The sequence below is a fragment of the Narcine bancroftii genome, chromosome 9 (assembly GCF_036971445.1).
Source record: "Narcine bancroftii isolate sNarBan1 chromosome 9, sNarBan1.hap1, whole genome shotgun sequence".
NCBI classification, from domain to species: Eukaryota; Metazoa; Chordata; class Chondrichthyes; order Torpediniformes; family Narcinidae; genus Narcine; species Narcine bancroftii.
The window spans coordinates 107,589,589-107,661,677 of NC_091477.1; the positions used below are offsets into that span (position 1 = coordinate 107,589,589).

The window sequence follows — 72,089 nt, forward strand, 5'->3', positions numbered from 1 at the left end:
ATTTTTTTTACACTTTCCCAGTTCAGATGACGGATTTTTGACCTAAAGCATTCACTCTGTTTCTCTTTCCACAGATGCTGAATGTTTCTTGCATTTTCCATTTTTATATTTTAATTTGAGTTCAGTAGTTGGGCAATTCTGAGAATCTAGTATTTTTAAGTTGCATTTCATAACATAACATAACAATTACAGCACGGAAACAGGCCATTAGGCCCTTCTAGTCTGCACCGAACCAAACACCCCTCTCTAGTCCCACCTCATGAGTTACAACCTCAAAACTCTCATAGAGTTGTCAAATCTGATTTTGGGAAAATTTTATTGGTTTAATATTTAATGACAAAATAAATTAAGAAAATTCTTCTGACCTTGCAGGGACTTTATCGAGAATTATCAAATACAATTGCTCAGAACTGACAAGAGTGAACCTTTTGTGTCACGGTCAACTTTTCTACTGAGAGTATTTGTACTTAAATGAAGGTAATACATGTAACACGAGAGCCTTTGGCTGTGACAAAAAAGAAATCAATGATTGCTTTGTCAACCAAAATATTGCATGTATCTAATCAAATTCAACATGACCTCAGTGAGCAGTTGTGGTCACTTCAGTAAAAGGTCAGCTGCTTGTTTGCACTCTTTTAAACATAACTGTGCTGCAAGGCATGGTGTGAAGTGAGCCTCGTTCCATGCTATATTCTTGATAGCGTTATCAAGTACTCAGGCAAATTATGGCAATGACTTGTGAACAATACTGATTAAACATAAACATTGCTACTCTAGAGGTCAACATTTCAGCTAACACCATTTAATCTCCACCAGTAACATCAAGCAAAAATGAGAGTGCTGGTCGTGCTTTTATCAATAAAGTCTCTACTTTCACGAAGAGCAATTGCTAAAGGTTCCAATACCAAGCCAAGAAATAATGGACTTAAAGGACAACCCTGTTGAGTACCCTGCTGAAGATGAAAAGGTTTTGACTTTTGTAAATTAGTAAGAATTGAGGCAGTAGGACATAAATATAATAATTTAATCCATTTAATAAAGCGTAGCCCAAAATTAAATTTTTCCAGAATACCAAATAAATAACCCCATTCTACCTTTCAAAATCCTTTACTGCATCTAACGAAAGAACACATTCAGGGGAAGGAGTGGGAGATAAATTTAAAATATTCAATAAGAGGTGTATATTAAAATAACGGTAATGGTTTAAGAAGAAGAATAAGCTAAAAGGAATGGTGGATTGGTGTTTCCCAATTTTTGATTATATTATTGGATGGTTCATTATTCTCAAGTTAATTCTTTTCTTACATTTGGATAATTTGGTTGACCACCCTTCGTGGGTAGAAATGGAATTAAATTTTACAAAGAATACTTATTTATTGGCAATATTAGGGCCATTTTTGTCTTCCACTTTATAGGTTAACTGATAATCCAATATTTAAACATAGTTTGTGAATATGGGTACAATTTAGAAGGTTTTTTGGATTTTAGAATTTTTCCCTTGTTAATCCTATTATATCTAATCACCTTTGTTTTAAACCTTCATTACAGGATACAACTTTGGGCATTAAATGTTTTAAAGACCTTTTTATTCAAAATAATTTCATTTCTTTTGAACAATTGGTGGTTAAATTTAACTTACCAAACATGCATTTTCTTTATACATTTCATTCAAACTCAGACCTCTGCTTTTCCAAAAATTCCTGAGGCAAATAATTTTGATTTACTCTAAGATTTACAACTTTCTCAAAAAAGTTTTGATATCTCTTATTTATAACAATTTGCTTGATTTAAGAATGGCCTCTTTAGTTGAGATCAAGAGAGACTGGGAATAAGATTTGAATCTTTCATTCTCAGTTGAGGTTTGGGATTCCATTTGTAATTTGATTATACACCCTCCCTTTGTGCACAACATTGCTTATTGCAATTTAGTGGTGCATAAAGAACATACGTCTAAAGTTAAATTATCTCATTTTTACTCTGATATAAACCCACTTTAACAAATGTAAAACTGCTGAGGTTTCTTTGATTCACATGGTTTGGACTTGCCCTAGTTCAGAAAAATTTTAGAAAGATATTTTTCAAACATTATCGGTGATTCTTAAGGTTAAATCGGAACCTTGCCACTTAATTGCTCTTTTTGAATCATTTCAAGATGATGACGTTTTATTAACTTCAACTCAAAATCAAATTTTAATTCGTACTTCATTGATCACCAGATGTGCAATTTTGATGAAATGGAAAGATAATTCTCCATCTACCAACACACAATGGTTAAATGATATTATGTTTTGTTTAAGTTTAGATTCAAATACTAATTTCATAAAAACATGAAATGGACCATTATCATAATCTAAAGTTTTAGGATTGTTTTCCCTTTGATGTTGTGCTGCCTGTTTCCAGGTTGTCAACATTTGATACCCACATGTTAGATTTTTTTTCCAACCTTGTATAGTGGTAGGGGTTTTGAATTTATGGGGTTTTGTTTTTCTTTCTTTCTTTGTCGTATAATTTGTATTTCATTAAATAATTGTACTGTTTTTTGTTTTATTGTAAACCTCAATAAAAATATCTTAAAAAGAAAACCAATCATACCTGTGCCCAAGTAAAGTGTGATAACCTGTCTAAATGACGACCAACCAGTGGCACTCACAACCACAGTGATGAACTGTTTTGAGAGTCTAGTGTTGAAGCGTAGCATCCCCGTTCATTCCAATTTGCCTACTGCAGCAATAGGACCATGGCAGGTGCCATCTCACTGGCTCTACACAAAATCATGGAACAACGGGACAGCAAAGATGCATTCATCAGGATGCTCTTTATTGACTAAAGTTCAGCATTCAACACCATAATTCCCTCAAAATGAATCAGCAAGCTCAAAGTCCTGGGACTCAGTATTCCACTGTGTAATTGGATCCCAGATTTTTTCACCTCAACACCACAATCAGTGAGGATTTGTAAGAACATCTCCTTCACAATCAGTACCAGAGCATCACAGGGCTGGGAACTTAGCTCTTTGCTCTACTCGCTTTACATCTGGGACTGTGTGGCTTAGTATGACAATAACAATATCTACAAATTTCTTAAAGATATCACGGTAGTGAGTTGTATAAAAGGGGACAATGAGTCAGCATACAGGAGGGAGATTGAAAACATGGCTGAATAGTGTACTGAATGCCATCCAAGGAGCTGATTGTGGACTTCAGGAGGGAAAAAGCAGAGATGTATGCCAGTGATCACTGGGTGATCAAAGGTGGAGAGGATGAGCCAATTTAAATTCTGGAAGGACATTTGGAGGACATTTTCTTGTCCCAACAAACAAATGTCATGGTGAAGAAAACATGTCAGCACCTCTACATTCTCAGCAGTTTGTGGAGCTTTGGTAAGACATCAAAAATCTTGGCAAAATTCTACAAATATGAAGTGGAAATTGTGCTAACCAGCTGCATCATGGCCTGGTTTGGGGGCATCAATACCTCTGAACAGAAATCCCTGCAAAAGGCAGTGGGCATGGCCCAGTTCATTACAGGCAAAACTCTCCCCGCATTGAGAAAATCTACATGGAACTCTGCTGTCGGAGAGCAGCAGCAATCATCAAGAATCCACACCACCCAGGACATGCTCTGTTCTTGCTGCTGTCATCAGGAAAGAGGTATCGGTGCCACAAGACTTGCACAACCAGGTTCAGGAACAGCTGTTACCCCTCCACCATCGGACTCCTCAAACACAAAGTCAATCAGGGACTCATTTAAGGACTCTAAGGACGTTGCACATTATTTATTATTGAATATTCATTGCACAGTTTGTTTGCACTGCCTTCTTGTTTACATTTTTCTCTTTTGTACATTTATCTTTTCTTGAGTACACTTCAGAAAAAAAAGTGTCAGGGTTATATGTGATGTCATGTATGTACTGTATATTTTGGCATATGTCAAGTCTTAAAAACCTCAAAAAATGGGGGTCGACTTATTCGCCAGATATACTTTTGAGATCATAGATTCACCGAGAAAACCAGATTGATGTTGATATTGGAAACACCTCTCCACTGCCGGCACCGCCACTCCACGACACCCCCCCACCACTGGGCGACACCATAGCTGCTCCTACCTGGGATCCTGAGGTTGGCACCATCGCTCCTGCCTGGTAGGCCAAGGTTCCTTCTCCCACTGGGAGCACGATGTCACTGTTCCAGCTCCGTGGACTGTTGCCGCTTCTGCCTGGTAGGCCGAGGTTTCTGCTACTGCCGGGAGCATGATGTTGCCACTCCAGATCTGTGGGCTGTCACTGCTTCTGCCTGGTAGGCTGAGTTTATTTTTTACTTACTTAATTTACAGCTTTTTTTTACTTGCGATTGGGTGTTTAAACATTTTTTGGGTTGACATGGTCCCCATCAAAATAACACATTTTGGAAACATGCATTCAACAGAGATCATGGAGTCATAGGAAATGTGATTAAGCAAATCAATGGAAAACTTTGAAGCAATTATATCATTTCCTGGATTACTAGGTAGGAATCCTGCAGGATTGACTAAATGGGTGTCAAATTCATGGTGGAGCAATGTTACCAATGGGTCTTTCCAATGTCCATACGACAATTAGTTGAACAGGAAAAGGAAGGTGAATAGGAAAGGCGAGGGTAACTGCTTTATGATCAGGCTGTCCATAAGTGACTAACCCTACTCTCTGGCTTTGGTCAAAATAAAAGCCAGCTCAAAAATTATACTGAATCAAGCTACTAATTAAAAGCAAGTCTCACGGCCTACATGTGACAAGCTTCAGGGCCAACTTTCCACCACATTCATCCGCTTCTGAAGTGTTCTCTGAACTGTTTGTCACAATTTTGTTTGATCCATTTGATCTATTTGCACCGTAATGTTGAAAATTTCAATAAAATCTTTGCAAAATTGTCTTTTCACCGCTTTATGTTGCAAATTTCTCACAATCAAAATAATCTTTCTGCCCTGCCTCTGTCTCTCAAGGGTTGAGGCATTTTGACTGGTTGTTACTGGAGGCAGGTTCGTGCTGACATATCAAAGTCTAGCTGCATAATAGGGCTTCAAAACAGGAAAGATAGGAGATACATAAGTAATCTTGTTGGCCCATCAATAACCTCCTCCTGACTGGAAAAATAACCTAATTTAAACCACAGCAATCTCAAACAGGAAATAAATTTGCCACAAATTTATAAATACTAATGTAAAATGTTGAAAAATTATGTGATGTGGGTGGTAGGATTTCCATTTGTTATGTTGTACTTACTTTACAACAATGGAATAAATGCTGCAATTTCAATTGCCTGGGCTGATGGTTTCCTAGTCAGCCCATTTGAATCTCAGTTTAATAAATGTAATTAGTTTAAGATTATTGGTTGGATTCTGCTAAGGTGCAAGGAAATTGGAGTAGAGCTTTAAGGATTTGGGCATTTGGTTTGAGTGCCTATTTTGTGTGCCTGTATGTGCCACATTTCAATGTCTACCCTGAGAGTGGCTTGATGCAGACACATGTCAGAAATGTCATCTATGTCTTCTGGAGAGAAGTGAATGCTAATTCCCATGCTACCACAGACAATGACACACAAATATTAAGTGAGTTTACTGGGGTGGATATTCATTAATCTGACCCTCATCAGCATTTGTATTTCCAGATATCTAGCTACATAACCCCCACAACATTCTTAGGAGACAGAATACAATGATATTAGAATTGAGTTTTAACGCTTCGGCATTACTTCCAAACAAGCATTGTGTTTTATTATATTTCTTGGATGTTTGGTGCGTCCTTCTTTGGAATTATGAATGAATAATTTGCTTTTACCTAATCAAAATCTTCTGATGTATAAACAAGACTTTTATAGATTTTGGGGGGGAGATGGATACAATCAGACTGTGTATTAGATTAAGTAAACAGAAATATAAATAGTAGAATTCATCTGGCAAGGTATTTATTTTGAGCTTCAGATTATTGAATATTAATTGCACTTTTTAACACATCATCATTTATAAACAATAATGAATGAAATGGGCAACATTATGAAGTAGAGAGTGAAACACTGAAGTCTGCAGATGCTGTGATTGTTGTAAAAACACACTGAAATGCTAGGGGAACTCAGCTGATCTTCTCAGCGTCTATAGGGGACAAGGACATTTTGGGTTGAGCTCTTCTTCAAGGAATATGCAGAATAAGCCAGAAGCAGGAAATCTCAGGAAGAATTCAAACAATAGGGAAGAATCTAGACAAACAAAAGGTGTTAAATGGATAAGAATTCTTAGCTTGTCCCTTATCGTTTCGTCCTTCTTCAAACAATGTGGCTTTCCCTTTACCACCATCAACTCAGCGCTCACCCACAGATCCTCCATTACCCACACATCTGCCATAGCCACCATCACCCCCACAAGCAAAAAGGACACGATTCCTCTTGTCCTCAGCCACCACTCCACCAGGCTGCACATCCAACACATCTTTCTCTGCCATTTCTGCCACCTACTATGTGATCCCACCACTAGACAAATATTCCCCTCTCCTCTGCACTCTGCCTTCTGCAGGGTACACTCCCTTCATGACTCCCTTGTCCACTCCTTCCTCCCCACCAATCGTCTCCTTGGGACATACCCCTGTAACCACAAGAGAAGTTCTTTTTGCACCACACATCCTCTCTACCACCATTTGGGGCCCCAAGGAGTCAACCACTGCAGCTGGTACTCCCGAGAGACTGGATGCAGACTGGGAGATGACTTTTTTGCTCCTCTGCTTTGTCTGCCACAATAGTGTGGGCCTCCCAGTGGCACCCATTTCAATTCTTCATCCCATTCCCTTGCCGACATGTCTGTCTATGGTTACCTGCACTGCCAGGCTGAGAGCATCTGTAAATTGGTGGAACAACACCTCATATTCCAACTGGATGGCATTAATATTGACTTCTCTGGCTTTCGTTAAAGCCCCCCCTTCTTCTCCCATTGTCTTTCCCTATCTGTCTCTCCATTCTGTCTCCTTTTGCACAGAGATGACAGATTCTTATCTCGTCCCTCATCATATCCAATTAACATCTTTTGTTGGTCTGGATTCTTCCCCCAATGTTTGAATTCTGAGACCTTCTGAGATTTCCTGCTTCTGGCTTATTCTGTCTTATCCTTGAAGAAGGACTCGAAATGCCGGCAATATATCTTTGTCTCCTATAGACGCTGAAAAGACCAGCTGAATTCCTCCAGTATTTTGGTGTGTTTTTAGCATTATGATGAAAGCAGCAAATAATATTTTCAGCTGGGAACATAATCAGCCTAACATGGTTCTTTATTTTAATAAGTGTTGATCTGCATTTGTGATTAAAACAACAATTGTACAAGTACATTGTTAACGCCTTTCTGTTTCACAGTGCTAGGATGTGTATCTCGTGATCAAAGTCACTTTCTGAGTGGGTCCGGCTCAGAAAGTAATCAGCAGACATATGTGTCATTTGGGAAAATAATTTTAGTAAATTACAAAAATCTGTAGACACCTTGGTTGAAGTAAAAACACAATGCTGGAGAAACTCAGCAGGAGTTAATAGGTGGAGAAGGGAGGGAGGAGACAGCAGCAAGCAAGGGGAGCTGGGTGAATAGACAAGGAAGGGCATCAAAAGTTCTGTAGAATAGTACTGATCATTGAGTGGGAAATAGAAGTTTCGTGCCTTTAGTAAGCTTACATTGGCTGTTTGGTAGACTGAAATTCAACCACAAATGCAAGGCTGCGACAACTCTTTTAGATGTTTATCTAGCATGCTATTTGAAAAAATGTAGCAAATGTCATGTTAAAAAAAATTTTTTGATCTAAAAGTAAAGATTAAAAAGAATTAGATAAAGTTTATCATTGTCAAAGGTGGTAGATGGGTAGTAGTAGATTAGTAAGTTGTCATACGCCTGGAGATATGAGACTTCCCCTTCCCCACCTATCCACCACCCGCCACCTCCCTTATTTGGTTCTTTATATCTCCTTCCTTCAGCAGATGCCTTCACCTTCAAATTCCCCTCCCCACTCTTGGCTTCACCTGCCACCCTCTTGTTTTATTCTTTGCATGCTTCCATCTATCAATATCTCCCATTCACCCCACCTGGCTCCACCTGTTCATCATCCTTTACCTTTTCTCAGTCCCGCTAAGATCCGCTGACCCTTCCCCCACCTCTCCATCCCCTCTCTTTTCTCAGTCCTGGGATAGGCTTTCGACCTAAAACTGTCCATTTCCCTACATGGATTCTACCTGATCTGCAGTGTTCTGCCAGCAAATTGTTTGATTTTTTTTTGTCAATGTATTTGTCATTATTTTCTACTGTTCAGTCTCCCCTCAACCCAGCTTCTCAGTAGCACCCCACTGCCTTGGCTGAAATGACTCAGACATTCTGGGATTTAAAGATGAGCCACAAGTTAAAGTTGTATCCCAAGACATACAGTGCCTCTCGAGTCCCAAGAAGTTTACCTTGAAAAGCCAGCCAATATTCACCTCTTCAGGAAAAAAACAATCTGCATCAGTGAGAGTTAAAGAGTTATTAATTTAGTCATACATCGTGGTAACAGGCCCTTCCAGCCCATGAGCCTATGTCATCCGATTACACCAATTGATCTACAACCCCGGTACGTTTCCAAGGGTGTAGGAACCGAAACAACCAGAGGAAACCCATGCAGACACATGAAGAATGTTCAAGCTCCTATAGACAGTGCCTAATTCAAACCCAGGTCACTGGCATTGTAATAGCTTTGCGCTAACCACTATGCTAATTGTGCCACCCCATCAACTGTCAATGTTTCAGGTCAAAACTCTTCATCAAGACTGTGGCAGGCTGCACCAAAGGAAAACACAGGCACAATACTGTTTGAGGCAACACAGCTTTATTCCACTAACATAAAATTCTAGTTAGCTGCTAGCTGTGCTTGCAGTGATCCCGGAGAGAGAGAGAGAGAGAGAGAGAGAGAGAGAGAGAGAGAGAGAGAGAGAGAGAGAGAGAGAGAGAGAGAGAGAGAGAGAGAGAGAGAGAGAGAGAGAGAGAGAGAGAGAGAGCGCATGGTCGGGACCTCGGCTTTATATCATGGGCCCTCTGGGCCCACCTGGTGGTCGGATGTCATTAGGCCGGGTACCATGTCTCTAGGTCACCGGTTGGCTGAATGATGTACCGCAGCGTATCATCACACAGGCATTAAAAAGAAGAATTTGAGTTAAAAGTAAAGATTAATAAGAATGTGGATGAAGTTCAGCGTTGACAAGGCTAGAAGATTCTTGATGAAGGGCTTTGGCCCAAAACATTGACAATTCATTTTCTCCAATCTTCCCACGGGCAGTGAGAATGCTGAACAACCAAAGGAACTGCTTAAACTAACCATCCGAGGCTCTCTTATTTATGAAACTATATCTATTTGTATATCTGAATACTTGTTCTGCAAATATATGGTTTCTCTGTATGTGTGTTATGTTTGGCTATATATCTGCGTGTTTTGCATCAAGGACTGGAGACCGCTTTTTCATTGTGCAATCAGATGACAAAAAACTTGACTTGAAGTTAGAAGTACACTAAATATTGTAAATTAGTGTAACAAAATCTAAAAAGATGTTGATAAGTAAAGAGACTAGATGAAGCTTCCATAGAGAGTGTTCAGTTTCAAAAGTATGAGGGTTTGAATATTTTGGATTTAAACAAGGAAAATAAGATTATTTCATGAATAACTAAATACAAGGAATTGAGGATCAGAAAAGAGGTTTTGGGGAATTGGGTGCAGAAATCTTTGAAAGCTAGAGGACAAGTAGAAAAAAATAATCAAAAACTATATGGATATATGCATTTAGCTCAAGAGACTTAGACACAAATTACCTGATTAGATTCCATCTGGATGACGGCATTTGGTATTGTTTACTGAATCCTCAGGCAAGATGTATTCATTCTGGAGGGGATGGAGAATTATATCCAGGTGGCAAGGGTTAAAATGTGATGACAGATTGCATTGATGAGACTTGATTTGTCTTGAAAATAGAAATTCAAGTGAAATATGATGGAATTGTTTAAAATGATGGAAAGAATTTATGGTGTCGATGCAGTGAATGTGTTGCTTCAGGAGAGAAACCCAGCCCTTGTGGGCTGAATTGAAACTTAAGTCTAGGCTGTTCCAGATGATGATGTCTGGCAACATGTCTTTTTGGCAGAAATCTGAAAATCCAAAAAGAAACTGATACTAATTCAACTGAAAATTTCAAAGCTTTGGGACTGATTAATTTTTATTAAGCCATGATTACAGGATCACAGCAAACAGATAGAGGTGAAGATGTATTTCTTTTCACAAAACCAGTTGATTGTTGTAAAGCCCTTTGCTAGTGTCCTTCAGGGAAAGGAATCTGCTCTCTATACCCAGTTGATCTAAATTGGTGAGGCAGTTAGCACAACGCCTTTACAGTGTCAGTGATTGGGACCGGGGTTTGAATCCTACACTGTTTATAATGATTTTGTACATTCTCCCCATGCCTGCATGGGTTTTCCCCGGGGGCTCTGGTTTCCTCCCACCACTCAAAAAACGTACCAGGGATTGTGTGTCAATTGGGTGTAATTGGGCGGCACAAACTTTTGGGTCAAAATGGTCTGTTACCATGCTGGATGTCTAAATTAAATTAAAAATAGGTCGCTCCAGATCCACTGTTGAATTTAACTCTGAACTGCCTCTTGCATTTAAGGGAGATTAAGAATGCAAGATAAATGTAAGTAGAGCCAGTACCAGGAACAAATAAATAAATTGTACAAAAACACCATGGAGGCAAAAGTTGCTCATCTCAAATAAATTTAATGATGGAAAGAAGTTACATTGTTGCATCAGCATTTTATTCATTGAATATTTAATAAATAGACTATTTACATACATTTTATTTTATTTACATACATTTCTCAGAACATTTGGTACAATCTTTCAAGATCTGATGGAACCCAGGACTGAGGTTTAGGCAAACACATTCTAAGCTAATGACAAGTACAGCAAAGTGCTTCATGTGAGACTCAGGTCCTCTGATAGACTTCAGACCGGCTTATTGCAAAAGATTTCAATAAAAACAAAAATCTCTGAATTTAGATCTCTCGTCTTTTCAAAATCTTGTCATCCAATTTTAACATAGAACAGTACAGCACAGTATGAGCCTTTTGGCCCATGGTGTTGTCCCCATCTATATAAGCTCCACATCTATCTAACCCTTTCCTTGTTTTGTATTTTTTATAAAGCAACTTGCAAAATAATAACTATCTGGTGATGGGGTATGTACTTGTAAACCTCTCACACTGAATTATTGCTGGTGTCCATGGGAAGATGCTCCCAGCAGTAACTATCAAAAGGTTAGCACCACTGGACTTTTCAATTACATTAGAAATGCCAAAGTGCTGAGTTAAAAACAATGACTCTGTTCTGTCATGATCTCTCTACAGTAAACACTGCCAGACAGATATTTGGTAAAGTGCAAGTTGTGCCCAGCCTTTTGACTATTATACAAATAGTTGTTAGTTCAAGTAGCGTGCGCGCGTGTGTGTGTGTGTGTGTGTGTGTGTGTGTGTGTGTGTGTGTGTGTGTGTGTGTGTGTGTGTGTGTTTACAATGTGTGCTTGTGGTAGCTGAGCATCCTTGCGGAGGTGATTCCGGCATTATTGACAAACAATTGTAAGCCATGCTGGGTAAAATTGATCATCAAATCTTTTCCCCAAATGTGTTTGTGCATGACAGCTAATGTTCAGAAAATTCCTCAGATGGCACCCCAAATTGCTGTAGGGTTCTGTGTTCATGATATTTCCTTCACAGTTTTGGGAAAGGAAAAGCTGCATTCTGAGGAATTTCCAATTCATTTTCTAATTCATGAATATTCTCACTGGCCAACACCTCTTTCATTATTTACTTCTTACTCTATCTTACGTCACTCTGCCATTTTGTTACGTGATATAGGGTTAATCCAGTGGTTCTCAACCCTTTTTTTCCACTTACGTCCCACCTTAAGTAATCCTTACTAACTACAGAGCACCTACGGCATCCTTAAGGTGAGATGTGAGGCGAAAAAAATGTTGAGAACCACTGGGTTAATTGTTGCATTTGGGCAGCTTGTGGATTAGAAGGATCTGTTACCATGCTGTATGTCTAAATTATTATTAATACAACATGGAGTTTGAGGTAAAATATTAGCATGACTCTGTTGGTCATGTTTTTGGAAGAAGTGACAGGGTCTTAGACCCCAGCCATCAGATTCCTTACAAAATGCACACTCTACCAAAGGTTAACAATAGACTGGATTAATTGACTTTGTTCAGTTACAATGTTTTCATACCATTCCTTAAAGACGTGGACGGCTGTGATATCAATGTTAAATTTGATAATACCATCATACAGCTCAAAAAATGGATGGAGATTTCCAGTAGGATTAGGTAAATCATTTGAATGTGCAAAGATGTTGTACAATAACTGGCATCCATTACAATTAAGGGCAGCACTGTTGGCGTAGTGGTTAGTGCAATGCCTTTACAGCACCTGTGATCAGGACCAGAGTTAGAATCCTCACCGTCTGTCAGTATGTTCTCCCTGTATCTGCATGGGTTTTCCCTGGGGGCTCCATTTTCCTCCCACCATTCAAAATGAATCGGGGGCTGAAGGTTAATGGGGTGTAAATTGAGCTCGTGGGCCGAAATGGCCTGTTACTGTGCTCTATGTCTAAATTTAATCTCATATGCTGTGTACATCTCAGATCAAGTGAAGAATACTTTAAATATTTGACATTGCTTTATGAAAATGGCATTCATTTTTAGAGGCATTACAAATATGTGCAGTGTTGTCAGAAAAGATCTTAATCTGAAGAAGTAAAATCTAGCACCCATTCTATGAGGTCACGTTTCACTGGAGTTCAATCAGAGAAAAGATGGGGAAGGTTGGTGACAGTAGACCTTGCAGCCTTGGCTGTTGTCTTTATGTTGCATCTGCCTGTGAACGAACGAGGTTTCAAATATATCATCTTGAAGCTGTCACTGCAGGTTCCAACCTGTTCTGCACCTTCTAAACTCTCCCTCTTCCCTCCAGGATCAGTTTCTTGTTCCACAAATGCTGCCTGTCCTGCAGAGCATTTCCAGCATTTTCTGCTTGCATTGAGAATTGTATGGACTAGATGTTGTCTCTCTCAGTGGTTAAAGTTCCATTCTTGTCTTACGTTGTGACGTTTAAGTAAAAGAGAGCACAAGAGAAGGTTATATGGTTATATAATGACCTCACAAAGCTAAGTAATCAGGCGACACCAAACCAAACACAGAATTCTCTCAGCTATCAATGGTGATTTTTTGCCCACCTTCAGTTTGTTCTTGAGGGGCAAATATAATTGTAGCATAGTATGAATCATCAGAGGGAATGGAAGTTGTTAGATTCTGCCGAATATTTTTCCCAGGGACCTGTAGTACAGCATAGTCGATGGAGAATATTGTGGAAATGGGATCATTTGGATTCTGAAATAAAATTTGAAAAAAATTGAATATGAATAAAATTTGTCTTCAATTTGTGCATTGCACCAGCTGACTACAGTCCCATTTCAATTGTTTTCAAATACTGTTAGATTGAAATTGCATCAAAATATCTTGTCAGTGAGAATTTTGGGGAACAGTTCTATTGCTATTTTTTTATGTCATTGTAAAGTGATTTTAAGATACATTGAGTAAGTTAGCAGCTTGATACCAGAATGCACAAATGTCGAGCCTTGAGTAAATCTCTTCACATTCCTTAGATCTGCCATCAACTGGACTGCAAGAATCTAGCCTGGAAAGAACCATGGAGATCTACTGCACTTCCCAAGACTTTCTCAACCTTTATCTTAACCAGAAAATCTATAGTTCATGACGGGACCTTTTTACTACTCCTGAAGAACCATTATGGAGAGGCAGTAAATTATGGCCTTTCCAGCTTCACTCTGCAACTACATAGCCTGGACGAATATAGATGGATTTGCACCGATTGGTTCCCTTCCAATAAACCCTGATGAAAAAGACCACTAATTCTACATGAGTTATGTTCTGTGAAATATACAGTATGTGTCTAATGAGGCACAATCAACCAGAAATGACCACAATCATACTACATTGCTGTATACTTGGTGATGGTTTATCATGTCAATCTCCATGTTTTATTAACAAACACTAAAGCTAAAAAAAAATGATTATAATGGGATTAAAATAAACCATCTTTAACTTATCATTCAATTAACTTGCTACTTAGAGAACATGGTGAGGCAAAAGAAACAATTGCAAGAAAACTGGCTGCCATTTTGCACTGATAATTAATTTCTGATGCTGGGTGAGAAACAAACATAAACCACAATGTTGAGGAAAAACTTCCCTGTTACTCATCAAAATGAAGCCATTGTATCTTTTACATCCACCTCTGGCATGGCAGGATATCAATGGAAAGACAACATCCCAAAGACTGCTGCATTCCTTCAACTTTATATCAGCCGAAGATTTATGTTCGGGTCACTGGAGAGGAACTTCAAACAACGAGCTCTTGGCTCACAGGTGGTGTTATCACTGAATCATGTGATGGTGACAAGAGCTTCCATATACATTATATGCACGAGCCTTACGTTCCTGCACCTAGCTTGGCCTTAACCTATGTTATCTCATACAATGTTTAATTTGCTCATGGGATAGAACACATGAGAGTATTTATGTTATTCCTCAGAATGTTGCAGGTGTGGGCACAATGAGGGTAATCTGCAGCCTATCCAGTCCTCTGTAGTCTGAAATGGTTATCTACCATTTTATTTATTTCTCTCTCCTTCCCCTCTCTCTTTTCCATTTATTTTGATGACTCTCTTTCTTGCTTTCTCTCTTTCTCTCCCACTCTCTTAGTCCTTCCTTCTCTGGATACTCTCTGATACATCAGTCAGCTGAAGTGTACTCACCTGAGCATTGGATTCTAATGTAGGGGGATTGGTATCAGGATCTATAAAGGGAAAGTGAATTATTAAACGCTGCTTAAAAAAAACCAGTCATAATAAGACATACTTTACCTAACACCAGAGTATTTGTAGAAATGAAGCCATCAACATGTTTAAATCTGAATTCCATTCAGTAAGTTCAGTTAATAGTCACCTTGAACTCCAATTCCTTCTTCCTACATTTGACACAGATCAGTTTGTATCTCAAATTGCTGATCTGGCATTGGATTCTTGTTATATTTGCAGAGCTTTGGAAAAACTGAACAAAGCAACTATGGGGCACTACTGAGATCAGCTCTCTTTCCCTATTGCAACAAATAATGTGGAGTATTCTGACATGCAGAATAAAATAACTGAAGTGGAACCAAAGCACAAATAATATTAAGGCTTCTGAGACACTGATTACCTTGTCTTTAGTAGAAATTGACTGAAATTAATAACTAATTTCAGAAATTATTATCTACTCTGTAATCATTATTCCCTTTCAGGGAAGATATTAAAGAACATAAAGCTAAAATTCATTAGGATAGACAATGTTTATAGCAGATACATAATTCCAATCTGAAATGCTATTTAAATTCTCTGTATATGTTTTGTATTTGCACTGTATATGAAAGGCTGAAACTGATCTACAGCATTGGTCCTTTCAACAATAAACAAATGGAACCCATGTGCTTATATTGCAAACCAGTGTTTTTTTTGAATAATTATTTGTTCATTTATATCAATAATCCAGAAACCTGGTGTCAGTACAAAAGTTGCAAAAAACACTATAAACAAACAAATTGGTTAATGTCCTTTTGGGACAATTCAGGCCCAGTGTGAGTGAGCTCTTGAAAGAAGCAATTCTACAGTATGAGGAACAGCACCGCTGTCTGTTTCTTCAGGTTTTAATGAACCCATACTAAACTATGCCAGCAACCCAGGTTCAAATCTAGCACTGTCTATAAGTTGTTTTTACTTTCACTCCCTGACCTGCATGGGATTCCTCTGGGTGCTCCAATTTCCTCCCACCCTCCAAACACATCCGGTGTTCATTTGGTGTAATTGGACAACACAGGTTTCAACAGTCAGAATCGGCTTCTTCTTTAAATGAATTTTAAAATGGAAATTTAAATGAATGACGCTAATGGATGTGATAAATAATGTGATTATATTTGACAAGGTCTGTGCCCATCTATGTCAGGACAATAACCTGCAGGAAATCTGGGAAATTAGAAATAAACAAGAATTGTGGTGAAAGTAATCTGCATTTCATTTTGCTTCACTTATGCAGATACTGCAAACTAAGCAAGATTTGCAAATATTCTGGTCAGGTAATATCCCAAAACAGCTTTTTATAAAGCGATGAGTGGAATTTTCTTTACCTGATCTGTTGCTTTAGTTCATCCGAAGGGAAAAAAGTTGTACAACTCACCTTTTTTTTTGGGTTGGTATCTGATTAAAATGTAAATTAATAGACTGATGATGGCAAAAGCAGTTATTACTACTGCAAGGATTATGTCAATTCTTGGACCCTTTTTTCTGAAATTTGTCACGTTGAATGAGGTGTATTTTTGCTCTGGAGTAGTCGGCGATCCTTCTACAAAAAATGGACAATATCTCATTTATTTTGATATTAGCAGAATATTTAGTAAATTGAATTTCAGTCAAAAGGAAATCTCAGTTATCATGCCCTATCACATTTCAAGCTGATACTATTGCATATGTATCTTGTACAAAAGTTGGTTTTGATGAAACTGTATTATAATTTGTAATATTCAAATTGAAAATTTACATTTTTTGCCACATGTTCCAGCAGTATGTATCATCAGGAAGAAAATAATTGATAGTGGAGTATTTCTATTCATTGGTTATGTTTTGAACGATTTAAATGAAGCAAATGGGATCTAGTTGGGGATGGAGAGGACAGGGATGAAATAATGAAGAAAAGGATATATAAAAATACAAAATGAAATTTCAGTGAAATGCCATAGACTTCTTTTTACTGCATTAAAAGCTTTGATCCCTGGATTGATGGTGATGGTAGAGCAAAGGAATATGCTGGGCTATGAGGTTGCATTTTGCAGTTGAGTGCAATTCTGATGGCCTGCAGCACCTCATGGATTTGCAGCCCTGAGTTGCTAGATCTGTTTTTAGACTGCCACATTTAGTATGGAGGTAGTGCCGCTCAATAAAATGGTGTATTTTTAAGTCAAGTTCATTGTTATCTGATTGCACAACCTGATGAACAGTGTTTGGTTCCTCATCTCCTGTCACAGACCCAATCTAGCAGCAATATCCTTTGGTACTCATCCAGCTTAGTAATTAGTGAAAGTTTAACCTGATGGAATGAGATATAATGGGTCCCAAAGTCAATGTTGAGAACTCTCATGGCATTTCTCTCCCCACTGCTACCTCTGTTGGGCATGTCCTTCCAGTGGGACAGGACGTCCCCAGGGATAGAGATGGTGGCGTTTGGGATGTTGACTGTAAGGTATAATTCTCTGGGTATGACAACATCAGGTTAATGCTTGCCTGGTCTGTGGAACGGCTTTGCTGATTTCATCACAAGCCTTCTGATCTTTTTGAGGGTCGACAGAGAAGTATTTGCCATTGACCTTTTAATGTGGATTCCCAGCTATTTGTTACAACTAAATGGTTTGCTATAAAATTTCAGAGAGCAGTTACAATATAACATTCTTAAATTCAATTCAATTACTTTGTAAATAATATTTCTCTTCAAATGTATTCATAAACTTTATACAATTAAACAGTTTGTGCTTTATGCAAGTGTTGGTTTAAAATATGTAATTGTGATTTGCATAGTCCACATATCTGTCTCTGTAACTGCATTCATATTTACATTAAATGACATATTTTGATGTGATGACGGTACTTGCTTTCTGTTCACTTAAAAATGTATGGTGTTAGGTGTCTGTAATTACTCAGTGAATATGAATTTAAACTCATGGTTCTACACTTGGTCTCACCGATGTATAAAAGGCTACAGTTACCAATCTATAAAAGGCTATAGTTTGGACAAGATAAATCTGAATCTCCACCTCACCTGGAAGAAATGTTTGGATCCTTGGATGGTGGTGAGGAAGGAGATGAAGAGCTAAATGTTGCAACTCTTCTTGCATATATATCTTGTACAAAAGACCAAACATGAATGAGTTGACTGTTTGGCAAAGCACCTGCATTCTATTCATTATGGTCATCTTCCAGTTGCATGCCATGATGACTCTCCTTCACATTTCCACACTGACCTGTCCATCCTCAATTTTCTCCACTGCTATGGTGAGGCAAAATGCAAACTAGATGAACAGTGCCAAGCATTCTGTTTGGATAGCCTGTAACTCAATGGTATGAACATTGAATTTTCTCATTTTCAGGTAACCCACACCCTTTGTGTTCCTTTTTCCACTCCTACAGTCCATCCAGGTTCCCTTCCTTTGTTCAACTTAAAAAAATCCTTGGGTTCGCTCACTACCAAGATACATTATCCTCTACCACCTCCACCCCTCCCCCTCCTGGTCCAGCTGCCCATCATCTACACATCTATTTACCTGGGTTTCTTCTCCCTTAGTTTAATTTTTATACTCCCTCCCACCCTGGTTCCATCTGTATATTACCCTTCTTTTATCTGGTTCCACCTATTAACTCTTGTCTCCACCCTCCCCTGCTGAGTTTTATCTGATTAATTCCCCTCCCCCAAATCATTTGTTTTCACCTATGTCATCTCGACACTGTCTCAATACTCTTCTATCCTTCTCCCACGTGTCTGCATCTCCCCATCATGTATCAATGAGGGGAAATTTGGTAGAGGTTTACAAGATTATGAGAGGCATAGACGGAGTGGATATGAGTAGGCATTTTCCACTTAGATTGGTGGAGATAAATACGAGAGGTGATAGTTTTAAGCTGAAATGGAAAAGGTTTAGGGGAACATTAGAGGGGACCACATTAGGGAGAAGTTCTTCACACAGAGTGCGGAATGAGCTGCCATTTGATGTGGTCAATGTAGGCTCAATCTTGTGTTTTAAGAATAAATTAGACAGATGATGGGAGAGATCTGGAGGGTTATAGAATGGGATCAGGTCCAAGGGACTAGCGAGATGATGGTCGACGCAGTATAGAGGGGCTGAATGACCTGTTTTCAGTGCTGCAGCATTCTATGGTTCTATGTGGTTTCACCTGTCACTGAAGTCTTCTGTCTCACCCCTTCCCTCTTACTTTTATGTCTCTCTCCCTTTTACATTTTCAGTCATGGTGCTCGGTTTCAACCTGAAACCTTGACCACACTTTGCCTCCTCTGATGCTTCTTGATCAGCATAATATTCTTCCAGCAGTTTGGTTTTTTTTTTGCTCCATATTTCAGCATCTGTATTATCATTGTTGAAGCATAATTTTAATTATATTATGCCTTGTGGCTTGGTACAACAGCAATAATGAAGAAACTGGCCTTTGGCAAAACTTAATTGGAAAGAGAAGAAGGAGGGACAAAACTATTATCCATTTTATGTAAAACATAGAAACTGGTTTTAATAGCTTTGGAAACAAATAAAGACTGGGACTGTACTGTGCCACAGCTGGTAGAGGTACTGCCTCACTGCTCTTGTGACCTTAGTTTAACCTTGACTTCTAGTGACGATTGCATACAGTTTGTGTGCATCTGGCGATGCATCTCCAATTCCCTCCCATATTTCAAAAGAAACATCCTGGCCAAGGTCGTTTCCCCTAGTGTGTGGAGTTAGATGAGAATGTTGGGAGGATAAAATGAAATTACTGTAGGTTTAGTGTATCTGGGTGCTTGATTGTCAGTATCGATTGAGTGGGCTGAAGGGTCCATCTCTGTGGTATATCACTCTAAGATTTATAATCCCCTTCATACAAAGACTAGTTTTGAAAGAAATGCAAAAACTGCATGTGTTGAAAAAGGCATTCATTTAGATGAAAGCTCTAGCCTGTAGACAATGTGCACTTTTATTATTTCACGCTTTCATTGTGTTCTTTTTTGTTACACTATAGAGATAACCACTGAACAAGAAAATGTTAGCAAAATGTTGACAGACAAACAAAAATCTGAAGACTTGCAACATCTAAATTTCCCCAGCAATTGAGCTATTAATAGAAACTCTCTACCTTGAGAGAGTATTCTGGTATGCAATAGTGTGCTCGGTCCAATTGTTTCATCATCTGGCATTTTTATTTACCTCATAATATCTACTTTGACAAATCTTGCTTGTTTGACTTTTGCAATTAGTCATAATGTATTCTATAACATATCATTCATTATATAACAGATAAATGTAATTTTTATGTGGATATTTTGTCAAGTTAAAAAAACATAACGTGTTGGGAAACTCCTTTACCAATTATTTTACACAGTATGTGGTTTGAAAAACCACAGAAACTGCTCTTTCCTTAAAAAGTGTAAAGGATCATTAGCTCACTGACCATTTTTATACCTGAGCCCACATACATGAATGGAATATTCATTGAGAAAGAATGATTCTGGAGTTTGTTTGCTAGTCTATGTAAGATACAGTTCACTGACTCATGACTCACAGCCTACGCTCACAATTTTATAAATGTGTCTGATTTCTAATAATCATGAGTAATATCTTGAATGAGTAAGATTAATTTCAAGTTTTCCTACTGATTATCATTTTTGACAGAGATATCTTCCTGTCTGGCATTAGAGTGCACAAAATCATTGCCTTTTAGTTGTTCAACTGTTCAACCAATTTTTTTAAATGTTGAAGAGTTACACCACTTTAATTTTAGGAGGGGTTTTCTCAATTGTGTATGGAGTTAACATCGTAAAAGCAAGAGGGAAAGCCAGTTAAATTCAGTAATGAGAAACTCAATTGCTCGCTGTTTAGTTTGATAAAAAGGTATTGAAGCCATGTTGTGCATATCAATCTTTGAAGACTAGAAAATATATAACTTCTGGTTAAATTCTAGAGTGCAGTGGGGAATCAATTTTTTCTTTTAAAAGTGGTTGCTTTGTCTTTAAGGTTACAGTTCGCAAAACTGTAAGATCACAAGATACAGGAAGAAGTAGACCCATTGACCCGTCGAGTGTGCTCAATTCTAATCACAAGCTGATCTATCCTCCCATTCATTCCCACTCCCTGGCTTTCTCCCCATAATCCTTGATGCCCTGACTAATCAAAATACCTGCCTTAATACACCCAGTGACCTCATTTGCATAGCTGCCTATGGCAACAAGTTCCACAGACTCATGACCCTCTGACTAATTTTTTTCCGCACCTCTATTTTAAATTTACGCCCTTTTATCCTGAAGTTGTGCCCTCATGTCCTAGACTTCCTTACATGGGAAACATCCTTGCCACATCTAATCTGTCCAGGCCTTTCAGCATCTGAAATGACTCTAGGATGTCCGCCCTCATCCTTCTGTATTCCAACAAATACAGTCCAAGAGCTATCAATCATTCTAATGTAGAATCCTATGTAATCACCAAGGTTGGAATATCTGCTTAATATTTCATATGATTATGTATAGGGGTTGAAGTTTGTTTTGAAATGTTCTTTCCTTTGAATTCAATAGAAACAAATTTCAGACAAAATTTTCATTGCTCCACTGGCAAAAGAGCCATTCCAGCAGCAATTTCAATCTGTGTATTTTAATTAAGTAATTAAAAAGTCTCCCAAAGCTACTGCTAATGTTATGTTTGTCTTCAATAGGTACCATTTCAAAGAACTCTTTTAGTTCCCTATGTGATACAACCTTTTCCTTTTCTACCCAACCAATCCCAAAAAACACAAAAAACCATCTTCATGTGAATAAACACTGAGATAAACCACTGTTATATTATTATTGGCTGCATTTCATTCTGCCTTGATTAGCCAGTGAGGTTGATGGCTGTTCCAGTCTATAGTTAATAAAAGCCTATCAGTTTCACAACTTTTTTTTGTGATTATTGATGGTGCCTCACATTGGATTGAAGATGGATGTATGGGTAATGATTAAGGGTATTTCCTCATTATTTTTATAAAATGACTCATTCGTTCTCAGAAATGAATATAACGCAGAATAAATATTCTAATTTGTTTTAGCAGAAACTAAATTGTGGAGATAATTTTTAAATTTAAATTTAAATTTAGAGATAGAGCACAATAAAAGGCCCTTCCAGCCCACAACTCTATGCCCCCAAATACACCAATTAACCTAAAACCACGCACGTTTTGAATGGTGGGAAGAAACCGAAGCACCTGGAGGAAACACACACACACACAACACACACACACACACACACACACACACACACACACACACACACACACACACACACACACACACACACACACACACACACACACACACACACACACACACACACAAGGGGAGAACATCCAAACTCCTTACAGATAATACTGCATCCAAACCCGGATCACTTGTGCTGTAACAGTGTTGCACTAACCCTTACACTAACTGTGCCACGCATATCTATAGCAGGCTGAAAAATATTCATTGCTATTTTAATAAGCTTTTTACAATCTTGCACAATTGCAAACAAGCTTCATGAAACACAGGGACATTAAAGAAAAGGATGAATGTAACTTGGTAAATAACCAGGTGCAATTTTGTAAATAATGGAAGAAAAGGGAGATAACTACCATGAAACAGAGTCTGATGTATGATGGCTTTCAAACTATGATTTAATGTGAACGTCTTTAACTATAATATAACACTCTTTGTATGGTTGTTTCAAACTTTACAGATACATCTGCCAGTGTATTTGTTAATAACATTTTTGTGTATATTGTGCCTCCGTTCACTAACTTTATCAATGTTACGGTATCTATGCATATCGAATTAAGAAAGCAGCTGATCTATTAGACTTTACGAAATGATGACCTATGAAGCGTCGATATGTTAATATCTGCTCAAAGGAATTTTATCTTTAAAATAAATCATCCTGCTAATTTTTATATCTTTCCAGAGGATAAACTTGTAACAATATATGCAAAGATTTTTTTCATGGAATCACTTGAATGCTTGAAGAAGCTGCAGACATACCAGTAAAGGTAACAGTGATGTTTGTTACATTGGCTTTCTTCATTTTGAAAGTCTCAGCAACTGAAAGCAGTTCACACCCATATGTTCCCGAGTCATTCTTCTTTAGCTGCTCAATTGACATTGTCGCTATGTGTTTGTCAAGGTCCCATAACAAATGGATTTGGTCAATAGCCGAGGCATTTCTTGTCATTAGATGGATTTCTCCAACTTTTTTTTGGTCTTTGTACCACACCAGCCTCATATCTTCAGTGATATTTCCCTCAGAAAGCCTACAGTTGATGGTAGCTGATTCCCCGTGGTTCTTCTTAATTGTTGCTGGGTATTGCCAAAGAGTAAGAGTTTCATCTACCAATAAAAACAGTAGAGTTATTCATGTAGTGGAATGAGGAAGCTCATGTATAAATGACGTCAGTTACAGTCCAGCCTAATGAAGTCGCTTTGTTATTCAACCTTTCTTTTTTGAATATTTTATTTAACAATTTTTAAACCTCAGCAATAAATATATTTCTTGAATAAAGAACTTTCAAAAATTATACATGTGGTATACAAAATTCCCCTCCCTTTCCTTCCTCCCCAAATCCCCAAAAAAGAAAAGAAGATAGAAGAGGGAAAAACTGAAGAATTTCAAGAGTATAAACTATATATCCTAAAGTTTTTAATAGTATAATAATGCTGGAGATTGGTCTTCAGAGAGTCTGTTAAATATTCATACCCACATTTTGTAAATATGGGCGCATTTTGTTCCAAAATATTTGATATTTATTTTGTAAATTATGTTATTCAACCTTGAAATTAATAATGAAAATGAACCAAAAGTTATGTAAATAATAGCACTGGATAACGAAGATTTTGCTTCCTGAACACTTTTGGGTGTATTTTATGGATTTTGGGCTGCTGGTCATGAAAATCACCTCAAAATTTTCTTATCAAGAACCATTTCTTTTTTAGTTATAACCTATATTTGTAATTTTCTGTCATATTTTGAGTCTGCCTCAACCATACAAAACCATGAAGTGCAACGTGTCATTGAAAATTCATTTTCTGCATTCGCACTTGGGCTTCTTCCCTGCTGATGCTGGTGCAGTCAGAGACAAACATGATGAAAGGTTTCACCAGGACATTGTGACCATGGAAAAATGGTATCAGCGTAACTGAAATTCACTAATACTGGCCGACTATTATTAGACACAAAAGGCATCAGATGCTGAGTACAGATGAAAATCAGAAGCAAAACATTTTTAGGTCAGTTGAACTATTGCAATGTGTCAGCATCATTATGTGATTAAACATGTTAAATTCAATAAAAGTTAATTTAATGTTTCTCCAACTAACTACATGATACAGAAAATCTGAAATTATCTTTGTGTTCATCTTGAAGGTGTTCATCTTAAAGATGTCCATCACAATCCTCAATTTTTTTTCAGGGAGCAAACCTTCAGAAAAAAATCATTTTCCGGTGTTATCAGGAAACATTCTCCACTTTCTGCCTCGGTCCATTAGCCCTGTGCTGTCCAAATATTCCAATTAACCTGGTATGTTTTGAAGGATGGGGGAGGAAACCGGACCACCTGGTGGAAAACTTACAAACTCCTTACAGACAGAGCTGGATTCGAACCCATCACTGGCACTGCAATGGCATTTCATTAACTGCTACACTAATCATGCTGCCCATTATTGGCCATTTTCTATAAATCAAATCCATCCTTTGAATATAATGAATGCCCTGTACTAGATCTCAACCACTGTATAAAAATTATAAATACTGGAAATGTAAAATAAAAACAGAAAATTCTGGAATCATTCAGAAGTTCATTCAGCATGAGTAGAAACAGAAACTGACTTAACATTTCATGTCAAAAACTTTTTGTCAGATGAGTTAGCTTTAAGTTGCTGAGATGTGGGGAGGGATGCAAAAGGTAAAAGGAAGATCTCGAATACTGCGAGGCCAGGGTTGCACTAGGAATAAGCTTCAGAGCTACGGATGGAGGCATCCAGTTGACAGGCTAATGAGGGCAGTTAGAGAGATAGCACATGCAAAAAGGAACATGAAAATGTCATACGAGGACAGTTAGAAAGAGGAATACAGACACATAAATGCAAAGATGCAAAATTCTGAACAGTAAGATCATATTAAAGGATAAAAATCAACAGAATCAGTATCACGGATAGATTCGTACAGCACAACTGGCCAGTTCTGATCCAGTACGAGAAAACAAGTTACTTGAAGTTAGAGAATTTGATGATGGGTCTAGGTGGCTGCAGTGTGTCCAGACTCACGATGCGATGCTCCTCAAGCTTGGTTGGGACCCATTACAACTATGCAGGAGGCCATAGATAGAAAGACCAAGCTGGGTGTCAGATGGAGAATTAAAGTTGCAATCAATATGAAGCTCATGATTTTCCAATCTACCGAGATTGAGTGTCTTTGACTTGAAATACTAATTTTGTTTATCTTCCCACAGATGGTTCCTGACTTGATGAATATTTCCAGTATTTTTTATTTCTGCTTTTTATACATCTGTAGTGTTTTACAACTACAATTTAATTATCCTCATTTTAGAGTCATGTACAGTAAGGAAAGAGGCACTTTGCCCCAACTTGTTGATACCAACCAAGTTGTATAGCCATGAGTCCCATTTGGCCCAAGACCATCTAAATCATTTCTGTCCCCGTATCTGTGCAAATATTTTTGAAAATGTCATAATTTTTTCTGCCCCTACAGTTTCCTCTGGCAGCTTATTCTACAAACCCACGCCCTCTGCATGGGAAAAGCTGCCTGTCAGGTCTCTTCAATCTTTCCCCTCTCACTTTCAACCTCAAATTTTAGACTCCCCTACCCTGAGGAAAAGACTGTGATCATTCACAGTCGTGTATAGCTGCAGAATGATGTTGCAACTCCTGTATTAAATGTCCTAATTGAAAAAGGCAAGTGTGTCAAATACCTTCTTCACCATGAAAACCACAAAACCTGCAGATGCTAGATAATGGGTTCAAGCCCAAAATATGACTGACCATTTCTACCATGTTATCTGACCTGCTGAGTTCCTCCAGCAATTCTTTTTCTGTTCACCTTTTTCACCACCTTGTCTACCCGGGTTGCCACTTTCAGCGAACTATATAACTCTACACCAAGATCTCTCTCTTTTCTTTAACACACTTAAGAGCCCTACAGTGCCCTGATTTAACATCCAAAAATGCAGCACTTTATATGTGTCTGAGTTAAATTCCATCTGCCATTCCTTGCCCCATTTCCCCAGTTGATCTCATTCCTGTTATAATCTTAGATAACCTTCATTATGCACCATACTACCAATTTGGGTGACATATGTAAACTTAAAAATCATAGCTACAGATGTCAAACAATAGTGGTCTCAGCTGCAGTCCCTGCCGTACATCATTGGTCACAGGTCTCCAATCTAAAAAAGAATCCTCCACTACCACCCCATGATTTCTTCCACCAAGCTAATTCTGTATCCAATTGAATCATGTGTACTGGCCTACCTCGAGTGACCTAGTCAAAGGCCTTGCTGAAGACCATGCAGACAACACCCACTACCCTGCTCTTATCAATCCTCTCGGTCACCTCATCAAAAAATCAGTCAAGTTTGTGAGACACGATTTCTCACACACAGAGCCATGGTAACTTTCTTTAATTAGTGCTGGCCTTTCCAAGTGCTGGTAGATCCTTAGAATCCCCTCCAGTATCAACAAAAAAAAACATTACAGGAAGTTAAGTCTTTTCATTGCAAGTACAGGTTCCCATTCATTGCTGCCAATCCATCTGGCACTGAAAATTACTGACTTACAGAGGCTTTATTTTTGGAATATTTTATTTAAAATTTTCTCCATACATGTAATAGTCACATTTTATATGTTAATACAAATAGAAGAACAACCTAAAACTACATACGTGATGGTATATAATCTCCCCCCAACCTGCCTCCCCCCAAATCCCCCCACCCTCAGAATAGTTAATGTGAAAATAAAATACAGTTATATAAAGTGAAGGAAAAAAAGTAACTTTCAGGATTGCACAGAGGAATATCATCTAACATATATATTTAAACACATTTTTAAAAATACATTTCAGAAGAGATTCTCACAGGTCTAGAGGCACAGGAAGCACAACCTTATAAATTCAAATCTAATATTTGAGGATATGGGTACCAAATTTGTAAAAAACACAGCAAATTTATTTCATAAATTATATGTAATTTTTTTTCCAAAGTAATACAACTTTGAATTTCTGCATCCCATTGTGCCATGCTCAAATGCATATCTGATTTCCAAGTAACTGAAATTAATTTTCTTGCCAGTTTGAAAAAGATACTGTAGTCTTGGGAATATATTAATCATAATACAATTAACTCTTCCTACTAAATTTATAGGTAAATTAATCCATTTAACAAAATCTTCCTCAATCTTTTTAAGTAATGATAAATAGTTCAATTTATATAAATTCTTCAATTTATTATCTGCATGGATCCCTAAATATTTAATACCATCTTCCAGCCATTTAAACTGAGTATCCCTTTGTCTCCTTCTGTTAATGGCATCATTTCATTTTAGTTCCAATTTATTTTATAACCCGAAATTTTCCCATATTCTTTCAATTTAACATATCATTTTTGTAAAGAAGCTTCAGGTTCAGTGAAATAGATCAAAACATCTTCTGCAAATAAACTAACATTTATGCTCTTCTTGACCAATTCTAAAACCCTAAATTTCTAAATCACTCTGAATTGGTTCTGCAAGTGGTTCTGTTGTTAAAATAAACAGCACTGGAGACAAGGGACATCCTTGTCGACTTGATCTTGTTAACTGAAACGGTGCAGATACTTGCCCATTAGGTTTAGCATTTTTATATAGTGCCGTAATCCAATTTGCAGTCCAAATCCAAATTTATCCAACACTTAAATGAAAAGTCCCATTCCAGTCTATCAAATGCTTTTACTGCATCTAGAATCACTGCAACACTCAAATCTCATCTTTTTTGCTCTAAATAAATTATATGAAGTAATCTAGCCACATTTTCAGCTGGCTGCCCCTTTTTAACAAAACCTGCTTGATCCATATTTATTAATTGAGGTAACAATTTAGTCATTTTGTTTACCAAATTTTTTTGCAACAATCTTATAATCTACATTTAATAATGAAATGGGTCTATTAGGTGAAAGCTTTAAAGGGTCTCTTATCTTTTTTTTGATATCACTGTAATTATTACCATCAGAAATATTTCTGGGTTTCCAAAGCCTATTCTAATCCTTCCATAAAAATAGGAATTAATAATTCTTTGTAGCGAAACACTATAAATGTATAAGGTAGAGAAGAACATAATGAAAATAGAGCAGAAGTATTACGAGCTAGGAGAAAAAATGCACAAAATACTGGCTTGGCAGCTTAAAACAGAACAAGTTAAAAGAATGGTATTGGCATCAAGGAAAAAGGACAAACAAATTACATATAACCCAACAGAGATCAATGAAAACTTTAAGGAATTCTACGAGCAATTATACCGAACTGAGAACGAAGGAAAAGAATACAAAATAGATGTGTTTCTAGCTAAAACTGAACTACCAAATTGCAAGAAGAGGATCAAAACAAATTGATAAAACCACTTGAAATAGAGGAAATAAAAGATATATTAAAAAAGCTACCGAACAATAAAACACCTGGGGAGGACAGACTTCCAATAGAATTCTATAAAACATTTAAAGAGTTACTAATTCCTCCTCTCCTAGAAGTAATGAACCAGATAGAAGAAACAGAAAACTTGCCAGATTCATGTAAAACAGCAATGATTACTGTAATACCAAAGACGGGGAAAGATCCACTAACACCAGCATCGTATAGACCAATATCTCTACTTAACTCAGATTATAAGATAATAGCAAAACTATTAGTACACAGATTGGCTGACTGTGTACCAAAAATAGTAAAACTAGATCAAACTGGATTTATTAAGAAAAGATGAACAATGGACAATGTCTGTAAATTCATTAACTTAATCCATGCAGTACAAGGAAATAAGATGCCAATAGTGGCTATTGCTTTAGACACAGAGAAAGCCTTTGACAGGGTAGAATGGAATTATTTATTCAAAGTATTACAGAGGTTCAACCTACCAGAGAAATATATTAATTGGATTAAAGCATTATATAAGGGTCAAATGGCAAAGGTGACAGTAAATATATATATATATCAAACCAATTTAAATTAAGCAGGTTAACTAGGCAGGGATGTCCACTATCTCCCAAACTGTTCACATTAGCAATAGAACCATTGGTAGAACTGATAAGAACAGAAAATAAACTAAAAGGGATAAAAATAAAAGAGAAGGAATATAAAATCAGTCTATTTGCAGATGACATCATAGTATACTTAACAGAACCAGAATTATCAATATAAGAATTACATAAGAAATTGAAGGAATATAGAGAAATATCGGGGTACAAGATCAACGCAAATAAAAGTGAAGCGATGCCAATGAATAATGCGGATTTCACAAAGTTTAAAAAAGAATCACCATTTAAATGGCAAACACAAGCAATCCGATACCTAGGTATTAGACTAGATAATAATCTAGGCCATCTATACAAATTAAATTATCAGACATTAATGAAGAAATTACAAGATGTCTTAGAACATTGGAAAGATTTACCACTAACACTGATAGGAAAGGTAAATTGCATTAAAATGAATATCTTCCCAAGGATACAATACCTATTTCAATCATTACCAATTCCCTTAACAGAAAAATTCTTCAATGAGCTAAAGAAAATAATAAGGAAATTCTTATGGAAAGGCGGTAAACCGAGGATAGCGCTAAATAAATTAACAGAATGGTACAAACAAGGTGGTTTGCAGCTACTAAACTTTAAGAATTATTATAGATCAGCACAATTAAGATATCTATCAGATTTTTATCAAACATGGGAAAAACCAGATTGGACCATGATAGAGCTAGATAAAATAGGGGAGAAGGTATCAGAACATATATTTTATAGGTGGGATGAAAAACTGGTGCATTATAGTTCACCAGTACTGCACCATCTGCTCAACATTTGGAAGAAGATTCATGAAGAAAGGAAAAAAACAAATTACCAACTACCAAAATTATTATTGACTCAAAATCAACTAATCCCTTTCACAATAGATAATTTTTCCTTTAGAGAATGGGAGAGAAAAGGGATTAAAAGAATAGAAAATTGTTTTTTGGGAAATAATTTATTATCATTTGAAAAAATGAAGTACAAATATGGAATAACTCACGGTACAATGTTTGCATACCACCAACTGAAAACCTACTTAAAGGACAAATTGGGAAGCAGACTGAGAATAATACTAGAAAGAAGTGGCTTTGAATATGTGATTACAGAAACAACGATAATTAAAAGATTTATAACAAACATGTACATCAAGCTGCAAGAGAAAGAAAATGATGAAATAAGCTGTAAACCCAAACAAAAGTGGGAACAAGATTTAAACATAAAGATAAAAATGAAATATGGCAAAAGCTATACTCCGGAACAATGAAAAATATAATAAACACGAGGTTACGTATGATACAATGCAATTGGTTACACAGGCTATATATCACACCCCAAAAGTTAGATAAATGGGATCCAACATTATCAGATAGATGTTTTCGCTGTAAGAAGGAAACGGGAACAACAGTACATGCAATTTGGGCATGTGAGAAAGTGAAAAAGTTTTGGGAAGATCTAAATCAGGTATTAAATAAAATCACAAAAAGCAACATACCAAAAAATCCAGAGATCTTTCTTCTAAGTAATATAAGAAGTAAAGAATTAGGCCTCAAACTGGATGAAGCACAAAAAAGATTTATTATGATAGCCTTAGCTGTAGCAAAAAAATGTATAATGTCAACTTAGAAATCAGAGGAGAGCCTGAGAGTACAGCAATGGTACATAGAAATGAATAAATGTATTCCATTGGAAAAAAATAACATATAACTTAAAAAATAAAGTCACATTATTTGAACAAATTTGGGAACCGTACATGGAACACAACAGAGAGGGCCTACCGCGGACCTCCACCCCCTAAAATGATAGAATGAGAAGAAGACAAAATGAACTGACCCAGAGTGTAAAAGTAGATGACACAATTTTCTTGTTTATTTTCATTGTGTGATGACATTGTTTAATGGTTTTATTGTATTGTATATGTTGAATGTTTAATGGGTTTGGAGGGGGGTGGGAAGGAGGGAGGGAAGGGAGGGGGGAAAAAGGGGAGAAAAAGCCACTGTGTATATTCAAGAGGAAAATGTTTGTGTGTATTTTGGTTAATATGGTTCATAGTGTGAAAAATAAAAAAAAAATTAAAAATTCCTTGTAAAATTTAGGTGGGAATCCTCTCCTGGGGATTTATTGTTTTAAATTCATAGACTCCCTTACCTCTAACTGAGGTAAAGGGATCACTCAATTAAGTTTGCTCTTCCAAACATAATCTTGGCAAAGTTAACCGTGATAAATATCTATCTATATTAGAGTCTAATTCCTTCCCTCATTGAACATTGTAGATAATTTAGCATGTAATTTATAACATTTTTTAAACTTTCTTCTGTTAACATTTTTTGCTCTTCATCCAATCATTTTTTCAATGCTTTATTTCTCTTTCTGTACCTCTTTTAACATTGAATTAATAACTCTTAATTTTCATTCCCTTATAAATTTTTTTGTTTCTTTTTTAATTCTTAAAATTAAAATCAATCCGAGCACAGATTATTTTGTTGCCCTTATTTTCGGAGGCAGACATAGAGCTCGAGTCTGCATTACATACTACAAGAAAGTTGCAGAAACACCATTTCCTGCAAATGTGGGTCAATGATTACTGTATGTTGAAAAAAATTTGCACAAATTTAATTTCTAATGTTACCTGGGAATGAATGGGTTCTTCTTTGAATAATACTGTTAGCCAGGTGTGAGAGATTTAAAAGCACTCTCAAGAAAAAAACATTATTGACATTTACCACAGTTATGTTATGTTTTACATTTCAAGCAAAATACTCCCAAAGTAGAGCAATACTTTTGTAATAGTTTTTCCCTATTCCTGTTAGCACTGGGCTTCATTGAAAGAAGTGAAAAATCTTGCAGTTAAATTTGTTGTTTTTAAAAGTACATTAAATAAGGATTTTTCTTCTGACTTTCCAGAGGGAAACTTGATTTAACCAAAAAAAAATTTCTTACATCAGCACACCTTTCTTTTGTAATTCATGTCGCAAAAGGGTAGGAAAGCCAAGTTTCTTGGTGGAATTGGATATTGAAAACAAACACAGATTCTTTCATGCTAGAAATTCATTGTAAAATTATTTGGAGGATCTTTAATGGAAATGTATGCCTTTGATAACATTCAGACTGATGTTACTCCTGGGAAATTTGTCTGATATTATTTGGATTTGACATTGCAAAAAAAAAAGAGCTTGAAATTAACACAAATATCCTTGAATTAGAGATCAGGCCCGAAACGTTGGTTTATATATTGTTACCTCCTATGGACACTGCGTGACTTGCTGCTGAGTTCCTCCAGCATTTTTGTGTTTTTATTACAACTAGAGCATCTGTGGATTTTCATGTTTCGCTTTGTAATTATCTGCTATCTTGTCACAGTCTTCTGATGTGAATTAGTTAAGTGCAGTTGGTTGGTAGTCAATGCATACAATGTCAGAATTAGTTTTCATTTTATGTGATACTTCGTAAACTTAAATCGTCAATTTCAACATGACGAATACTGCTGTATTCTGCCTCTGGATTTTGTTCCATTTGGAAGCCGGAGTCTCACATGCCAACGTGCCGGACTTAGTTATACCAAATGAGGATACATTTCTAGGTATTACTACTAACGTTGGAAGTTAAACTGAATGAATTATAAATTGCATTTTCCATCATTATCTCAGTTTAATGCATTCAACCTGGTCTCTCCTTAACCTGTGCTGTTAGTTCAAACACTCACACAAGAACTTTTCCTTGGCCTCTGTATAACTCATAAGATCTGAACCTTGCACAGAATCTCATCTTCAATGAGTATATATTTGATGCAGTCCATTGTTTACTTGGGGTGAAATTGTATTCCAAAGAAATCTCTGGAGCTGAATAGATACAACTTGAGGATATAGATTTAGGATAAATTTAGGTTTAGAACGGATCTAATGAGACCTTTTCAGCCAGGCAGTGGTGAGCATATACAATATAGTGCCTAAGAAAGAAGTAGAAGCAGAGTCATTGATAGAAGTTTTCAAATGAGCACTTGAATCACCCAGACATAGCAGATTACTGGGCAAGTGCTGAAAAATGGAATTAATGTAGATGAGTGCCCACAGGTCAGCACAGATGTGATAAGCCAAATGGCCGGTTTCCATGCTGTATGATACTCCATGACTCTTAAGTAAAATGGCGTGCATTTATGGAACTACGTGAAGTGGTTTAGCATCACCGGGATGAGTTTTCAACACATTCTTACTCTTTCACATAAGAATGTGTGCAGAAAACTTAAATGATTCATGTTTCCTGGAGGAAGTTAAATATATATGCATCTGAATGAACACAGTTGGAGGGGAGGGGTGGGGTGTGAGGATGGTGGATGGCTGGGCAACGACTAATCATGCATATGAACAAATCATCCCACCTCAGTTTCATGCCTTATAGTGTGCTTTCCAGTCACTGAACAACAGCTGAATGAAGTCAAGGAAATACTGTGACACAAAGGTTCAACTCAACCACATCGTGGAAAGAATTAACAAGGGAAAACAGCTCTCTCATGTTTTTCATCTTGTTTCATTAGTAATTAGTAATAGAAAAAATAATGTTAGTATGAATGCATATAAATTGTATGCTAAATTAATACTGAAAATTGTATTTAAAAAATTGGTGGCATTCCCAGAGCTGCTGTAACAATAGCACTGACACTGGTGCGAACTCTGGAGAGCGGAGACACAGCACTGTTCTGAATTCCAGTGGCTCCATACAGGCTTTAAATAGCTTGTTAAAAGAGCTGACAGTGTTTATAAGTAAAATCCTACAACTGCAAGGTCTGTGCCCAAGATAGCCTGTGGTCAGCAGTGGACACGAGGGATTGCAGGAACTGGGGACCAGCAGACCAAGGCAGTGAATCAAAAAAGGGAAGAATGCTACCCCTCTCCCCTACTCTGTTGAGAAGAAGAAGCAGAGGAGGCAGCCCTACAGGGAAGGTGTCCATAGCAAAGGACCAGCGAGGGGCTCAGTGGCTGAGGGACCCTCACAGGCTGTGGGTGGTAAGCCACTTGCGGTCAGAGAACTGGTACGGGCTGCAGGTTGCTGTTGATTGGCTCGTGAATCAGGTATCAGAGCCGGTATTCAAGTAGGTACTAAGAAGGGCTCCTGAAGGACCTTGGGCACTGATAGCTTCCTGATTGTTTCGGAGGTTTGCATCGAGAGCTCGAGTCGCTATTGAATCAAACAGGAGTTTGCGCAGCTGCAGAGGCTGAGGGAGCCCTGGAGGGAACTCCATGGACACGCAGTGACTCTGAAGGACTCACTTTTGCTTCTTTCTCTCTTATTGTAAGGGGCACTGGGCTTCACTAGTGATGACTTGGCCTTACAGTAGACAGAAGGCAATTTCATGTAATACTACATGTTCTATACTATTGCAAGACAGTAAAGGAATTTTAAATCTTTAAGTTTGAATATCATCACAGGCTGTATAATGGATTGAATTAGTATCATCCACCAACTAATTTGAATGTAAGACATTGTTTTGTGGTGTGAACTGTCATATATTTTATTTCAATTATTTTCTCATGATCTAGAAGGGGGCTATTTTGCCTATTGAGTCTATGTCTGCTTTGCAGCTCTCCCTTTAATTCTATTCCCAGACATATAGAATCAAATTCTCACTTGCATTCATATTATTAATGGTATTTAAGTATCAATAGCAAAAACCCTATTTAACACGTTAGATCTGAAACTTCAGATTGAAAGAAATCTTCATGGTGAGAGACTGAAGACCACCAAACCTTTGGAGATCACAAAAGAGGATTGATATTTGACCTAGGAATTGCTAAGACTGATGTTACTGTGTAAAGACATTGTATCACTCTCAAATTCCGCTCTTTGATTTTTTTTTTAGAACACCTTGGTATTCTGAAGAAATTATTGCTAAAATTGGAAATAAATACAATGAAAATACAAAATAATGTGCTCTTTTCTGGGATAGCTGCTACTCAAATGCAGTAGGTGAAAGATAATTTCTCATTGAGATAACATTTACTGCACTAGATGAATGGACTTCGCTTCTAAATAAATTTCACAGTATCAAACCAACAAAAGCAAAAGTGATTAAAAAATGTACTTTCTTCTCAATATTGAACATGTCTAAAACTGCCAAAATAAAACTTGCACTTACCCACAGCATTTTGCCAGAAGGGCACAGAGAGTGCCAGATAGATTTGATGCGCCAACAGTATTATGACCATCTTTTTCATAGCTTCAAAGAGAACCGACCCACGAAGGAGTAGAGCTGTCTGATCACTGTGCTCTGTGCTTAGGATTCCTGCAAACTAGTTTCTTTCACAAGTGAGTGACAGGCTGCAAATGTGGTCTGTACCACCCCTCCAAGCTGAAGCCAAACCTTCTTGCTGAATATGAGCTTCCCCTCTTTGATGTACAGGTCTCACATTCAATTTTTATGTCGCACAATTAACTGAGGTCAGGGCAGCCCCTGACATGACATCATTGGAAGGATAACCATTACGATATTTGCTGACTGCTATTAATTCCCGAAACAAGTAGCACAGGTATCACAATGCCTCTGCACACACTTTCCCCAAATGTTCCTACAAAATAATGTACAATTCAAACCAAACAAAAACTAACACCTGCACATTGGGAGATCCCTTTCAAGGAGTAACTTTTTCATTGGTGATTGATAAACAGTAAGTTCTGTTCTGAGCAACAGTTTGAACTAATGTAGTTGGTTTATAAAAGATAATCTCTCCGGTGGGGAGTTGCTTTGAACAGTGACTGTTTGGGAAATTCAAATGCCAGCCATTGCAACAGTCTTCATATACAATGTTTTGATATTGTTCTTTTTATTCGGCATGAACATTTGACTGTGATCTGTGATGTTCTGTAGGGTAATCATAATGTCTGGATTGCTCCCAATGTGGAGGTCAAGGTAAAGGTAGTCCTCAGCTTTCTGACCTCAAGGTTGTAATTTTGAGCAACCTTTGCAGCACATGATAAACTCTGGACAATGAAAAGTTTGCTTCCTGAACACTGTTTGTTTCATAGATTTTGGGTTGCTGATCACAAAAATCACCTTAAAATTTCAGCTCTTAATGAAGAGATGTGATTTTAACTCAAGCGAGTTGTTCTTTTAAAAAAAAAATTTTTCACACTATGAACCATATCAATCAAAATACATACAAACATTTCCCTCTTGAATATACACAGTGGCATTTTCTCCCCTTTTATCTCCCCCTCCCATCCCTCCCTCCTTCCCACCCCCCTCCAAACCCATTGAACGTTCAACATATACAATACAATAAAACCATTAAATGATGCCATCACACAATGAAAATAAACAAGAAAATTGTATCATCTACATTTACACACTGGATTAGGTCATTTTGTCTTCTTCTCATTTATCATTTTAGAGGGTGGAGGTCCGCGGTAGGCCCTCTCTGTTGTGTTCCATGTACGGTTCCCAAATTTGTTCGAATAATGTGACTTTATTTTTTAAGTTATATGTTATTTTTTCTAATGGAATACATTTATTCATTTCTATGTACCATTGCTGTACTCTCAGGCTCTCTTCTGATTTCCAAGTTGACATTATACATTTTTTTCACGACAGCCAAGGCTATCATAATAAATCTTTTTTGTGCTTCATCCAGTTTGAGGCCTAATTCTTTACTTCTTATATTACTTAGAAGAAAGATCTCTGGATTTTTTGGTATGTTGCTTTTTGTGATTTCATTTAATACCTGATTTAGATCTTCCCCAAACTTTTTCACTTTCTCACATGCCCAAATCAGTTTATTTGCAGATGACATCATAGTATATGTAACAGAACCAGAAATATCAATAAAAGAACTACATAAGAAATTGAATGAATATGGAGAAATATCGGGGTACAAGATCAACGCAAATAAAAGTGAAGTGATGCCAATGAATAATGCGGATTACACAGAGTTTAAAAAAGAATCACTATTTAAATGGCAAACACAAGCAATCCGATACCTAGGTATTAGACTAGATAATAATCTAGGCCATCTATACAAATTAAATTATCAGCCATTAATGAAGAAATTACAGGATGACTTAGAATATTGGAAAGAATTGCCACTAACACTGATAGGAAGGGTAAATTGTATTAAAATGAATATCTTCCCAAGGATACAATACCTATTATGATTCATGTAGAAAGGAAAAAAACAAACTACCAACTACCAAAATTATTATTGACGCCAAATCAACTAATCCCTTTCACAATAGATAACCTTTCCTTTAGGGAATGGGAGAGAAAAGGGATTAAAAGAATAGAAAATTGTTTTTTGGGAAATAATTTATTATCATTTGAACAAATGAAGTACAAATATGGAATAACTCATGGTACAATGTTTGCATACCATCAACTGAAAACCTACTTAAAGGACAAGCTGGGAAGCAGACTGAGATTATGTAATGGAGGATTAAAACCATGTACCCAGATGCTTTTTGCTTATGTGGAACTGACGACACTGGGTCCACACGCAGGTCACCTTACTTTCAGAACTAGCAGATGTAATTAAACTCAGCCATGGGGACTTATCTGAAGATACACTTTGAAATGGAATTCCACTGTGAGGCCCAGGGAAAGCAGTTGTCAAATGCAACACTCTGAAATTGACGAATTGGTCACAACCTGTCTTGCTCGAGAAGTTTTAATAAGTCTTTGTATCTACGAGATAAACCAGGAAATTATAACATCCTGGTTCCATAATAATTAATCTTCTAAATTGTAGAATGTAATGTTCAGTTTTGATTTTGACTGACAAATATTAGAAGGAGTAGGCGCATGATTAATTGTTTTTGGGGTATATAAGCCTGTGGTCCTGCTGCTGAAGTTTAGACTCTCCGAGGGGTGGGAACACCCCTTGTCAAGAAGGAAGAACAGCCAGAGTCCGAGCAACGTCCCAGTCGGGGGAGGTGGAGAAGCTGCTACCAGCGCCCTGACAACCTACTACAAGTGTGCAGTCGTTGCCTCGCTTCGGCAGTTGGGACCAGTCCAAGCGTTGATAAGTATAGTTGGGAAGGGCTTGCATATTGTAGTGTGAAATCAGCTTTTGAATTAGTAATAAACATTTGTATAAACTGAACTGCTCTCGGTGTGTGTGTCTATTTTCTTTCGGTAGCTCAAACACTGTGACCAATCTAAAATGAACAAAATGAGAGGTATAAGTTTACCCAAGACAATTGGCGCTGCGAGCAGGGTTGGTCTCAAGATGTTTCGCCGAAAGAAAGAGGTGAGCCCTGAGCAGTTCTTGATTCCTGGATGGACTTCCAAAGACGATGGGTTTGGCATGTTGGCCAATACCCTGTCTTTGTTGGGACCACCCATTAGTTGGGATGAGAAGTTAGACTCATCAAGTGCACCTCTGGGAGAGCGGGTTGCCACTCTCCTTCGAGAAAGTAAATTTCCTGATAAAAAGGGAACGCTGACGAATGGTTTTTGGTTGCTGGCCACAGCATTACGCCACTCCGTTCAGCGTGAAGCAGAATTAATTCAAAGAGAAGTAGAATCTCAGTGCAAAAGAAAGCAATTAGAGGAGGAGCTAGAAGTCCTGCGACAATGCTGTTCCATGATGAGCGAGATTGTTCGCACCAGTCAGGACAGAGCCAAAGAATGGGAAGATAAGCATGTCCAAATGATTTGCCGTAATATTAAACTCCGGCAGCAGCTCTGTGCAGATAAGGAAAGGCATGGAGTAGAACCCGATCCATATCGTATTCATGCCATGATAAGGAATGGTAACGATCCTGATGTAATTGAGGATTGGGATGGGAATATCTGGAATGACAATGGTAATAATGCAGATACTCCTCAGCATGTGTCTAACATACTACCCTCTCCATCTGCTGTTCACGCCCGCCCTATAAGGCAGCAGATTTCCCAAACAGACAGAAGGGGGGATGATGTAAGGGTAGAGATGGAAGGGATAGATACCCCGGTTTCCCATGTGGACCCAGGGGAAAATACCCAAACCCCTGCTTATGCTCTATGGCCTACTCCCTCTGTTGGATGGCCTCCACCTCCTCCCCTAGACTGGGTGGAGGACCCTGTGAGTCAAAGTGGGAACAGGGGTCGGAAGGAGTCAATGATCCGTGATTTCTCAGTAAAAGAGCTGGCTGCCATTGGAGATCGATTTAGGCAAAAAGCAGGGGAACATCATCCCCAGCTGCTGAGTCCTGGCCCAGCTGTGCTTTCTGCTCCCACTGCTGCTTCTATCGAGCTGGCTTCTCCTGCTCCAGTTACTCATGATGAGGTAAAACAATGGGTTAAACAGGCTCTTAAAGATAACAATAGCATGTGGTCCTGGAAGCCCCCGAACCCTTCTGAAGCCTCAAGGTGTGGGCAGGATTCCCGTGTCTACTCCATCGAGACACGGCGCACACACGGGGATCCGCGGCCCTACATACCGTTAACAATCCACTGGGGTGGGGGTAATGATCGCCAATACTTGGCTTTGGTCGACACCGGTGCAGAGCACTCGGTGATTCCTGGTAATCCCGACCTCTGGACTGGACCGGCCTTTCAAATAGAGGGGTTGGGAGGAGCGGTCACCCTGGCAAAGGAACCCTGGTGGCTGCTACTGACGAGTGTATCCTGGGTATTAATATGTTGGCCGGTATGGCCCTTAATACTAGCCAAGGGGGATTTGAATTTGGAATTCGAACTATTACAAAAAAACTAGTAGTGGGTCAGGTTAAGTGGGATCCTGTGATGGTGCCAGCCCCCATGAAACCAGTGTGCATTCCACAATATCGTCTCCCTGGGGGGCAGGAAGAGATTACTGCCACCATCGATGCTCTGCAAGAAGAAGGGGTAGTGAGGCCCGCAACGTCGCCCTTTAATAGCCCTGTTTGGCCGGTCCAGAAGCCAGATGGCTCCTGGAGAATGACAGTTGATTATCGTTTTTTGAACAAACATGCCCCACCACTTGCTTCAGCAGTTCCGGACATTGTCACCCTTATTGAAAACATTGCTACTGGGAACTCAGGAACATGGTATGCTGTCATTGATCTCGCTAACGCCTTCTTCAGTATTCTTATAGCTGAGGATTCACAGGATCAGTTCGCCTTTACCTGGAAGGGGCGCCAGTATACCTTCATCCACCTTCCAGTATCGCCTTCCCTCTCAATTCACCATTATATTGATGATGTGGCCTCCTGGAGCCTCTGGCAGAAACAAGAGGGTCGCCGAGTCCCACTGGGATTCTGGTCACGTACCATGTCCGAGGCTGCCACTCGTTATTCTGTTTTTGAACAACAGTTACTAGCCTGTTACTGGGCCCTGCTAGAGACTGAAAGAATGACAGGTGATGCAGATGTTCAATTGCGACCTGCACTTCCTATAATGAATTGGGTCCTGGCTAATGATGCTAATCTAAAGATCGGGCGGGCTCAGCAGTCTTCTATTGTTAAATGGAAGTGGTATATTCAGAGTCATGCGACCAGAGGGCCTGAAGGGGTGGGCCACGTACACGAACAGGTGGCTTACCGTCCCAGGTCAGGAACTCACTTATCGGAGGAGGGGGATGGTGGCTCCAGTCAGTATGCTGAGTTGAAGGCAGTCACTTTACCACTAGATCCCCATGATCACCCTCTTCGCCTGTTTACTGATTCCTGGGCTTTGGCTAATGGACTTGTGGTATGGATGCCTGATTTGCAAAAGAACAACTGGATGATACATGACCGCCCAGTATGGGGCAAAGAGTTGTGGCAGCTGTTGTGGGATGCTTCCCACCATCGTGAGATAACCGTTTATCACGTTGATGCCCATACCAATATGGCGACTAACATGGCTCAACATAATGCAGTAGCAGATCAGCTTGCCACTATCAGCTGTGCTGATACCGTCCCCCTGGCTCGATGGGCACATGAACAGAGTGGTCATTTGGGGGAGAAGGGATCAGCTATGTGGTCCCGTACACATGCTTTATCCGTCCATCAGGATGATGTCCGCGTGGTCGTACGTACATGCCCAGAATGTCAGCTTGTGAAGTTCCATACCATTCCACCTGGTCCACATGGCCGAATAAAACGGGGTGCTCACTCAGCTGCGGTCTGGCAAATTGATTACATAGGCCCCATGCTCGACTGTATGGGTAAATATTACATCCTAGTAATGGGTGACACCTTTTCGGGCCTGGTTTTTACTTTTCCCACCAAGACGGCTGACCAAGCTAGCACTATCCAAGGACTAAACCATTTGATTTATCGTTATGATGTTCCAGAGGAGATTCACTCTGATAATGGCTTGCACTTCTCCAGGAAAGCAGTCTGTGATTGGGCAAATGACAACGGTATTTTATGGATCCACCATATTCCTTATTACCCGCAGGCTGCCGGGTTAGTTGAACAAATGAACGGCTTACTGAAGGAACAAATTCGTTTGGAAACATCACTGGGGACCCAGAAGGGATGGTGCCATGTGCTGCAGCAGGCAGTCGACAATTTGAATCATCGCCCTTTAAAAGGAGGTACACCTTTCCACCGACTTCTTCACGCTCCTGAATTACAGCCTATTCCAGAGGAATAACAGTCATTGCCCCCCATCCCCGAACTAGAGAATGTTGGACAAAAGGTATGGGTGGCACCACCAGGTAGTGGCCCTCCTGTAAAAGGGGAAATAGTGACACCTGCCCAGGGTAACACTCACTGGGTAGCTATTGAGGGACAGGATGATTTAGTCTGTTTAAACACTGAACGCTTATGGTATCATGAGTGACATGTGTCAGGCTTCTTTGTTCCAGGTTCTCCATTTTACACTCCTGGTGATCTGGCTTAACAGCTGCTTTGATGCCAGCAATTGGATTTGTAATGTCGAGGACGTTCCAAGGGAGTTACCCGTGGGAAACACGGTCCGATGCATTACACCAAGGAAGTCCTCGGTCACCAGCCTCAAGTGCAGCTTATATAAATATGTTATTGTTCAGCATGTTTCAAAATCTGTTTGTGAGCTCCAGTACCTGGGTATTGTGGCCAACAAGGATAATTTGAGCCTTGGTTGGAATCCTTTCTCATGGCTAACTGCTACATTTGGGGGGCTGGGCCACACTATCCTCCGTTGGTTGCTCGCGTCATTGCTTATCTTTGTAATTGTTGTTTTGATTTCTCTTTTTTCGCTCCCTCTGTACTCAAATACTGATTAGGCCTCGCAAATGACAGATTGTGACCAAGGGGTGGGATGTAATGGAGGATTAAAACCATGTACCCAGATGCTTTTTGCTTATGTGGAACTGACGACACTGGGTCCACACGCAGGTCACCTTACTTTCAGAACTAGCAGATGTAATTAAACTCAGCCATGGGGACTTATCTGAAGATACACTTTGAAATGGAATTCCACTGTGAGGCCCAGGGAAAGCAGTTGTCAAATGCAACACTCTGAAATTGACGAATTGGTCACAACCTGTCTTGCTCGAGAAGTTTTAATAAGTCTTTGTATCTACGAGATAAACCAGGAAATTATAACATCCTGGTTCCATAATAATTAATCTTCTAAATTGTAGAATGTAATGTTCAGTTTTGATTTTGACTGACAAATATTAGAAGGAGTAGGCGCATGATTAATTGTTTTTGGGGTATATAAGCCTGTGGTCCTGCTGCTGAAGTTTAGACTCTCCGAGGGGTGGGAACACCCCTTGTCAAGAAGGAAGAACAGCCAGAGTCCGAGCAACGTCCCAGTCGGGGGAGGTGGAGAAGCTGCTACCAGCGCCCTGACAACCTACTACAAGTGTGCAGTCGTTGCCTCGCTTCGGCAGTTGGGACCAGTCCAAGCGTTGATAAGTATAGTTGGGAAGGGCTTGCATATTGTAGTGTGAAATCAGCTTTTGAATTAGTAATAAACATTTGTATAAACTGAACTGCTCTCGGTGTGTGTGTCTATTTTCTTTCGGTAGCTCAAACACTGTGACCAATCTAAAATGAACAAAATGAGAGGTATAAGTTTACCCAAGACAGATTACCAGAAGGAAGCAGCTTTGAATATGTGATGATAGAAACAATGATAATAAAAAGATTTATAACAAACATGTACATCAAGCTGCAAGAGAAAGAAAATGATGAAATAAGCTGTAAACCCAAACAAAAGTGGGAACAAGATTTAAACATAAAGATAAAAAATGAAATATGGGAAAAGTTATGCTCTGGAACTATGAAAAATATAATAAATATGAGGTTATGCATGATACAATATAATTGGTTACACAAGCTATATATCACACCCCAAAAGTTAAATAAATGGGATCCAGCATTATCAGATAGATGTTTTCGCTGTAAGAAGGAAACGGGAACAACAGTACGTGCAACTCAAGCTAGTTGTTGAGTGATAGGAATAGGGTTGCAAAGTGAGATTTTTGTTTAATTGTGAAATGTCCGTCAAGTACAAAGACTATTTGTAATTAACAGCACAAAGCAGATTGTCTTTGTACTTAACAGACATTTCACTTTGCAATTTAAACAAGAATGACCCCTATCTTCTTTAGCTTGGCTTCGCGGACGAAGATTTATGGAGGGGTATGTCCACGTCTGCTGCAGGCTCGTTGGTGACTGACAAGTCCGATGTGGGACAGGCAGGCACGGTTGCAGCGGTTGCAAGGGAAAATTGGTGGGTTGGGGTTGGGTGTTGGGTTTTTCCTCCTTTGCCTTTTGTCAGTGAGGTGGGCTCTGCGGTCTTCTTCAAAGGAGGTTGCTGCCCACCGAACTGTGAGGCGCCAAGATGCACGGTTGGAGGCGAGATCAGCCAACTGGCGGTGGTCAATGGGGCAGGCACCAAGAGATTTCTTGAAGCAGTCCTTGTACCTCTTCTTTGGTGCACCTCTGTCTCGGTGGCCAGTGGAGAGCTTGCCATAGAACACGATCTTGGGAAGGCGATGGTCCTCCACTCTGGAGACGTGATCCACCCAGCGCAGTTATAATTAATCTGTAATTAACAGCACAAAGTGAATCTAGCTAGAAGACTGAAGTAACTTGTTCAGCAGATTTGCACACTTTCTCATGGGGTGAATAAAAGTTATATTCCTATGTACACAACTTCTGAAGCACAAACCAGTGAAGACATTTTGATTTTCTTTCTTTAAGGTTGAAATCTTTCTCCTTTTGTCATGTTTCAGTCTTTGTAAGAGAAATATATACTGAAGGCAGGAATCAGTTGGAAACATTTACAATCTTCTCTGATTCACAGGGATGATTATGAGAGAAAGTATAGACCAAGCAAACTGAACCAAATCCCTCCACCTCTTTTACTATATGTATCTGAGATTAAAAATAAACACTCTAGATAGTTAGCAAGGGAATTATTGCTGCTAAATTTATATTTTACTGAAATCAATGCAGTGAGCTCTCATAATTACATTTAACAGTGTGGGACCATGAAAAAATAAATTCAGATTGAATGAAGAAACTAATTTGCAGTTTAACACCCACAGCCTCGTGAGTTCACAGGAGTTCTAACTAATTGGCAGATAGGAAAATTATTCTCCACCTCACATGTTCTTTTCAGAAATTCATGGTGACGATAGTGGGGGGTGGGAGGAGGGGCGGGGAAGTTTTAGTATAGCAATCCTAATATAAACTACACTTTTATACAATTCTATAAACTAGATATTAACAGAGTTTTGTTTGCATTGCATTCCATAAAGACTATTCCTGTGGGGTATTCTTCTGTATTTTTTATTTGTTAGATGCTAAATATGAAGTACGTTTGATCCAACATAGATGCAAAGTAAATTTGTCCTTGATTCACCCAATATGCAGCTTACAAAGTTCTGTATCTCCCATCGTGAACTCTTGAGTCCAATCTGAGCAAAGTACAAATTTCTCAATTTATACCAAATATTTCTCCATTTTACACTTTCTAAACAGGACCAATTTATAAAATTATAATATTAAAATTTATTATGTTATTCAAATTTATTAAACCCAATGATAAAAAGAAAGTTTCATTCTACTTGGCAAGGATTAAGTGTGAACTGCACACCCTTTTGGTTTATTACTGAAATAGTTCTATTAAAAAAAATGACCTCCAAGCTTTGATTTCTTTTGTCAACGATCTCCCATTTTAAGAGCAAAAATTAAACTGCGGGAGTAACTTCGGACCAAGCAGCACTGGTGGGGGAGAGGAATTGTCAGCATTTCAGGGCAGGAAGCTGCATCTGGATGAAGAATGATAACCAGTATAAAGATGAGTTAGATTTTAGTATCTGCCATTGCTTGTGGGTTCTCATTTTCAGATGTATCTTCTATACTGGCTTTTGACTACTCTTGCATAGTTAGGTCTCCTTGAAGGACAATTCTGAAGTGCAGAATGGAACAGCATGGCTGCTGGAAGATGGATTCTGGTTTGGAATTCATTGATAAGTTCATAGTTATACAGCATGAGAACCGACCCTTCAGCCCAACTCATCCATGCCAATCAAAATGCCTACAGTTATCTACACTCATCCCATTTCTCTGCACTTAACCCACATTCCTCTAAAATTTTCCTATCCATGTATTTGACCAGACATTGTAATTGTACATGACTCTACCACATCCACTGAAGTGAATACCATATACAGTATGAAAAACATGCCCCTCAGGTCTTCTTTAAATCTTTTCCCTTTCACTTTAAATCTTAGCCTTCTTGTTTTAGACTACTTTACTTGGGGGAAAAGGGTTATTATTTACCCTATCTATGACCAATATAATTTTATAAACTTCTAAAAGGTTACTACTTAATCCCTTTCTCTCCAGGGCAAGTAGTCCTAGCCTATCTAACCTTTCCTTATAACTCAAGTCTGTGAACCCTTTCTGCACCCTTTCAAACTTAATGACATTATTCTCTACATGCAATGCAGCCTAACCAACGATTTGTACAATGGCCCCGATGTGAAAGGGCAGCAGTCACGGGGACAGCCTCAGCTGCAAGAGACCACAAGTAACTGGAGGCTGGTAGAAGGGGTGAGAGGGTAATAAAATAGGTGGGAATGGTAGAGTCTAAAGTGGGAATGTAAATGAAAGGAGGGAAAGGGAGAGGTAGAGAATGGAGTAGTGTAGGGATTAATTACAGAGAGTAAGGGAAAGCAAAGGAATGAACTGAAAGCATGAGAAAAGGGTAATGAGAGAAAAGGTCTGAAGGTACCGACAACTTAAGTGAGGCTTGAGGGAGTGAGGATGGGGGCATGAGTGTAGTGTGTGTGTGTGTGTGTGTGTGTGTGTGTGTGTGTGTGTGTGTGTGTGTGTGTGTGTGTGTGTGTGTGTGTGTGTGTGTGTGTGTGTGTGTGTGTGTGTGTGTGTGTGTGTGTGAGAGAGAGAGTGTATGTGTGTGTGTGTGTGTGAGAGAGAGAGAGAGAGAGAGTGTATGTGTGTGTGTGTGTGAGAGAGAGAGAGAGAGAGAGAGAGAGTGTGTGTGTGTGTGTGTGTGTGTGTGTAATGGAACTGCTATAGATAATAGATCTCTTCCAATATAGCAGCTCTATACCCCTTTACTAGCCTCTGCAGCATCCTCTGATAGCTTGTTCTGTGTAAGGACCACCCCATGTGAAAAAGTTTCCCCCTCAGGTCTATTTTAAATAATTTCCAGTTCCCCCCCCACCTTACCTGAAACCTATGCCCTCTGGATTTAGACTCTTCTACGCTGGAATAAAAATTATTCACTATATCAATAAGGCCATCCCTCAGCCTCCAATACACCATGGAAAAAGGTGTTAATGTATCCAGCCACTCCTTATAACTCAAGCCTCCCAGTCCCAATATAATTTTTGTGAGAAAAATAGTGTTCAAGTCTCTCTGCTTGCAAAAACACATGACCCTCTTAGAACAGCAAGCTGCACTCCCAGACAGCCTGCGGCTCAGAACTACTCCTCTGATCTCTTTCATCTGTTGCTTTTCAAAACAACAATCTATTAGTGAAGACTCTTGGGCACTCCCCAAAGATTTTGCAAAGGCCCCCAGGAGCTGCCCTGTCTGGCTTGAGCAGAGCTCCAGTATTTCAAATGAGATCTGTTTTGAAGTGTTTGTATGTGACCTACACTAAAAAACCTGCCCCATTTTATCTCCCGAAAACATATCTATATACAATACAAACACAACATAATCTGTTGTGACAGATGAGAACTGGTGAGAACTCCTATATATTGTTTAGAGATAAATTTGCTGAGCTTGGAGAAACTTGATAATAAAAGAAAGGTATTTTTGGATTGATTAAAGAAATACAGTATTCCAAAGCCAAGCAACTTTATGCTCATATTTAAATTTGATTCACTGTTAAAGAAGCTGAATGAAAGAGTAGCTGATTATGTAGATGAATGGGGAAGTTGTCACAAGAATTATTATTATGGCAACACAATCTCACAGATGCTAAGGGACAAGTTAGTGAGGGGAATCAATAATGAGTGGATTCAAGGGCAGTTGCTATGTGTGGTGAATCTGAAAACATATTGAAATTGCCCCAGTAATGAAAACAGCAAGTAAAGATGTGCAGGTCTTGCACATGAGGTCTTTTGGTGCACAGAGCAGCATGTACAAGAAAATGGCAAAATAAACTTCTGAAGTAAACTGGCCATCTTTTTTTTAAAAGGTAAACAAAGACGGGAGGGAAACATATATTGCTCAGGCAAGAAAATTCTCAAAAATATGATTTAAAAGAGACACATACCCAAAACCTGTTGAATTACCCATAACATTGAGCAAACAGCTTCAAAATAAGAAATTACATGTAGCCTCTCAAAATGTCAAAAGTTTCCATAATTCTCACTACGTAAAGAAAGCAAATGAAGATGAACACAGAGATAGCATTCACAATATCTAATGAAGTTAAGGGGCTGACTTAACAAAAGTAGAGGCACAGATTGCTGTTAAGAAAGTTAATAACAGAGATGTGAGATTGGAGCTTTGCACTTGATGCAGAATAACACTGAAGAACCAGACAGAATACATAGATTGGAGGCCAGGAAGCCAGAACTAAAAGGGGCTAACTCAAGAAACCTATCCAGGTCTAAGCATTAAGAGTAGTTGGAATCGTTGATGTTATAGTGGAATATTAAAGACATTTTATCATGAGTGTTTTGTTGCAGGCTCCAGATGAAACCAATTGGCAAGGTGCTGGCTGACTGAAATTCGCCTAGACGAGAGGAGCATTCATTACGGTAAGACAAATGCGACTAGAATATTACTGGAGGTTCTGAGGGAAATGAAGAAGTCATGAAAAATAGGCTGAACACCTTGAAGAACACAAAAGCCAAGATTGAGGTTGTTGCTATTCAACCTGAGGTGACATCACATGAAATGAAGCACATTAACAGTTGCCCTGAGAGAACAGAATTTACATTTATGAACTATTCCGAATTGGGAGCATCAGTAAGTTCCTGTGATAAAGCCCATTAGATGTGTGAGCATTTGTGGAGATTAAAAATTCATTGAGTCTTGCCCCCAGAATAATAGTCCATTCCAAGGATAAAAGTTATTTTACAGTTCTGTCTAACTTATGAATTTCAGTTGAATCAGCCACCGTGTTTTCCAAAACCATTTTAAGAATTATAGGATCAAAGAGTTACAGAGTAAAGCTTGTAGAAAGATTGTGTCTCATGGTGGGAGAGTCTTGAACAAGAAGACACAGCTTCAGGATTGAAGGGCGTCCACTTAGAATAGAAATACATTGGAATTTTTATAGGCAGAGGATGGTACTTCTGTGGAACTTGTTGTGAAGGCCAGGGTGTATTTAAGACAGAGATTGATAGGCTCTTGATTAGTCAGGGCACCAAAGGCTATGAGGAGAAGGCAGGACAGTGGGTCTGAGTGGGAAAATGGATCAGCTCATGATTAAATGGCGGGACAGAGTCCATGGACTGAATAGCCTATTGCTGCTCCAATGCCTCATGTTCTTAGAGTAATACAGCACAGGAACAGCCCCTTGGCCCATGATATCCATACCTAACATCAAGTACCTATCTATGCTAGTAACTTTCTCCAGGGCCTAGCCTGTAGCCTTCTTTGTTAAATAGATAATATTTAACTACTGTGAGTGTACCTGCCTCCAACATCCCTTCAGGCAGAGCATTCCAGATTCTAACCAATCTAAGGGTGAAAAAATAAATCTTCCTCAGATCCCTTATAAGGGAGTTAATGTATTTTATTATTCACTCTGCATCTTCCCAGTACCTACAAGTCATGTGGGTTATTTTTAACTGCTAATCACATTCTTCAATAACGGAGGTAGATTTTTCCATCTACGCTTCTCCTTTTCCATTGTTTTCACCACTATTGCCCCACTGACCAGAATAACCCACAAGCAGTAGTTCATGTATCTGCTTTGAAAGCCATGTGCATTTATTGTTGGCATGGAATTTTAACAGTGAGAAAATAAAATTATTTTTCCAAACAGGCCTTCAACTTTATTGGTCAAAGCAACAAAACAAAAATCACTTTAATTCAGATGACCAAGTGCTTTGTTGGGTAAATGTTGCTAATAGATGCTTGCTGTGTGGCCTATCAGAACAAAGGTGTAGTAGAAATAGATTTAACAATTCATTATCAATTGCAAAAGTAAAGCAAAATGTTCCATAAATAAAACTGAGGAATTGGTAAATAAGGATTTCATAGATGCTAGAAAACCGAAGCAACACACAAAAAAAGTGCAATACATTAGACCAGTGGTTTGCAATCTTTTTCTTTCCACTTGCATACCACTTTAAGTATTCCCTATGCCATAGGTGCTCTGTGATTAGTAAGGGATTGCTTACGGGTGGAAAGAAAAAGTTTGCAAACCATTCTTTTAATTGTACCTAATTGACGTTATGTGCACGGTTTCATAACTCCAAAGGAAATGGCCCAATGACAATTTTTCTCAAGCAAATTATTTCAGTAACAACTGGGTCTAGAGCTGTGATTCTCAGTCTTCCCTTCCCACTCACATACCACCTTAAACAATCCCTTACTAATCGCAGAGCACCGATGGCATAGGGATGACTTAAAGTGGTATGTGAGTGGAAAGAAAAAGATTGAGAACCACTGCATTAGGAAGAGGAGGAAAACTTTTCAAGGTAGGCATATCTCAAAGATATAACTTTCCATGGAATGCTTCCTGACCCAATGAGTTCCTCAAGGACATTTTTTTGTGTGTGTGTGTTGTGCTGGACTTTATGTTGGGTGGAGTTTTTAAAAAAAATTTGGACATACAGCATGGTAACAGGCCATTTCAGCCCACAAGTCTGTGCCACCTAATTTACATCCCATTTTGAATGGTAGGAAGAAACCAGAGCCCCTGGAGAAAACACAAGCAGACACGGGGAGAACGTACAAACTCCTTACAAACTGCATGGGACTTGAACTATGGTCCGGTCCCATCGCTGGCACTGTAATAGGGCATTGTGCTAACCTCTATGCCAATCGTACCACCCTAAAAGTATCTCCCCATTCGGGAATTGAACCCCCAGTCTCCCACGTGACATGAGGGGATACTAATGAGGAATGTGAAGTCATTACTTGACAAGCATCAATATGAAAGCATTAAAATCCTAATTTTCTCTGAAAAGAAATGGGCACTGGTTGAAAAAAATGAGCCTTAAGCTTCAGCAACAATTAGGACATATTATTGGCACACACATTAAAAGTTTCAGTGATTTAAAAATGGTTCTAGTTTGAATTATTAACTACGCATAAAAAAAACTATTAGACTTTGATGAAGCATCAATTCAATAAATTCACAGGGTATTTGATATGGGGCTCCAAATTAAAGGGACTATAAATAGATTGTTTTTCCTTTTATTGCTATTGGGTACAAATACTTTTAGCTTCACCAGTAAAAATGAAATAGTTCATTAATTTGGGGAGTCCCCATACAAAGGAAAATCTGATGGCTTCTGACTCATGCAAATCAGTAGCTTGGGCACTGATCGATCTGACTCATCACCCTGTTTAGCCATGAAACAGTTATGCAGGGATAGAATAAAATTATTTTTCCAAACAGGCCTTCAACTTTATTGGTCAAAGCAACAAAAAAAATCACTTTAATTCAGATGACCAAGTGCTTTGTTGGGTAAATGTTGCTAATAGATGCTTGCTGTGTGGTCTATCAGAATAAAGGTCTTTCAGTCTTTCACCAACAGAATTTTTTTGTGGAAACAAAATGTATCTTCTGCAGAATAATCACATGAATGTGCTAAGAATAGGTTCCATAATATCATCTGGTTTAATTTACAAAATTCCTGGTTATACGTTTGCATATTCCTGTCAGTGAAGTAGAACTGATGTAGGTTTTTCCTGTGGTTAGGTGATCGAACATATAGTGAAGGGCCAGCACGCATGAATCAGAACATGTTGGTTTAAAAAAATACTTAAATGATTAAATCATAGAAACATAGAAGATAGGAGGAAGAGTATGTCATTTGGCCCTTCGAGCCTGCTCCGCCATTCAATGAGATCATGGCTGATCTTAATGTTCAGTACCGCGTCCCCGCCTTCTCTCTGTAACCCCCAATTCCCTTATACTGAAGAAATATATCTAATGCCCTCTTAAATATATTCAATGAACCTGCCTCTACTTCCCTCTGTGGCAATGAATTCCACAGATTCACTACCCTCTGGGTAAAGAAATTCCTCCTCATCTCGGTCCTAAATGGTTTGCCTATTATCTTCGAACCATGGCCCCAGGTTCTGGACTCCCCCACCATTGGAAACATCCCTTCCGCATCTATTCTGTCCAGTCCTGCCAAAGTTTTATATGTCTCTATGAGATCCCCTCTCAATCAACCAGTTCTTAATGATTATAGAGATCCCCTCTCAATCAACCAGTTCTTAATGATTATAGAGATCCCCTCTCAATCAACCAGTTCTTAATGATTATAGAGATCCCCTCTCAATCAACCAGTTCTTAATGATTATAGAGATTGGAATTTGGAGCAAATCACCAACTGCTGGAGGAACTCAGTGGGTCAAGCATTTGTGGATGGGGGTGAGAGGGGAGTGGGGTGATGAATTGTTAATGTTTCAGATGGAGACCTGATGCAGGGTCCTGTTCGAAATGTCGACAGTTCCTTTCCCCCAGTAGGTTCTGCTCAACCCACTGAGTTCCTCCAGCAGTATGATTTTCATTTATGATTATTAATACAATCACAGATTGCACTGAGGTCCTGAAAAACCTAAGGTTGATGCCATTTCTGGAAAATGTTGTGATTTAATCATGACTGATACCATAAAGTAACTATGAAAATTAGGTCACCCTGTCATGCTCTCCCACCTTCAGTCAATTGCTTCCCAGTCCTTCCACAGCATCTCGTTCTCTTTCAATCTCAAGTTTGTGTGGTGACACGCTAAAGCTATTAGCATTCTCTTGTTGCCCATGGCCAGCAATTTCTATTTGAATTTTACAAAATTAATAAATATTGATTTACATCAATCCTGTGGTTGCAGTTAAAGTATAATACACTTTTTCCAGTATCCATTTTCTCTAGTTTATATTTTAATTGGCTCTAAGCATTCCCATCACTATCTATAGAAGGGTCAAAAAGGAACCAGGGAACATTTGGGAAGGAGTGATAGTTTCAGTTGTTCAAATTTTGACAGGCTCATGCAACATCTATCATCTTATTTTCAATGTGTCTTCACCGTGGAATGATGGATCATCTCTTTCCCCGATCTCAGAACAATTTATTTTCCTTCATTATTCGATATCCTGACTGGAATCAGTGAATGGCTGCTATGTACAGTTTCAAAACCCAGAAGCAGCATTGATTCCAATAGAAGTCTTCAAATTTACTGTAGCTTTAATTCGAGGTGAAAAGCCTGTTCCTCCTCCAAACGGCTGCTAAATGTGGTCATTTTCAATCAATAATGGAGATAATGTAATTGTATAATGACATAAACCACAGGACTGACACAGCAACCTTATGTTGATAGTTACATGATTCCACATTAGTAAAACAAAATACGAAATCTAAATGAAAAGGTTACACATACTATAGACACAAAAAAGGCTAACAGTGCAGGTATGGGATTAAAACTATTGTTTGCATTGCTACTTGCTCCTCAGGGCACACCAAGAGGCAAGTCAATGGAATAATTCCAGTAATTTTAAACATGTCATGACTATTATGTTATGCCTCTTTTGGATGGCAGAGAATAAGAAGATCCTTATTGTTCACAATAGAAGCAATTTTAAGCGATCCTGCCTGTGATCTTTTATATCTCGACTTCCTGTTTATGAAAATTCCTTTCAGAAACGATATTCAAGACTGAACACTGCTAAATTTCCAACAATTATGCACGTGGATGAAAAGTGGACCAGAGAGCAATCTCTGGGCTACATTACTTCCTCTACTATAATTAAAGCCCCAGACAGTCACACAATTCTTTCTTTTCCATCCAGAACACAGCTTTTGGGCCAATGCATAATTTTTCTTAGGTTTCTTGTGAATTTCTGCATCAGGGACTTACTGAAAATCCAAATGTCCCAAGTCTTTCACATTCCTTTTACCTAGTCATATCTCTTGCTCAAAAAAAGTCTTCAAACTTAAGCATGCCTTGCCAGTCTTCATTCATTTCAAAATGTCTATTCGTTTTATTTCGAGTAATTTTGTGCAGATTCCCCAGATGATTTTTAATATAGAACTGGAGCTGATTTGTGTCCAGAAGAGTGAACTTCTCAATGGTGCTGCCACAGTTAACTGAAGCAGAAGCATTTTCAAATCTTTGGCTGTTTCATAACTCAGTCTATAATTAGGACTTACAGAAATGGTTGACGTTCAGTAACTGAAAGTGGCTGCTTGCAGTTTGATCTGTAATTACGGGAATACTTTATTAAAATTAACCAGTTGATAGGAATGAGGACAAAAGACAAACAATGCTTTCGTCTGCTTGATTTACTGAGTAGAAATGATCAAACTTCGGCAATAATCTTTGGAATTTCCCACAATGGTTTTTAAACACAAAGGTGGGGTATAAGAATGAAGAATGTTTTAAAATTGAATCAAAGTGCTTGAGTAAAAAAAAAGATTTTGGCTGGCTTTCTATTTCTGATTGCTGTCCACATTGGAAAACTCTGATGTTGCTTCCACATGTCCTTTGGCTAGTGTACATTATGAAACAAGTATCACAAAGGTAAACCTTCATTTTGATCATGTTTCGTTTCAAGGAACCAGTAAGTCATAAAACTCCATGCATATTGGTACAATTTTTTCCAAAAAGAATAACCTTTTTTATTTCCGGGGACGCCCAATTTTTAATAAGTTGCAGGAAGTGGTAAGCAAATAAGAAATTAAAATAAATCAATGATCGTAAACAAGAATTATCAAGCACCCCCATATAATTCATGGAAAATAAGAAGCCACAATGTAGTCGACAAACAAAGGTTTCATGTAATTTCCGATAAGAAGCCTTCTCATATCTCAGAGTGTGAGCGTATTGGAGAAATGATTCTTGGTTCATCTGAATTATTGCTTGATTGCTCCTGTTAAAACCATTCTAAATGAACTTTCGAAAAAGGATAATTGTTTTCAATGTAATTAAAGCTGTTTGGCGAGCAGAACATGGCCAATCACATTACTGTTCAGAGAAAATATTTCTCTTTTATGGGGTTGAACGGAATGTGAGGAAACATTTTTTTTAACCCAAGTAATATTTGCAATCCAGAACTCACTGCCAGAGAAGGTGCAGGAGTCAAATACTCCAAAACAACTTTTTAGAAGAACCTGGATGAGTATTTGAACCAGTGCTGAAAATATAAGAAGGAACAATGGTCAACATGGAGTGGGTGAGATGAAGGGCCCATTTCTGCCCTGTACAACTTGTTACCTTGAGACGAGGGAAAGAAACAGCTAAAATCCATTCTTGGTCAAGCCACATGGCTTCAATGCATTAATGTACCTTAAGAACACAGGAAGATATAAACCCCTCAAGTCTGTCTGCCTTTGAATGAGGTCATGGTTGCTTAGAGGCATAATGCTTGATACTTTCCTTTGTCCTTTAAACCTTTGATTAACAGTCTAACAGTGGGAGATGGCAGATGGAGTACAATGTTGGTAAATGTGAGGTTATCCACTTTCAAAGGAAAAATAGAAGATCAGATTATTATTTAAGTGGCAAGTGTCTGTAGCATGCTGCCACGCAGAAGGACCTGGGAGTGCTTGCACATAAATTGCAAAAGTTTGGTTTGCAAGTGCAGCAGGCGATCAAGAAAGCAAATGGAATGTTGACTTTTATTGCTAGAGGGATTGAGTTTAGGAGCAGGGAGGTGATTGTTGCAACTGTAGAAGGTACTGGTGAGGCTGGATCCGGAGTACTGCATGCAATTCTGGTCTCCTTACTTAAGGAAGGATGTACTGGCTTTGGAGGAAGTGCAGAGGAGGTTCACCAGTTTGATTTCAGAGATGAGGGAGTTAGCCTATGAAGAGAGATTGAGTTTTCTGGGACTATAATTGCTAGAATTTACACAAATAAAAAGCAATCTTATAGAAATGCAGTATATAAGGCATAAGATAGAGGTAGGTAAGTTGTTTCCATTGGCAGGGGAAACTAGAACGAGGGGACATAGCCTCAAGATTCAGGGTATTTAGAATGGAGATGAGAAGGAACTGTTTTTCCCAAAGGGAGTGAAGCTGTGACATTTGTTGCCCATTGAAGCAGTGGAGGCTCCCTCAGTAAATATATTTAAGGTAAGATTGGATAGATATTTACATAGTAGTGGAATTAAGAGATATGGGAAATAGGCAGGTAGGTGGAGATGAGCATATTATTAGATCAGCCATGATCTCATTGACTGACAGAGCAGCCTCGATGGGCCAGAAGGCCGACTCCTGCTCCTCTTTCTAATGTTCTTACAGTTTCAGATTTAGATTTTCCTCACATCAAAAGTCAGGAAACTGTCAGATAGTATAATTATACATACTTGGAAAGGCGTGGACAGATTAGGAACAGTTAGCACTGCTCTCTGCAGAGCAGGTCATATCCTACAAATCTGAATGAGTTATTTGAGAAGGTGGCAAAGATGGTTGATGGCCTTGAATATTGTGCAGATGGACTTTAGTAAGGCGCATGGACTTGAAAATGTTCCTCTTGATAGGCTGATCCATGGTTTTGTGGAAAATTTAGGCAGTGCCTATGACAAAAATTGTAAAGCACTTTGATCCTACTGCATCACCCCTGCCTTCCATTCTACCAGGAAGCTTCTGTTTACACTTTCAACACTCCAACTTTTCCTATTAAAGTAAAACTCCCTGTATCCAGCACCTATGGGGATTGGTAGATGCTGGATAGTGAATTTGCCAGTTGGTTAAGATTACGTGTTGCGTAATTGGAGAAGTAACTGCTAGGGGGCACCAATTTTAAACTTTCCTTCTTTTTCTAATTTATTTTCTCTGATTTTTTTTGCCGGTTGCATGAATTCTGGATAATGGAGATTTGACTGTACTTACCCAAAAACCTACTGAATTTCTGCTTCTCTTTATTCCAAGCAAAAGCTCTTTATTTTCATTCTCCATAAATTCTGAGAATTCCCACCCTTTGCTATTTTTATTCCTTTGTTGGGCATTTGTATGAATGAACATTTACTGACGAATAAAAGTACATTGATGGATCCGGTATGGCTGTTTTGCTGCCCGTTATTAATCCAACCCTAAAAAAAGATTTTGTGGAGGCGTGCATAAATTGTTAAGTCACGAGCAACAGCTCCACTTGCACAGTCTCTTAAAAGCAACGCTGGTGGGAGGACAGACAACCACAAATGTAAAACAAAAATGGATTTCAACATTTGAGCAGTTTGAGTGTGATATGTTTTTATCTAAATGCAGACATATGCAAACTGTGGTCGAGTCTTGATTGAAAGCACAAACACGTGCATTAAAGTCTTTTGTACTTATTGCTACTGCTTGAAAATGGGATTACAGCATGTATAAAATTAACCATTTGCTATTCTCTTACTCTTCAATTAAAATCTTTGATTTCCCAGAAATAATTCTCAAAGTCTCTTCCATAAAAAAGGAAGATAGGAAAGACATATATTCAACTTGGCGGTGAATGATGGTATTACAGTGTATTGCCAAGAGTTAATTCTGGAACCAAATCACCACCAAAACTTCTCCCAGCCATGGCCATAGTGGTATAAGGGGGTGGGTGGTGTCATGTTTACAAGTCCAGTCAGTGCTATTTCCATTACTGTTCTCAGGTAAAGCTGTGGGGAACCTTTTCAAGTCACTTTCCTTACAATAAATTGTGGGTGTTTGATTATGAATGTAAAACGATAGCTACACTGGGCTCTGTGTTAAAGCTGGGCTTCTGTCAATAACTCCTAATTGATGATGCTTTCTTTCTGTAGGCTCTTTCAGGTGGCCAGAATACCCCGAAGTAAAGCCGCATATTCTAACCCTACGCGGCTGCCGGGAGGCCACCCGAAAGAGCAGGAGGTGGCTCCAACCCTCCTCCGGGAGAGATAATCACTGGAGCACTGAAGACCTCCTAGGCACCTGAATGCAGCCGCCTGAAAGCGGCTGTTAAGGGGCAGGCTGATGACAATCAGCTGGCGACCCAACTCCCCACGCCTGATTGTTTGACAGCACCCCCCCCTCCCCACTGTTACCTGATTAGTGATGGGAAGATGTTGATGGATTGACTGTTTAGGAGTGGACTGCTCTCTCATCGGAAAACGTGTATCACTGAAAGTTTCACAGGCACTTTAGGTGGGCAACTCAATGCCCATCACAGAAAATGGCTTTGTGTCACCATCTCTGACCATGTCCTGATAAGCATTGCTACCAGATTTTGGATGCTGTAGGTACTAAATGAAACAACATATAGGAAACACCTATGTCTTCATATACCTTCCAGTGACTGAAGAACATAGCCATCATTGCTTTGGTAGAAATGACTGGTGCACAGTTCTCTTCACACTGCATTCACTCCATGATGAAATGAAGTATTTTCAGATTTGCTCAGTGACTTAGATTTGGAACAAGTTGGCAAAATCAAAACTGGACAACAATGAGGCACTGTGAAACATCAACAAAAGCAAAGGTGCCCACCGTCATAGTCTAACCTCATAGTTTACCTTATTCCTAACTCTACTGCTACTGTCATATCAAGAGAGCAATCCTGGTTCAAGACCAGATGAACAAGCAGAGAACAGCATCATGTATACCTAACCACAAAGTGCCACTCCAACACACAGGATTACATCTAAACCATCTCCAGCAAGAGAGAAGGTCCAATTACTTACCCTTGAGCTTCAATGGCATTACACCTCCAAGCCCTCCACTATCAACAATCTAGCTGTCACCATTGACCATAATCTCAACTAGGACCAGCCACATTCGCATTGTGGTTACAAGGTCAGGTCTAAGGCTAAGTAACCAGTTTCTTCCTACCACTAATTAAAATGCACAAATGATGGAATGCTCTCCTGAATGCTCCAGCAACACATGAACATCAACATCATTCAGGATAAAGTAATCTTTCAAATTGCTGTTAGCACAATGCCTTTACAGTGCCAGCGATCAGGACTGGACCGGGTTTCAAGGCCCGCGCTGCTTGTATGTATTTCCCATGTCTGTGTGGGTTTTCTCTGGGGACTCTGGTTTCATCCCACTGTTCAAAATGTACCGGGGATGTAGGTTAATGGGACGTAAATTTGGCGGCATGGTCTTGTGGGCCAAAATGGCCTGTTACCGTGCTGTATGCCTAAATTAAATGATCACTTTTTCCTCCCTCCCCCTCCTTCCTTTTTTCCCTCCCTCCTTCCTTCCCTCCCTCTCTCCTCCACCCCCAAACATGCTTTCTCAGCACCACCAGCACACATTTGCTGAATTTTGTGCTTCATCTACAATATGTACTGCAGTTATTTACCTGGGCTACCCTGACTGTACCTCTGTAACTTACTTTACCAAGAAAACCTAGGTTTCAGATACAAGAGAATTACTGTACACACATACACCTCCACTTTAAACACCATCCTGACAATGTCAGTAGGTCATTGGGGGTGGATTCTAGAGGTAGCGACCATAACACCACATATTTTAAAGAAGTTACGGACAAAGATAGGAATGGACCAGGAATAAAGCGAGGAAGCCAATTTCATTAAAATAAGAAAGGACCAGGCAAAGGTAAACTGGGAGCAACTAAGTCTACATCTACAAAATGAAATTAATTGGGTTAAAAAATGGCAGAGTTCAGGGCCAACATGTTTCTGTAAGGGTGAAAGTCATGTGTAATAAGTACAGGGAATAGTGGATATCTTGGAATCACAAAGGTTGAATGAAGAACAAAAGGCCGCCTATTGTGCAAAGAGAATAATTATTAAAGAGAACTATTCTCTAAAGAGAATTAAAGTGAAGGGAAGGTTGTCAAGAATATAAAAAGTGCATAAAAGGGAGATGCTTAAAAATGAAATTAGGAAGTTAAAGAGTGGTCACATAAAATAATTGGAAGACAGAATTACAGATAATCAAAAGGAATCGTGAAATATATTAAGTAAAAAAGAACTAAGGGGAGGCCATGGCACATTATGACAGCAGGGGTAATCAGTGTGTGGTATCAGGAAGTATTGGTAAGGTCCTAAATAAATAACTTTCATCAGTATTCACAAATTAAAGGTATTTGTAGTTGGAGGGGAAGGTGAAATTCTAATACAGATCTTTGTAAATAAAGAGGAGGGACTCAATAACTTAGTGGGCTCATAGGGTCAGATGAGGCTTCAGTAAAACTTTGACATGGTCTCCACATGGAGACTCGTCCAAAGGTTAGAGCCCATGAGATCCAGGGCAAGTTGATCTATTGTATCAAGGATGCATGCATAGCTCACTACTCTTTATTATACACACATGACTGCATGGCCAGGAACAATTCCAATGCTATCTACAAGCTTTCTGATAACACCTCAGTTAATGGCAGAATCATAAATGGCAATGAGGAAGCATACAGGAGGGAGATAGAGCAGCTCTTTGAGTGGTGTCACAACAACAACCTTGCACTCAATGTTAGCAAAACCAAGGAGATGATTGCGGACTTAAGAGGAAGTCAGGAGTACTTAATCTAGTCCTCATTGAGGGCTCAGTACTGGAGAGGATCAAGAACCTCAAATTCCTGGGTGTCAACAACTCCAAGGATCTGTGCTGGAACCTCCATGCTGATACAATCATGAAGAAGGGCCACCAGTGGCTATACATTGTGCGGTGCTTGAGGAGATTCAGTATGTCACCGAAGACCCTCGAAAACTTCTACAGGTGTACTGTGGAGAGCATTCTGGCTGGTTGCATCACTGTCTAGTATGGAGATGCCAAATCTCAGGACAAGAACAAACTCCAGGGGGTTGTTAACTCGGCCTGCGATATCACAGGCACAAGACTCCACTCCATCAAGAATATCTATATGAGCCGGTGTCTTAAAAAGCAGCCTCTATCCTCAAAGACCCCCACCACCCAGGCCGTGCCCTCTTCACTCTTCTACCATCAGGAAAAAAGGTACAGGAGCCTAAAGATGAGCACTTAGTGATATGACAGCTTCTTCCCCACTGCCATCTGATTCCTGAATAATCAATGAACAAAAGACGCTGCCTTACTTTTCATGCCCTATTATTTTTATATAATACTGTTGTAAGATGGTTTATAATATGAATGTTTGCTCTATAACGCTGCTGCAATACAACGAATTTCATGACCTGTTCATAACAATACATTCCTGATTCTGATTTTGATTCTGAACTGGCTTAGCAATAGACGACAAAGTGTGATATAGAGATTTTTTTTAGCATTTGGATGTCTGTGAATAGTAGTGTTCTGCAGGGATCAGTGCTAAGACCCTTGCTATTTGTAATATAAGTGGAATAATTTGGATGTGGCTGTAGGTGGCATGATCAGTAAGTGTACAGATGACTCAAAGTTTGGCAGAGTTGTTGGTTATAAAGAGCTGAGAAATGACAGATGAAGTTTGATCCTGATAAATGTGAGGCAATCCATTTTGGGAGTAATAATGAGTCTATGCCATACATGATGAAAGGTAAGGTCCTGGGAGTATAGAACAGAGGGACGGGTTACAAGTCCAAAGATCCTCAAAGGTGCCAGTGCAGGTAGATAACATGGTCATGAAATACTATGTCCAATTCTGTTCACCACACTGCAGGAAGGATGTGATCACTCTGGAGGGTGTGGGAAGGAGATTCACCAAAATGTTGCCTGGGATGGAGCATTTCAGTTATGAGGAGAGTCTAGAGAAGCTGGATCTGTTTTCCCTGGAGAGGAAGAAGTTAAGGAGGGGCTAAATAAAATTACGAGGGGTAGAGATTAGGTGGAGTGCAGAAAACATTTCCCCATATCTGGGGTAGATAAAACTAGTGGACATAGATTTAGAATAAGAAGTAAAATATCTAGAAGCGAACTGAAGGAGCCCTTTTTTACCCATATAGTAATGAGTATATGAAATGCAGTGCCTGGTGAAAGCCATTTAAGGGGTGTGCAGATGAGTGCTTCATTTGTTTGGGTATTGAAAGTTACAGGCCACATGTTGGTAGATAAGATTAATATGAATGGGTTCCCAATGGCTGGCGTGGACATGGTGGCCTTTGTCCATGTTGAATGATTTAATGACTCTTCCTGTCTCTGCCACCATCTCAGTACATTCCAGATTCTATCCACCCTCTAGGTAAAAGATGTTCTTACTCCAATCCCCTCTCAACCAATTCCCCCTTACCATAAACCTCTTCCCTTTCGACTTCACCTCCTTTCACTTTTTCCAGTGGACCATTCACAGCCTGAACCACACTTGCTACCAAGCCATGAGGCTGGGCTGTGTTGAGCTGATTTCAGCAGATTTGGAACCAGAAAGAAACTAACTGCTGGAAGTTCTCAATGGGCCAGCCAGTATCTGGGGTGGAGAGGGGGAGAGCAAAGAGATAGTTGACCATTTGGGTTGAGACCCTCCATCAGCACTGAGAATGTAGAGGGAAGATAGTCAGTATAAAGAGGTGAAAGGGAGGGGTGAGTCATGGCCTAGGGTGGCGGGGGTGGGGGGGGGGGGGGGTCATGGGTGATGTGGAAACAGCAAGTACAGAGAAATAGGCAGTTGGAGCCAGGCAGAGGAAAGGGAGAAAGAAGATAGAGACATTCCACCCCCCCCCCCCCCCCAACTTATCCGGTTCCTCATCACCATCCTGCCTCAACCTTTCTTCTCCATTCTAAGATTATGGTTATATTGGACCAGGTGCTGGTCAGTGGGACTAGGAGGGTGGGGATTTGCTACGGCATGGACTAGTAGGGCCGAACTGGCCTGTTCTGTGCTGTAAGTGGTTATATGGTTATATGGTTATATGTAATATCACAGTAACAAGTTGCTGAACTGAGATGAAGGAAGTGCCCATGTATTCCAACAATTCTGCAGCCTCATCTGGTATTAGTGTCTCATGGGAGGTGACCAATTGGCAGTCAACTCAAAGCATCCATATTCCAATAGTACTGTTGACTTCACTGGGAAGGGATGGGGTTCCACAGATAGCCAGACTGGATGGGGGGTTGCAGATCCCAGTAGTCTCAAGTTCCATCAGTTTCAAATCAAACTTTTTCGTCAGATGTATTTCATTAATTTTAAATGCACCAGTTATCATTAGTCTCTTGTATGAACTCATGGCCTTGTCCTCAAGATTACCAGGACATGAATACAACTGCTGCACCATGTTGAGATTGCAGTTTTGGGAAAGAACTGGTCCAACGATTCACAGGGTTTCATCCTCTCCTGAACGTTTGTGTCAGGCATAGTCTCCTAGTTCTTAGCTAGAGGTCATATCAGTGTGCTGGTGGTAAGTGTGCAAGAGCAAGTGATGGCTCATCCTCCTAAACATTGTCACTGTTAGACTGTTTGGGCCTAATAAAAGGGACTGGAATTTAATTTTGAAGGCAAGCTCATTGAGTAGAATGTTATATCCGATGGCCAGGATTATTCAGAGAGAAAATGCAGGAACTGCATAGAGGGCAAGGTGGTTTTACCTTCTTTGAATAATACAAGCTTAACCTTTCACAGTAAACACAATTATCTCGATGATGATACATGCTTCCTGTTGCATATACAAAATATATTACTAAACTTGCAATTGTATTTTGGTGATCTTTCCATAAAAAGATTTCAAGCCAAAGAAAATGGACATTAAGCCAAAGAAAAATGATGAGATATCTAAATGTTGGGTTTTTTAAAAGCATAACCTAAGTGTTTGATGAAATATTATTGATTTATAAACTGATTCTGTCTGTCACGGATTTCTTTGGGACTCTATAATTATTAAATAGAAAACACAGCCCAGGAGATCATTTCAGAAGAGTTTATTGACAAGGTTAACCTTGGAGAGTCCACAACAGAGACTGCCCATATGAAGCAGAGAACAAGCTTTTATTACCCAAAAGAAACAAGTCATTAATCATTTGCTACAGGATATGTACTCCCTCTCACACAATACGGTTACGAAACAGATTGAAAAGCAGGAAACATACAAGGACGCATCCTTATCGCATTTCAACAACTTCTTGTGAGTTACTCCCTCACCCTCTTCTGTCTTGCCATCTATGTGACTGAAGTCATGTTCCCTTCCACACTGTCTGCTCTGAGTTTCACCACCAAAACTGCGATATGAACATAAGCAAGGTACAATGGGTGTTATAAAAGTACATTAAATATTTCAAATGAGGATACTAAATATTGCACAATAAATAGGTTTAATCAACTCTGGGTTTATACTGTATATGCCTGTCTCTGCAAGGATCCGATCCATAATTGGGTGCCAAACATATCTGTACACACTAGCTAACCACACACAGGTTCATTCCACAGGGCCTCTCTACACTCTAGATTGCTTTACATATGCCATCTTTAAACTGATCTATCCTGACTGGTCTGCCTACATTTGTCCTGTCAACACAGGTGTGTCCATTTCAGTCATGACCAACTCTTCAGTCCACATTCACACTGGTTGAATGAATTCTATTGACAATGACTCTTTTAGCCAGTAATTATTGACCCATAATTAACAGATCATCATGAGATCTAAACTTTGTGATGGCATCTTGTCTCTCGGATGCATTTTAAGGTGATAAGAAAAATGACTTAGATTTTGAGAGTTTAGATAATGTTGTCTGAAGGCAGGTCACAAAACTATAACCCACAAAAAATGGATCTCAGGCAAAAGATAAAATGCCTTGGGAGAGTGACTGAAAAGTGAATATTAAAGAAGAGATAATGATCCAAAAACAAATATGGTGCTGTTATGAACTAATAAAATCTTATTAGCACAAACAAAGGAACAGCAGTGGAAAATTCACCAGACAATGGTAAATCAAAAATAATAGTTTTTATTAAAATATTAATAACATAACATTTCTTATTTATCTCTAAACTTAAAACGCCACTATGTGTAAATGTGTGTGTGTGTGTGTGTGTGTGTGTGTGTGTGTGTAATTAAATTCAAACCATTACAGTTTAAGCTTGGTTCTGAAAAAGTCAATTTTAAAGTCCAATTTCAAACATCGTGTTGATTTGAGGATCCTTTTAAGTCGCAGTTCAGTAGTAATTATGAAGCACTTTAAAACATTATATCTTCAGATCTCTTTAAACTCACAAGTCTCTTGATGAACTGTCTTTCAGAGAGATATTCTTCAAACAGGAGACTGGACACAAATGAGGTTACCTCTCTTTTCTTAAAAGAGCAGTCAGAAGTGGTCTTATTTATTTAAAAGCCACTTATGTTGTGTATCTCCTATGGTAAAGATGATACAATACCGAACAGCATTTCTCTTTCCAGAGATTACTGCCGCAATTCTGTCTTTCCAGGATGTTGTTTTTTTCAGCCTCTTCAGTCTTCTGATTCAAAATCTCTCTCTGCCTTCAGTATGTAGTTCTCTGACATCAAGTGACATGACATCACCACAGTTTTAGTTTCATTTCTGCCAAAGTTCCTGCCTTTCTGCAAAACCCTCCAATATCCATAAAAACATCTGACCTCAACTCTGTTCAAGTGGCTTTAGTGGTTTACGATGCCAGAAAGTCTGATGACCACAAGCAAAAACCTGTTTTTGTTTAAACAGATGGCCTCCTCCAGCAGTTCTCCTTGAGTACTTGAATACTTCAGTTTTTAATAAAGCAAACACACCATGATTCTTGAGTTTCAATTAAGAACAGCAGTTCTATTATGGTTATGTTTTCAAGACACGATGACTCTAACTGAACTCTTTCTCTTACTGCAAGGGTGTTTCTGCAAATGTGCTGTGGCCTGTGTCACAGTCCAGCCCACAATTCCCTCACTAGAAATATATTTAACTCTATAACTTACTTAATATATTTAACTCTATAATATATTTAACTCTATAACTTACTTAATATATTTAACTCTATAACTCTATAACTTACTTTACTAAGAAAATAAATATTTTATAAGTAAAGATTTCAACTTTAAAGATTAACACAAATCCATTACAGTGCAGGGCCAGACTCCCTGATACACTGCTGATAATGGTGGGGATGATTCATAAAGACCAGACCCTTATGGAGGCAAAATCTTCAAAGGGCTGCAGTGCTGCATGGCAATGTCAAGTCCTTGAAGATATTGGAACATTAAAATAAGATTTTCACTTCCAGAATGTGAAATGCAAACCATTATTGACATAGATAAGCAGAGAAGGAAGGATGTAACAGTAGTTAGGCAGAGGGAAGGAAGGAGGTAGGCAATATTACAGACCATGAAATAAGCAGTCCTTTTGAGTAGACATCTCCAATGACTTGACCTGTTCCATTGATGCAATGGCCCGGAATGCCTACTCACGCCTCTACTTTCTCAGGTCTGCGGAAATTTGGCACATTAGCTGCATGTGTAAATAGCTCTACAGATGCATGATTAAAAGTATCCTGTCAGGGTGCACGGCACAGGACATGCTCTGTCCAAGACTGCAGAGGGTTGTGAATGCAGCTCAGTCCATTACCCATACATCCCTCACTTCCTGCTGCCTTGGAAAAGCAGCCAACATAGGAATAGCCCTGGCCACACTCTCTTTATTGCCCTCTCATCAGGAAGAACAGTTTCTTTCCTGTCATTGTCAGACCACTGAATGAACCTTACAATAGTGAAATTGTGTTGCCTTTGCTCTGTAACAGCATATCTCTCTCTGTAACTCTTTACTTCTATACTGCATCTTACTTGCTACATGGCATGAGTTGGACTGCTCGTAAAACAAACTACTGCTGCATCTTGTTACATGTGACAATAAGCTTGAACGATGGAGATTCAGAACCTGATAGTAAGGGTCATTAGAGGACCTGAGTTGCCAACAGTCTATACTTTGATGTTAAACAGTGGGCAGAGAGGGAAATGGAACCAGAACAGCTGCAAAAAAATTGTGGTGAACAAAATACTGTCAGGTTTCCATATGTTTAAATGTACTCCATCTAGGAGAAAATGTAAGTGTTAATACAGATTCCAAATTTAGTCAGAGCCTTTGTAAAGTCCGTTTCTCCTCTACAATACAAAATTGATTTGCATTGCATTTTTTTGTATTAAGCTAACAAGACTGATCAGTCTTGATGAAAGGTATTGACGCTTTCCGCTCACTGATGTTGCTCATTCACTGAGCTGTCCAGCAGATTGCTTCTCACTCCTGATTCCTACATTTGTCACATGTTGTGTCTGGGTTTGGGGTGCATTTTTATTGAACTTTTAACTGCAAATGCAGTATGATTCTAAATTATCAAGCAATATAATTTTGATCTGGACATTATTATTCCTTTTTAAGTTAGATATTTTCAAACATTTCAGAGGAAAGAATGCAAGTTTGCCAAAAATGCACATATTTACCAGGATTATTTTTGCAGAGAATGCTTTGAGTATTATTTTGGTGTAGCACATTAATGCTCAATGAAATCTTAATACAGCCAATAATTCCCATGTTGTAATGACACAAGTTCTATAAGTATAAAAGTGGGAAACTTCAATCAGAAGAATCATTAACCATTTGAACTTTTATTTATTTGAGATGTTCTTGATTTGGTGGACATTCAACCCGACAACCATAAAGAGTTGAAAACCAAAAGTGAATTAAAGAGTTAAACAAATAAGTCTGCAGACGATTGAAGTGCAATACACAAAAGTGCTGCACAAAATCTGCAGGACACGCAGTACCTATTGGAAGTAGAGGCTAACCAATGTTTCGGGCGCTGTCAAACCAAGGCTACCCATAAAAAAGAGACAGCCTTGGTTTGGCAGTGCTTGAAATGAAGGTTACTCTTTATTTCCAATAGATGCTGTGTGATGTGTTGAGTTACTTCAGCATTTTTGTGTATTGTAGAGAATTTAGATCATTTTTGGAACAGCAGAAGAGATGCTAAAACTATAGGGTTATGAGGTAAGAAGAGTTTAGTATTTTGTTTGTAGAAATATATAGGTTGGCACAACAAGAGGGCCAAAGGGCCTGTACTGTGCTGTAGTGTTTTATGTTCCAAACAGTATTGGGTTGATTATTTTTTTGTTGTTACATATCATTTTTCAATGGTTTTCAAATATTTTCTTTCCACTCACATACTACCATAGGTGCTCTGTGATTAGTAAGGGATTTCTTAAGGTGGTATGTGAGTTTGAAGACCACTGTTTTAATCATTCCTAATTATCTCATTATGTGCACTGTTTCTTAACTCCAAGGAAAATGGGCCAATGCCAATTTTTCTCATGCAAAATACTTCAGTAACAATTGGGTCTAGAGCAGTGGTGCTTAACCCAATCACATATCCCCTAAAACAATTCCTTATTTAAAATGCTATGTGAGTGGAAAGAAAAAAATTGAAAACTACTGATATAAATTTAAATTTTTAAATCAATAAAAATAATTTTAAAAAACCAATCTGCTGGAGGAATTGAGCAGGTGGAGCAGCAGTGCATTTTGGGTCAGAATCCTCCATCAAAACGGTCTCCAAAATTATTTTAAAAATTGTTGAATGAACAATAAACTGAGATATTTATGTCAAATGAATGGGTGAACTTCACAAAAACAACGTGACATCAGAATTTCTTGGTGAGAGTAATGCTTGCGTAATCATAAATGATTAATCATTTATTGAGCTTGGTCTGATAGTTTTCTGAATTGCTAAAGGTTCCATTGTAGCCACTTCAAAGATAAATCTCTTCAGTCCCAGGGTAGGACTGACATTTCAAACAGAAAGATCACAGACAAAGGGTGCTTTCCCTGACATGGCCAATATTTTTAAAAATTTTACACAAATTCCTGACACTGTTTGGAAATTAACAGAACAAAATCAGGCTTGGAGGAAACATGCCAATTGCCACGCTTACAGAGAAGCTTCGGCAGGTAGTGGTCTTGTGTGAAGCGGTTGATGTATTCATTGAGGAGGTAACCTGATGCCATCACTCAGACATTTCCCAAGATTTATTCACCCTCTTTGACTAATACAGGTACAGGGAATCATCCGCAAACACTTTGTTTCTATGTCTGCACCACCATGTCACACAACACTTTGTTCTGTTAGACTGCATTCCTGATATTTAGGCTAAGCGGCATGAATAATTGATTGGACACTGGAAACCATGTACAAAACCACTATGTTGGAATTGGACACAGACTCTGGCTTGATTTTAACCTTAGCAGGTAGATTAAGTAATAGAGAAGAAAATCAAAGATTATGTATCTCAGATTTCAGAATTCAGATTTATTGTCAGAGAACATATACAACCTGAGGATTTTTTTCCCTGCAGTTGAGGGAGAATTACCACTTATTGGTAGAGCAAGAAAAAATTGTACACAATGTACACATGAAAACAAATAAAGAAATGTAAACAAACTGGCTATGCAATACAGAGAGAGAGAAAAAAAATTAATAAAGAGCAAAAGTAAGAGATCTTAAATGAGTCCCTGATTGAGTTTATTGTTTAAAAGTCTGATAGTGGAGGGGTAGTAGTTGTGGTGTGAGTCTTGTGGCACCGACATCTCTTTCCTGATGGGAGCAGCGAGAACAGAGCAGGTGCTGGGTGATCTGGATCCTTGATGATTGCTGCTGCTCTATGACGGCTGTGTTCCCTGTTGAGGTTCTTGGTGGTGGGGAAGGTTGTGGGCTGTGTCCACTACTTTTCTTCAGGGGTATTGCTATCCTCAGACTTTCAAGTCAGCACAATTTCAACCACACATCTGTTAGAAATTTGCCAGGGTTTCTGATCTCCTCTGTGCACATCCCACCACTGTTAATCATGTTTTCCGTCCCTGTAGCTCTAACTTCTGGAATTATTTTTCTACATTTTTCCAACTGTCCACCTCTCTTTTATCCACGAAGTTCCTCTGAAGAATCCACACATTTGCTGAAGTTCTTGTCACATCATAATACCAAAGTTAGTAAATGGAGGGTTCAAGTTGCACTCTGTAGGCTTGTGGGACAAAAATGTAAACTTACTTTCCAGGGCAGTGGTGGAAAAATGGCTACTGACTTTTGATTGGGATAACAAACTGAAGCTATGTCTTCCCTCTCAGGTTAATGTAAAATAAGTAATGACACTGTTTCAATGAGCCAGAGGTGAATTGCCCCAGAGCCTGGCTAATATTTATCCTTCAATCAACAGCATTAAAATGATTACTAGATTTTATCACATTGCCTGCAGTGTGTAAGATGACTTTACTTCCAGTGTATTTCATTTGATGTAGATCTCTGCCGGACATTTTGGCATCAGTAAAGCCACGATAAAATTACAACTACTTTGTTATTTTCATTCAGGTTGAGAAAGCCCTTTAAAGTGTTCCACTACTTTAAAACACCGCATAAATGTGACATTGTTTTCTCTTATTAAATCCTATTTTTTTTTAATTGCAAGAGATTTGTTCCAAGCAAGATCTGTCAAGACGTATTTTCTTTGTTGCCCAGATTCCATGAATAACTATTTAAATAATAAATTAGTCAGGGTGCAGCAAAACAGCCTGCAAATACAAACAAAAATCAAAAATTCTGCAGATGTTAGAAATTTGAAATGAAAACATAAAATGATGGAAAATGTCAACAGATGAAATAGCGCACCTCGATGGTGGAAAGAGAAACAGGTTAATGTATTAGATTGAAAATATTTTCCGTTGCTTCCACTTTTTATGATACTAAATGAAAATAGCTGGAAGCATGTGAAATGTTGCATTGCAATATCATTCAGATGACATTTAATCCTTTGTTAAGAAGTAGGGGGAATCATGAGAATATTAATGTACAAAAGAAAAGCCAAGTTATGGTTTTAAATTTGGATGCTCAGATTCTAACAGAAGCCAAGAGTTAAACCACAAAACATTCCTGCTCAGTCAGTAGATTTAAAGAGGTTAATTGGTGACCGTTATGAAGTTTGAAGTTTTGTGCAAACAACGTCTCACTCCACGAATAAAGGTGGCTTTTATAGCATGTTTTAAATCAGAGAATTAATTCCTCAGATTGAGAATCTAGCCTAAGAGGAAAGAAGGAGAAAGCAAGCATCTAAGGAGCATTTAAATGAATAAATGAAAACATTGAAAAGTGAAGTTTGGTTAAAAAATGTTAGATGATGTATAGAATAAAGAATAGGGAAAGAAAAGAAAGAAGGGGCAATAAAGATCAAGGGAGTGTTACAATACTTACAAACACAGAGGAGGTCTCCCCCATCATCTCTCAGTCTTATTGCCCCTTTCCTTTATTTCCCTGCACTCCTGAAACTCATCTTCTCTTACATGACTCCATCAATTCTACTTGGATTTGTTTTGTTTGCTATTTACCTGCACTAAAAGGTCATTTACAGTAGCCAATTAACATAGCACCACAATTTGTAATGTGGGAGGAAACCTTTCATATTATAAAATTGTATGTTTACTACAATACAGAAAATCTTTTGCTTAAATTGTAGATTGTTGAAGTTCCAGTACAACCCAAAATTACAGCTTCCAAAGCTGAAATGACCACATACAATATATCTAATCTCTGTTTTAGTAAAAGTTAACTGATCAATGTAATATTGCTCATATATTTCCTTCATTGCCATAAGACCATATCTTCAATCTCCCAGATTTGTAGGATTAGTACCTTCAGAGGTGTTTTAAAAAAAAATCAACCCATGTGATAGTTACACAGAGGGTTCTACTCAGTTGATTGGTTCTGACAAACTATATGCAGAATTATCTTATCAAGAGAAATTGGTGTTGGAAAAATAAATCTATTACCTAATAATTGTAATTTAATTTAATTTGATATCATTCGCACTTGGGGAAACAGAAATCTGGACCAAGGGACATTTCATTCACCCAAAGTTTCAAAAGAGCAAGCTAATTTTAAAAAGAGGGTGTGAAAACCTAAAATTCTAGCACTTCACTGATTGGGTGGCACTTTGTAATAATGCAAGCCACTTGCAGGAAGTGGTTGATTCAAATTAACTTATGAAAATTAAGAACATTTCATTGTGAATATGAGGATAATGGACCAACATAATACAAAATGTTACTGAGTCAAATGTACCGCTGAAATTTCTGTAATTGACCAAGCATATCAATGTTCAAAGTTCACATTTTTTGCCAGAGGACATACATGCCATCATATATAACCCTAAGATTCTTTTTCCTCCAGGCCAGACAGAATTTTTACTCATCAGCAACTGTAAAATGTACTCAAGAGAAAAGAATAAATATACAAAAGAGAGAAATATAAACAAAGTAAGAAATGCAAACAAAATGTCTGCAAAATATAGAAAACATAAATATACAGTAATAAATAAGGTGCAAAGTAAGAGTCCTTAAATGAGTCTCTGGATGAGTTTGTTGTTAAGGAGTCTGAAGTTGTAGAGGTAGCAACTGTTCCTGAACCTGGTGTGGTGAGTCTTGTGGCATCTATACCTCTTTTCTGATGGCAACAGCAAGAACAGAGCATATGCTGGGTGG

The 72,089-nt window shown here is 38.6% G+C and overlaps 1 protein-coding gene across 1 annotated transcript; it reads right to left on the reverse strand.

The window, feature by feature from the left end:
* Positions 1-10,774: 10,774 nt before the first annotated feature.
* Positions 10,775-35,549, reverse strand: LOC138742599 (uncharacterized). The gene is made up of 5 exons (XM_069897227.1): positions 35,372-35,549; positions 22,973-23,317; positions 16,358-16,522; positions 14,905-14,945; positions 10,775-13,456 (listed from the first exon to the last, which is right to left on the reverse strand). Exons 1-5 carry the CDS (start codon positions 35,448-35,450, stop codon positions 13,274-13,276), a joined length of 813 nt encoding a protein of 270 aa, XP_069753328.1. The 5' UTR covers positions 35,451-35,549; the 3' UTR covers positions 10,775-13,273.
* Positions 35,550-72,089: the final 36,540 nt, after the last annotated feature.

Excerpts from the sequence above, each read along its gene's own strand:
- LOC138742599 (XM_069897227.1), bottom strand. The coding sequence starts at position 35,450 with ATGAAAAAGATGGTCATAATACTGTTGGCGCATCAAATCTATCTGGCA. Across the intron at positions 16,523-22,972 it reads CATCACTGTTACCTTTACTG|AAGGATCGCCGACTACTCCA; the intron begins GTATGTCTGCAG and ends CATTTTTTGTAG. Across the intron at positions 14,946-16,357 it reads ATACCAACCCAAAAAAAAAG|ATCCTGATACCAATCCCCCT; the intron begins GTGAGTTGTACA and ends TTCCCTTTATAG.